This window comes from Chelonia mydas, chromosome 16 (assembly GCF_015237465.2).
Source record: "Chelonia mydas isolate rCheMyd1 chromosome 16, rCheMyd1.pri.v2, whole genome shotgun sequence".
Classification (NCBI taxonomy): domain Eukaryota; kingdom Metazoa; phylum Chordata; order Testudines; family Cheloniidae; genus Chelonia; species Chelonia mydas.
The window spans coordinates 4503608-4564555 of record NC_057857.1 but is presented as its reverse complement, the minus strand read 5'-3'; the positions used below and the strand labels follow the sequence as shown (position 1 = coordinate 4564555).

The window sequence follows — 60948 nt, the reverse complement described above, 5'->3', positions numbered from 1 at the left end:
ACAAGAGCAGTTTCACTTCCTCATACAGGAAAGGTAGAAAAACAGCCCTTTGTTTACTGCAGGAGGCGTGTGATCCTGTTAGTGAGTCTTGAGCACAGGGACTTTTGCACACCTGCACAGACCAATTATGCTCAGCTGCACAGAAATTTCTTCAAAGCAGGAGGATTTAGTGTTTGTTTTGGATAACATCAGTGTGCTGCTGTACAAAAGATCTGCCTCTGTCCCAGAGTTTAGACTCTGAAGGAAACAAAAAGAGAGAGTTTGGAGATGCGGGAAGGGCTAATGATTTGCCACATCCTGACACTACAAAGCTCAAATGATATACAGATATTTTCACTTTCCCAAGTTAACCTGCTACCTGGCTGTTGTTAAGTGGTTAGGTCCTTGTAGGCATCATTGAAATGGGGGCTAACAAGAGTCTGTATTTGCAGAATGAAAATGAATGTGACCACCGTGCATACTCAAACGCACTCACCAGGTAGTGTTTGGTTAGTTCTGATAACAATGCGTGGAAACCTTTCGGACACACTGAAATTCTGCTTTATCAAGATCATCCAGCCATCAAGGTATTAATCCCATGCACATCCTGTGGTATGGGACCCAAAGCACTACCACGAAGGGGTCCCTCTGAATTCCATACAGCCAAGATCTATTAGCAAAGACTGCATGGCAACACTGGGCTGAGGACTCAACTGTGTAATAGCAGGGTGCAGAAGCAGGATATGCTCACCTATGTGACAGCAGAGGAGTACTGACTAATCGCACACAGCCCCTGCTGAGTCAGGGGGCCAGACTGCCTGGCAGTCCAATCCCATACAGCCCCCATCCCTGGGAGGGGACAGGACTGCCTGGGTGTAATGTAATAGGTCATTTTCCATCTCTCCCATGTACCATTCTCAGATACGTTTACCTGGTCCAATGCAGGGCTTTCCATTTAGTTCAGGCCCATGAAACTTTCTCTGTCTAGTTGGAAAATCTCAGCTTGTTTTCCTTGGGTACTAAGGCAACATTAGCACTCTTCCTCAGCAGTTCACAGGCATGAAATAAAGATTATGAGATGCTGATGACCTGCATGTTACTGCCTTGAAAAACACTACAGGAATATACACAGCTGCACAGCCTCCTGTATTAGATGCACCTGGAACCAGTTTAAAAAAAAAAAAGGCTGGAGGGGGAGGAACAGAATAAATACTTTAAAACAAAGAAAATAAGAATTGGAGTTGCAACAAAACTTAAGCTCCTGTATCCTTCACTCACCCCGTTTGAAAGAGCACAGTGGGGGAGAGGCGGGGAAGCAGAACCCCTCCAAAATCAAAGGAAATTAACATAGACCACATTTTTAAAATTTTGGGAACATGCAAACAAAGTTTATATTCCCAAATATGAAGAGTGACATATCCACAGTTGCACATAGGAACAGTTACGAAGCAGTAAGAAAGTGCAGTATCAAACATCAGTTGAGAGGCACCACAACAGCTGAGCAGAACATGATCCATCCTCCAAACAGAAATGGAGTACGCAGAATGAATGACAGTAAAAATAATGGTAGAGGGCTATCTCAAATTCCCAGCAAACAGGAAAACAGACAGTTACTTTATAGTCCACTGACCCTACGCACTGAAGTAGCTATGAAATGGGGGAAATATTCCCGTTGGCTGCAATTATGAGACTCTCAAAACAGAGTAAGGGATGAACCCACACTTCAGAACATCAGGCTATTTGGCTATTCAGAGTCTCTTCTGTACTGGGAGTTTCTTATTCTTGTATATTCAACATACTGATCTGCACAGAAAACACCCCTGTCAAACTGCTTTAGTTCTTGTTCTATAAAGACTGGGTTTTTTTCCTGTCTGAGGTCATGAACCCTGCATACATGTTGGAACACAGGTTTTCACAAACTGATCGTGTGGGACTGGTACACCAACAGCTGCATATGCTTTTCGGCTATCAAGTCTGTGGCAGATTTAACTAACCCAGAGCAGGGGTAGTCAATTATTTTTTGTCAAGGTCCAAATTTCTTGGTCAAGACATAGTCACCCCTAGAGTTACACACATTCTCAGGCAATGGTTACAAGTACTGGCTTTCTAAAGAAGAGAGCTTATAAATGAGACCACTAAATATCAGCTATACATTTTTATTACAAAACAAGTGACATTTTAACATTAACACCAAGGTGTGACATGCACCTTAGATGAATGACACAACATAAATATATATTTTGGGGAAACACAGGGCCAATATTATGTAATAATTTAATGAAGTACAAAAGCATCTTCTCACACCTCAGATTTACATGGCCAAAGAGAATTACTACAAAGTTGCCAAAAACTAAGCCGCTAAGCTCGATTAACTCTTCGGTTGGGGTTAATACTTCAGTGCTGGGGTAGCAGGTACAAATCCTCAGTGCCCCGTTCTTCAGTTTACTCTGCAGGCTCGGATCATGAGGAGCTGGAGCAGGATGAAGATGGGGGACATAATGAGTCCGTACCAGAGCTCCCTGGTCTGCTCTACTAGTTTCTGACATAAGAGCATTTCAAAGACGAACTTGAGGCTCAGGATGGTGAGGATCCAGAAGAGGCGAAGGACCGCCAGGCGCTTCTCCCCGTCCTGGAAGAGCCGCACGGAGACGATGGTGGTGAAGTACGTGCTCAGGCCGTCGGCAGCGAAGAAGGGGATGAAAACTTTCCACCAGGACAGCTGCGCGCCGCCGTTATCCACCTTCAGCACCAGCAGGACGGAGAAGACCAGCAGGGCCAGGACGTGCAGGAAGATTTCGAAGGTGGCAAAGCCCAGCCACTGGACCAGCTCCCGCAGCGAGAACAGCATCGCGCCGCGGCTCGGCCCGGCCACAGCCGGCACCAGCCCCCGCAGCCTGGGCCCGGGTCAGCGCAGAGCCCGGCCCGGGGACAGGCCGGCCGCGGCTCCCACGCAGCGGCCGCCGTCGCTCCCTGACTTCCGGCGCCTCGGCGGCGCACGCTGATGCCGTCACCGGAAGCGGAAGGCGCGCGCTGCCGGACGCACAGGTGGGTCCCGGCGCGTCTGCGGGGCGGTAGCGCGGGGGAGCCCGGCGGACACAGGCGGCCCGCGCGGCCGGGGGAGCGCTCCGGGCGCAGAGGCAGGGCCGCGAGTCCGGCGGAGCGACCGGCGCTGTAGCGGGTGGGCGGTTGAGTGTCCCCCCGGCAGGGCCTCTGGGTGGGGAGCGGCCCAAGGAGGCAGCCCTGGGGCGCCCCTGCCCAGGGCTGGTGGGAGGTGGCGAGGATCCGCCCAGGGACACGCTGAAGGACCGATTACGGAGGCGGGGGGGAGCCAGGGAGGACGGTCACAAGCCAAGGCGGGACGAGGGTTCAGAAGAGGAGTCTGGAGGTTTTTTCCTACTGCTTCGACCTCGGTATCGGTGATTGCAGCCCTGCCGCGTGTAACAAGACCCTCACTTGAGGCTAAATTAGCTCTGTTAAAAGAACAGGAGGACTTGTGGCACCTTAGAGGCTAACAAATTTATTAGAGCATAAGTTTTCGTGGGCTACAGCTCACTTCATCGGATGCAGCTCACGAAAGCTGATGCTCTAATACATTTGTTAGTCTCTAAGGTGCCACAAGTCCTCCTGTTCTTTTTGCGGATACAGACTAACACGGCTGCTACTCTGAAACCTGTCATTAGCTCTGTTGTTACACAGTGGAGAGAGCCAGGGTCAAGGTGGTGTTTAGGGTCCTCAGAAGGGGCCCACGCTACCGGTACAAATACCGGGCCCCAGCCAACTGTGTCAAAAGCGATAGATAGGTCAGGGCAGACTGGGGCAGAGCATTGCATTGCTGTTCTTTACACTAACTGCAACGTTTCTGTAAGGAGTTTTGCCTTCAAGTTGCTGATATGTGCTCTCTGCCTTAATGCCCCGTCACAAAGCTTTGTCCGGCCATCACCTACCTTAACTTCACTTATCATTTCTATACTTTAATACTTACGCTTTCTTAGCTGTGGGCTTCCTGGTAAGGGGGTTTGTAATGGCTTTGTCACCTACCAAACTTAACTCTAGGTTTATTTATTTCATTTTGTAGAGGAACAAAAAGATAAAAGCATCTGTTATAAATAAAAAAGCATCTATTATAAATCTCTCATAAATAAATGCAATCTAGATGGAGCTGCTATAAGGTGGGTGCAAAACCGGTTGGAAAACCGTTCCCAGAGACTAGCTATCAGTGGTTCACAATCATGCTGGAAGGGCATAACAAGTGGGGTCCTGCAGGTATCAGTTTTGGGTCCAGTTCTGTTCAATATCTTCATCAATGATTTAGATAATGGAATAGAAAATACACTTATAAAGTTTGCAAAAAGAACAGGAGTACTTGTGGCACCTTAGAGACTAACAAATTTATTTGAGCATAAGCTTTCGTGGGCTACAGCTCACTTCATCGGATGCTTATGCTCAAATAAATTTGTTAGTTTCCAAGGTGGCACAAGTACTCCTTTTCTTTTTGCGAATACAGACTAACACGGCTGCTACTCTGAAACTTGTAAAGTTTGTGGACGATACCAAGCTTGGGAGAGGAGAGGGTTCCAAGTGCTTTGGAGGATAGGATTAAAATTCCAAATGATCTGGACAAACTGGAGAAATGGTCTGAAGTAAATAGGATGAAATTCAATATGGACAAATGTAAAGTACTCCAGGAAGGACCAATCAGTGGCACACATACAAAGTAGAAAATGACTGCCTAGGAAGAGGTACTGCAGTAAGGGATCAGAGTGGACCACAGGCTAAATATGAGTCAACAGTGTAACGCTCTTGTAAAAAAAGTGAATATCATTCTGGAATGTATTAGCAGGAGTGTTGTAAGCAAGACAAGAAGTAATTCTTCCACTCTACTCCACTCTGATTAGGCCTCAAGTGGAGTATTGTGTCCAGTTCTGGGTGCCACATTTCAGGAAGTATGTGGACAAATTGGAGAAAGTCCAGAGAAGAGCAACAAAAATGATTAAAGGTCTAGAAAACATGTCCTATGAGGGAAGATTGAAAAAATTGGGTTTGTTTAGTCTGGAGAAGAGAAGACTGAGAGGGGACATGATCACAGTTTTCAAGTATGTAAAAGGTTGTTACAAGGGGGAGGAAGAAAAATTGTTTTTCTTAACCTCTGAGGTTAACCTTGGAGACACTGTAAAGCTGGCAGAACCACATTCCTTTGTCTAGGTTGGGATACCCTATGTCCTGCCTGCCCACCATAAGAACATAGTTTCAGCACATTTGTAATTTTGCATGTTTCCTGTAGATACACCACACACTAATATTAATGATCAGTGAGTTGTGAGTTTTCCGGTGGTATATTACATTGTATCATTTGGGGTATATATCATAGCAACAGTATGTTAGGTGTAGTGTGTATGTCAGGCCTGACAGGTGTTGCTGCCATAGAGCAGTGAGCCACCTCTGTGTGTCAGCCCCTCATGGAGAATGCCCTGTCAGCAAATCCCCCTCATTTATCTCTAGGAGACTCTAGCTCAAGCCCCTCTGCTGACAGTCCCTGTGGCAGAATATCTCCGGGAGAGAAGACGGGTGTCTCACAGAGGCAGATCCCATAGTGAGATACTTCACAAACAGGTGGTCGACTTCTATGTCATATTCGGTTTCCAGATGGATTTAAAATATATAGCACACTGCAGCAATTTAGTCTTGGGGTGACAAAGGCATAGATGGCAATTGCAAAATCCTCATCTAGATGAAGTTGTCAGAATCTCCTGGCTACACATAAGTGGGAGGAGGTGGATGGGAGCCTTCCTGGTAACTTACTACCTGGTCAAACAGCCAGACCCCTGGTTTGGGGGATACGAGGAATACGGTGGACATAATTTATGTACATGGACTTCAGCAAGGCTTTTGATACAATCCCACATGACATTCTGATAGGTAAGCTGGAGAAATGCGGGTTTGGCAGAACTACCATTAAGTGGATACATAACTGGTTAAAGAACCACAAACAAAGATTAACTATTAATGGGATGATGTCAAATTGGAGGGAGGTCTCAAGTGGGTCCCACAGGGGTCTGTTCTAGATCCGGTGTTTAACATCTTTATTAATGACCTGGATGTAGGTCTAAAGAGCATCCTGATCAAATTGGCAGATGACACAAAGCAAGGGGATAGAGCTACAATTCAGAGGGATCTTGATAAATTGGAGAACTGGGCTATAGACAACACAATGAAATTCAACAAAGACAAATGTCAGGTGCTAACTTAAGGAAGAAAAACCAAATGCACCTATACAGAAAGTGGGAAAACTGGCTTGGCAGCAGCAATGCTGAGAAGGATCTGGGAGTGGTGGTGGATCACAACCTCAACATAGTCAGCAACGCAATGCTGTTGCAAAAAAAGCAAATGCAAGTTTAGGTTGCTTTAACAGAGCAGGTCACGGGAGATGATAGAGTACTACTCAGTGCTGGTTAAGCCTCAGCTAGAGGACTGTCCAACTTTGGTCACTAATGTGTAGAAAGGATGTAGAGAAACTGGGGAGGATCCAGAGGCGAGCAACAAAGATGATCAAAGGGATGGAATGCCGGGCATGTGAGCTAAGTTCTGAAGGGACAGGGTACGTTTAGTTTGGAAAAATGGAGATTAAGGGGGGACACGATAGCAGTCTTCAAATATTTGAAAGGCAGCCATAAAAAAGATGGAAAAAAGTTGTTCTCTCTTGCCACAGAGGGCAGGATAAGAGGCAATGGGTTCAATCCCCATCGCTACGGGGAGGAGATTGGGTTCATTGCTTCTCGTGAAGCCTCAGGGGCACTCCGAGAACCTGCTGCCCCTTCCCTGCTGCAGCTGCTCAGCAGACCTTGCCCCCCCCTCCCTCCTCGGCTGCCTGCTGTACTGAGGTGGGGGGAAGAGAGTAGCTCCAGCTGCTCAATCAACAGCTTCTCTGCTGGGAGCCCCAGGGAGAACTGGGCAGGGCAGGGCCTTGACTGGCTCTGCCTGAGCCTAGGGCAGCCTTGGGCACCAGATGGCTCCCTGCTCCCACACCAGTGTTCCGTCTAATTTTTACCACACATGTGCGGAATGAATTTTGTTATGGGCACCAATATGGAGGTGATATATGACATGATCCTGTTGACACATCACCTCCGTATTGGTGCCCACAACAAAATTCATGTGGGGGTGGGGCCAAGGGGTTTGGAGTGTGGGAGGGGGCTCAGGGCTGGGACAGAGGGTTGGTGTGCGGAGCGGGTGAGGGCTCCGGCTGGGGGGGCCGGCTCTGGGGTGGGGCCAGGGATGAAGGGTTTGGGGTGCAGGCTGCCCCAGGGCTATGGCAGGGGAGAGGACTCCTGCTAGCTCTCTCTCCCTGCTGCAGTTCTGGGGCTGGGGCTGTGGGGCAGGGCCAGGCTGGGTTTGGTGCCTCTCCTCCCACCGCAGCAGGGCTGGGTTGGGACCAGGGGAGGGGTGCTTCTCCCCTGGCCGCGGCAGGTCTGGGGCTGGGGGAGAGGAATCTCTCCCTGCCGCAGCCTGAGCACCTGCACGACGCTGTATAGGCAGCTGCCCAGCTTAGAGGGAGCTGAGCCCCACACAGCTGCTTGGAGAGGTGAGAGCAACCAGCAGTTCTCTGCCCTGCCCCAGGCAGAGCAGCCTGGGGGTTACCCTAACCCGCACTCGGTGGGGACCCCACTCCTGCTGTGGACAGTTGGAGCACAGCCTGCAACAGCCACTGCCCCTTCCACTTCTGATGTGCCCCTCTAAACCCCAACATGCCACCTGCACCCAGGACTGTGGGAACGGTGATGTGGGAACATACTGGCTCTATGCCCACTGGAGACTCCCCTCCCTCAAAGCAGGGGAATCTCCAGCAGGTCTGGCGGGTGTTTCTGCTCTCAATGCTGGCTGCGTGGTATGGATCAGAGAGTCTGCCCCAAAGTGTTGACTGTGGCCCCCTAACCCTTTTGGAATCACGTGTCTGGCTGTAGGGGAACGACTCTGCTGTTGGCCGATGACCGTGCACCCTGATACTACAGCAATGGGCAGGTACCATAGACGTTTTTAAAAAAGCAAATAAGTGCCCGATACTGTCCCCACTGGAGTTAGTGGGAGTTTAACTTTCCCCTTGGTTGGAAGCAAGATACACCCTGTAGTCCTTCCTGGGACACCATCAGCTTAAACCTCAGGCTTCAGTCTGACCTGGGTTTGTGATGTGCTACCAACATGAGTGCCATGCACACAGGATCCCCAGCACCGAAAGAAATTAGGGAGGAAAAATCCTCTGGTCAGATCTTTGTACAGTTGGTGACACTTTGTGTCTAGCTAGTGTTGCTGTTCCCATTCTAGACAGCGAGTCACTTCTCCTGTTTGTGTGGGTCCTTCACACAGCAATGAGGGGTGGGAAACATTTGAAAGCTTAGGAAAGTGGGATTGCAAATCAACAGCAGTTGGCCGGGGCCTGACACTACTTTGAAATTTTTATCTGCAGTCAGCTCGACTTTGAGTCAACAGAGTCCCTTTATTTTGGAGCTGCTGTCAAGTCCCTTTACCTACGGAGAGGCTCGGCAGTAGTAATCATGCTACTTTACCCCCCTCTGGTGTTTCTCTTTGGAGACTCTCAAAGGTTAAGTAAGTCTCAGCACCCTTCTTTCAGCCAATGAGGTAGGCATGTATTTCCACATGTATTTTGCAGATGGGCAAACTGCAGCCCAGAGGGCATGCCTGGCCCAAGGCTGCCCAGCAAGGCAGCAGCGGGCCTGGGACTAGAGCCCAGAATCCCTGATTACTTGTGCCTTGTTCTAACCATTAAACAGTTCTACACCCTGGTATTTGCTATCTGCCGAAGCATAGTTCCCTGGAACTACACCCGAACAGAATCCTGCTGCAGCTCCCGGTGACTCCCCAGAGTGGCTCCCAGCATGACCGTGCCCCTGAACTATTAGAGAGCGCCCAGCTTCCCTGGGCTCTGTTGAGTAGTTTTGTCTCTTTCAGATGGCGGAACGGAGGCTCCTTGTTCTCTTTGGCAGCCAGACTGGGACAGCTCAAGATACAGCTGAGAGAATTGGCAGGGAAGCCAAGCGACGCCACTTTCACTGCCGGGTAGAGGCCCTGGACAGTTACCTTGTGGTGAGTATGGGGGTAAATTGAGAGCTGAGGCCGAGAAGAGCTCTGTGCAGCTTCTACATTCATCCCTTGCCCCTGAGTTCCTTTCAGGGTGCGCTGGATAGCACCCCGGCCGCACGGCAGCTGCCTGCCCTCTGACAAGGTTGTGCGCTGGCCTCCAGGCCCCCTTGCGGGTGCACAAGCTCTACGCTGCTGCAAAGACTAAGAACTGGTGGAGGCGTTAAACACGCCTTTAGCTGTGGTAGCGCAGATTGGTGCCACCCTGGATTTACTTAGAGCCATTTTCTACAGGATGAAGAGCGTGAGCGTGTCCTGCAGAAACGGGGGGTGTCTGGGGCCGGAATCAGATCAAACAAAGCCACTTGCAAAAACCACAAATGGGTCTTGTTAAAACCTGCTGTTCGTGCTGTGCTGGGTGGGCCGAGAGGCTCTGACAAAGTGCGCCAGGCCCTTCTGAGCACATGGCTGTACTGCATAAACCCAGGCTTGGTTAAAGCTGCTGGGTGAGATCCTGCTGTGGGGAGGATTCATCCTCTGCTCACTTGCCTGCCTATTCCCAGAATGCCCTCCCTGCTGGTGTCCTGTGCGGGAGGGCAGCGGGGGGCGGGCTGGGGTTGTGTGGGAGGGCGGTGTGCGTGGCTGTGCAGGGCTGGAGCCGTGTGGGGCTGTGCAGGGGGTCAGTATGTGGATCTGGCTGGGGGGGTAGTGTGCGGGGCTGGGACTGTGGGGGGGTCTGGCTGTGCAGGGGGTGGTGTGCGGGGCTCAGACTGTGGGGATGGGTCTGGCTGTGTGGAGGGCTGTAGCTGTGCGGGGGGCAGCGTGTAGGACTGGGGCTGTGTGGTGCCGTCTGGCTATGAGAGAGGGGATCCGGTATGCAGGGCTGTGGCTGTGTGGGGGAGGCGGTGTGTGGGTCTGGGGCTGTGCAGGGGTGTGGGGCGGTGTGCGCTGTGCACTGTCTTGTGCAGTTTGCCGGTGGCTGTTGAAGGTTGTTGGCCCTAACCATGTGTGTCCATGTTTGTTGTGCATGCAGGTGCAGCTGATCCAGGAGCTGCTGGTGGTATTTGTGTGTGCAACCACCGGCCAAGGGGACCCGCCTGACAACATGAAGGTAGGACGTGCCATTGGCCACGACTCTTCTTTTTGGTGATTGATTCTACCCCCGGTTTGACTCCTGTGACTGTGTTTCTGCGAGAACCGATTGTTTCCTAAACAGGCAGGCAGCAGCAGGTGGCGCCAGCCTGCAGCGATTTGGGGAGGGCAGGGCGGATGTGAAGGGAGTAGTGGAGGAGTTACGGGGACCAGGAGCGGAGCCAGTGATGGGGATCATGGGGCTACAGATGCCCCACAGTCCCTGTACTTGGAGCTACTTTGTCCTTTGTCCTGTGGATGTGCCCTCCCATTGAGGGCAGACCCTTGGGATCCTCATGTGACAATAGTCCTCTCCCAGCCTTTCTTTTGGGAGGCTTCGGGGCTGAGAAGCGTCCGCTACTTCTGCTGGGACATGAATGTGGAAGGGGGTGCGATCTCAGCAGCTTGCTGAGTGATGATGGGCTGGGTTTATCCTGCTGTCATGGCCAGGCAGGGCTTGCCTTGTGCTTGCCAAGTGCTCCCTGCCAACTGACACCATGGCAAGGCCGGCTGTTGCTTGTTTCCTAGTGTCAGTTTGCTGGATAAACCAGAGAACTCATCATATTCTGCATTTCCAAGGACTCCGCTGAACCGATCGCCCAACTGAGAGAGACCCCAGTTGATCACGGCCCCGCCCCAGCCGGATTGGGCCCTCAGGGCAGTGCGGGTCGGAGGGCAGAGCAGCCTGTGGGATGGGTGCACGTTGGAGCCATGCGATTCTTGACTGTGTTTGCTTGTAGAATTTCTGGCGGTTTATCTTCCGAAAGAACCTGTCCCCGGCCTCCCTTTGCCAGATGGACTATGCCGTGCTGGGCCTCGGAGACTCCTCCTATCCCAAGTGAGTGGCTTGTCCCACGGCCCCTTTGCTGTATTACGCACTGAGTTCCCATCCAGGCCTGCTGAAAGGCGTTGATCGTTCCCTTCCCAGCACTGAGTGCTCTGGGGTGAGGAGAGCTGTTCTGAGACCCTTCGTGTAAATCAACCGGTGATGCTTTAAAAAACGTCTTATTAGAAAAGCTCAAAGTCACTAGCGGGTTGCACACTTTGCTGGGTCTGTAGGACACCGAGGAGAGGGCGGCCTGTGTCGGGCAAGTGATGTGCCCGGAGAGAGGGCAGCCCGTGCTGTGGGGGGGACAAGCGGTGGGCCTGAGGAGAAGGCAGCCTGTGCTGTGTGTCAGCCGCACAGCACACCCAGGGAGAGGGCAGCCCGTGCCATGCTTCCCTTCTAATTCCCAGCAGCAGAGATGTGGCTGGAGCCCAGAGGCTCTCTCCTGCGGGACCTGTGTGCAGGCAGGAGAGCTGTGGGGAAGGAGCTGTGCATGGGACCGAGAGCCTGTTTTCTGTGCATTCAAAGGCTGATCGGAGGGTGGGAGATTCTTTTGTATTGACATTAAAAAAATCCTTGAAAACCAGCCAGCCCCTCCCTGGGAGCAAGTCAGATCCTGGGGAAGTGCTGCACACCGGTCCGTCCCCCTCCGCTGGGGGAGTTCAGTCAGTCGTGTCGGCTCGGCAACAGGACAGAAATGTGGATGTGGGGCCGAGCAACCAGGGCCATGGGCTGTCAGGTTTGTGGGGGGGCTGGGGCAGGGACCAGCCCCACTGCTTCGCTGCCCCAGCAGCAGTGGGATTGCGGGCTCCCAATGGTAAAGCCCCCCCCTACTGTGTCTGTGTCTCTGATTCTTCTTGGCCCAGGTTTAATTTTGTTGCAAAGAAGCTGCACAAGCGGCTGCTGCAGCTCGGGGCCAGCCCCATCCTGCCAGTAGCCTTGGGAGACGACCAGCACGACTTGGGGTAAGCTCACTGCCTGGGGGAGGAGCTGCTGTAAGGATCCCCCCTGTGGCTTTGGTCCTCCAGCTGGTGCTGGCTGTGAGTGCTGCAGCCCCAGCTCGGCCTGTAGGGCAAGGCAGCACGCTCTGATTTCCCAGGGCTGGCTCACACCCTGCAACAGCTCTGCTCCTGCCCCTGAAATCTGACTAGCTGCACTCTCTGCTGGTCCAGGCCTGGGTCCTCCCCACAGCTCTGCTTAGTTACCTGTATTCCGCTGCTGTTCATCCCCTCCTGCTCTCCACACGCACCTCAGTCCTTTCCTGCAGAACCCTGGCTTTCCAGGCCTGGCTACCTGTTCCCCTCAGTCTCTGCTAATGCTCTGCACACCTGGCCTGCAGCCCACCCCCTCAGTTCTAATCCTGGGTCCCCCCGTTCCGCCCCACCTCGCACTGCTGGTTTTCCCATTCCTGACCTGCAGCCCCACCAACTCTTCCAGTCCTGACCAGACTGCCCCCTTATCCCAGCCAGTCTTGTGGTTTTATCACACCGGCAGGCTGAAACCTGCTGCACTGATTTTCACCCATGATAGAAGCCAGTTCACGTTGAAGGAAAATCTCACCCTCATGTTCTAACTGCGTTGACTGCCCTGTCCAGAGGGCACTGATTACTCAAGTGTGCCTACCGAGCATGGGCAGCTGCCGAGACTGGCTACAGAATGTGTACCTAACCCACTGCAGAGCTTTCGCCAGGTAACCCAGAGCTCTTGGCCCACGGGAAAGAGCCCCTGCAGCCTTGGTGTTACACCCAGGCTCATTGCATGGGCATGTGTCATTGCTTCAGGGAGCTCATGGGAGGCCGCTGCACTTGGGTCTGAAGAGTCTCCTCTCTGAACTCAGGGCCTGGTTTGAGAGTCCTCCCTAGAACGCTGTCACTGTTCCAGTCTGCCCGTGTGACCCCCTCCCACAGGGACCGGCTAGGCAGCACCTACCTGTCAGGCATCCGTATTGTCACCTCTGCCTACTGCTGCTCCTCCAAGTGGACTACACGGAGGGCCCAGCCTGGTGACCAGCCCTCCATGCCGGGAGAAGTGAACTGACGTTCAGCGCCAGCGGGGGCATCCAAGTTACGGAGCTTCACTGCCACGTGCCATTCCACGGGCAGTCCCTGTTCAGCTGGGTTGTGGGGGCTGGGAGCTGGCGGCTTGCATCTCTCTGATGCCCCCTCTGGCTGACTGAAGGAACCCCGCTTGCCCACTGGGGCAGCGTTGTAGGAAGGAGGTTTCTGAAGTTTGGGAGTCACAGGGAAGCAGCAGGACAGGGTCCCAGCAGTCCCCCAGCCCAGTGATACAAGCCCCGCTGAAGTTTGTATTTATCTCCTGCAGGTCGGATGCAGTGGTTGATCCCTGGCTACTGGACTTGTGGGGAAGGATCCTACCCTTGTACCCTCTGCCTCCTGGCCTTGGCATTATCGGCCCTGATGTCCTGTGAGTACCAAGGGTGGGCGCAGACCATCTACTGCCTTCCAGCCACTGCTGGCTAGGGGAAAGCTGATTGGTTGCACATGGTGCCTTGAAATGCTGCTTTCCCAGGCTGGTCCTTGTGGGCACAGAGCTCTGCCCTGTGCGCTCGGTAGGAAGCTTCCTGCCTTGGTTGCCAGAGTCCCAGACACACCCTGGACGGAGGAGCCTTGCTTCAACCCGTCCAGCACACAGTAGAAAACAAAGGTGCCAGGCTGTCTGGAGTGGCTCAGGGACATGAGTACCAACCTCAGGGGAGACTGTCAAGGAGCAGGGCCCACCCCCCCCCCACCCCCCCAAACTGGTTGTGAGTTCTATACAGAGATTTCACCAACCAAATGTCAAGTGTGAACTCCTCAGGCACCACAGCAGCCTTAGCATGGAGTCACAGACAGTCGCCTCAGATACTCCAGTCTATCTTGCCACCCGCGCAAGCCTGCCTTTTTGATAAATGGTCCCTTACACCAAAAATCACAACAATATTCAGGTTAGTCCCAGTCCCAAAGGACCAGTCACTTACCCAGGTCAATTGCACCTTTAGATCCTGCACCAAAGACAACACTTGTTGCCAATCTTATAATAAATTACAGTGGAACCCCATTTATCCGATCTCATTGGGACCGGGACAAGACTGGATAATCAAAAATTCGGATAACCAGCCTTGCCGCCTGGGGCTGACAGCCTAAGCCCCACTGCCCAGTTCGGTTAATACGGAGAGCTGGATAATGGAGGCTCAGATAAGTGAGGTTCTACTGTAACCAAAGGCTTATTAACTAAGAAAAAGGAATGAGAGCGTTATTTACAAGGTTAAAGCAGGTAAATGTACACACACAAATGAATTACAGTTTTACGTCTACAGCACAAAATTATTTTGAAATTATTCGAATTTTTCGAAGTGATTATATACATTCGGTCTTCTGTGTCCCCACTAAAGCGCGTTAATTCGGCGGAGTGCGTCCACAGTACCGAGGCTAGCATCAAATGTCAGAGCGGTGCACTGTGGATAGTTATCCCACAGTTCCTGCAGTCCTCGCCGCCCATTGGAATTCTGGGTTAAGCTCCCAGCGCATGATGGGGCAAAAACACTCATGTGGGTGTTTCTTGGTGTGTGTCGTCAGTCGCTCCTCCCTCTGTGAAAGCTACGGCAGATAATCGTTTCGCTTCTTTTTGGCGTGCAGACGCCATACTGCTTTCAGCAGATGGTGCAGTATAGTGCACCGCTTCTCTCCTGGTACCATGAATCCACCTCACATTTCTTCTCGTCTTTCTACGTAATCTCTATAAGTATCTACTCTTTCTCTACCTCATCAACCGCTTCCAACTCTGCTCGGCCATTGTGAACCGAGCAGCACAGCTTTCGCCGCCAACTCTGCTCTCCCGCTCTTACCACGCTACCGAGTTTCTCCATGTTGTCTGTCCTGGGCTCCCGCCTCCGTGAAAGCTATAGAAGACAACCATTTCCTGCCTTTTTTCGGTTATCGTGAACCGAACAGCAACTTTTCCGTTGCCACTCCGCTGTCCTACGTTTCGTGCCCTTTTTCCAGGATTACCCGTGCAGGCACCATAGCACAGCAAGCATGGAGCCCGCTCAGATCTCCACTGCAGTTTTGACCACTGTAAATACCTCGTGCATTATCCAGCAGCATGTGCAGTACCTGCAAAACTGGGTGAGGAAGCGACGACAGCGTGATTACTATACTGGTAAGGACATGGACACAGACGTTCCTAGAAGCACGGCATGTGGTGATTGGGAGATCATGGTGGCGTTGGGCCAGGTTCATGCCGTGGAACGCCGATTCTGGGTCCGGGAAACAAGCATAGTGTTGCAGGTATGGGATCATTCCCAGTGGCTGCAAAGCTTTCGTATGCATAGGGCCACTTCCATGGAACTTTGTGGCTTGCTTTCCCCTGCCCTGAAGTGCAAAGAAACCAAAATGAGAGGAGCCCTCACAGTTGAGAAGCGAGTGGCCATAGCCCTGTGGAAGCTTGCAATGCCCGACAGCTACCGGTCAGTCGGGAATCAGTTTGGAGTGTGCAGATCTACTGTGGGGGCTGCTGTGCTGCAAGTAGCCAACGCAATCATTGACCAGCTGCTATCAAGGGTAATGACTTTGGGAAATGTGCAGACCATTGTGGATGCCTTTACTGCGCTGGGGTTCACTAACCGCGACGGGGTGATAGACGGAACTCATATCCCTATCTTGGCCCCGGAACACCGGGGCGGCCAGTACGTAAACCACAAGGGGTACTTTTCGATGGTGCTTCAAGCACTGGTGGATCTCAAGGGACATTTCACTGACATCAATGTGGGATGGCCTGGAAAGGTGCATGACACTCACATCTTCAGGAACTCTGGTCTGTTTGAACAGCTGCAGGAAGGGACTTACTTCCCAGACCAGAAAATTACTGTTGGGGATGTTGAAATACCTATAGTTATCCTCCGGGACCCAGCCTACCCGTTAATGCCATGGCTCATGAAGCCGTACGCATGCACCCTGGACAGTAGTAAGGAGCAGTTCAGCTCTAGGCTGAGCAAGTGCAGAATGGTGGCAGAATGTGCTTTTGGACATTTGAAAGCGCGCTGGTGCAGTTTACTCAGTTAGATCTCGGCGCAACCAATATTCCAGTTGTAATTGCTGCTTGTTGTGTGCTCCACAATATCTGTGAGAGTAAGGGGGAGATGTTTATGGTGGGTGGGAGGTTGAGGCAACTTGCCTGGAGGCCAGTTTTGCACAGCCAAACAACAGGGCAATTAGAAGAACGCAGCAGGGCGCGCTGCGCATCAGAGAAGCTTTGAAAGCCAGTTTCATGACTGGCCAGGGTATGGTGTTACAGTTGTGTTTGTTTCTCTTGAAGTTACCCGCCCCCTATGTATATGAAAGGAAATAAAGTCACAGTTGTTTAAAAAAAGTTCTTTATTATTTGTTCCACAACATATTGAGAGAAATCAGAAGGTAGACCGGGGGAGTGGGGGGTATTGGGTTAGGGAGGTGGAGGAGGAGGGAAGGACAAGTCCAGAAACCAAATCAAAATTTCGGATATGCCAGCTTTCTGCTGCTTGTGCAATCCTCTGGGGTTAGTGAGTGTATGGGTCCCCGTAGCCTTTCTCCCTCCGCCCCCCCCCGTGTTCTTGGGCGTCTGGGTGAGGAGGCTATGGAACTTGGGGAGGAGGGAGGGCGTTTATACAGGGGCTGCAGCGGCAGTCTGTGGTCTTGCTGCCTTTTCCGCATTAGATCCACCATACAGCGGAGCATGTCAGTTTGCTCCCCCATGAGCTTGACCATACCATCCTGCCTGCTCTCATCGCGCGCGTCCCTCCTCTCTTCGTGTTAATTTAACGCTTTACGCGACTCCGCAATTGTTTGCCTCCATGCATTCAGCTGGGCCCTATCAGTGCGGGAGGACTGCATGAGCTCGACGAACATGTTGTCCCAAGTCCGTTTTTTCCACCTTCTAATCTGGACCAGCCTCTGGGACGGAGTAGATAGAGGCTAAGTTGAAACATTCGCACCTGCGGAAGGAGAAAAAGGGAGGGTAATATTTTAAAAGATACATTTTAGAAACAAAGGGGACACTCTTTCTCAGTGAAACAGGCAATTCATAGTACACAGCACATGTTCTTTCTGTACAAGGTCACATTTTGCCTCTTATACTGAAGTGCCTGCCACTTTGGTGTGAGTAAGCCATCACATGCAGCCGGGCAACAGAATTCAGCTTGCAGGCAGCCATGGTAAGCCCCAGGGGCATGCGTGGTTCTGCTTCTTCCGCATTCATTTCAATGCTTTCAAACTGCTGGGGCCCCCTTTCCCATAGCAAGCAATGCCTGGTGGGTTTGCCATATAAAAGGAGGGCCTGCAGGCTCTCTGTTATGATCGCTTCATACAACATCCCCCACCCCCCGCACCCACCACATAGCTTCGATGAGACTCTGAGCAGGGATGAACCCTTTAAACTAAACGGGAACAGCCCAGCACAGCTGGGTTTTCCCCCCACCGCGTGGCTCCGATCAGGCTCTCACTCACCAGAAGTGCCTTCTCCAGGGTCATGGTCCAGGAGCATGCCTTGGGAGTAGGGGGAGGCTGTTGGCTCCAGCGTTAAGACTAGTTCTTGGCTCGGGGTGAAAACGGATTCCCCACTTGCCGCCTGTGCACTGTCCTCCTCCTCCTCTTCGTCCTCCAATAACTCATCTTCCTCGCTTCGTGCTACTCCCCCCTTGCAGGTGTCCATGGACAGTGGTGGGGTACTGGTGGCGTCACCCCCCATAATTGTATGCAGCTCACGGTAGAAGCGGCATGTATGGGGCTGTCACCCAGAGCGCCAGTTCACCTCCCTGGCTCACCTCCCTGCCTGAGCTCCTTGATTTTTGTACGACACTGCTCTGTGTCCCCGGAGTAGCCTGTATCCGTCATGGCTCTGGAGACTTTAGTGTACGTATTTGCGTTTCTTTTTTTGGAACGTAGTTCTGCCATAACAGATTCGTCTCCCCAAGAAATTCAGAAGTTCCCGGGGCTTTTACTGCCTACCTGGCTAGTGCATCGGAGTTGAGAGTGTTGTCCAGAGAGGTCACAAGGGAGCATTCTGGGATAGCTCCCAGAGGCCAATAATGTTGAATTGCATCCACAGTACCTGTAACCCAGAACTGCGATCTCGATTTTAGCGCTACTCCACTTGCCGAGGTGGAGTACAGAAATCGGATTAAAGAGCCCTTTAAATCGGAAAAAACGGTTTGGTTGTGTGGACGGAATCAGTTTTATTTCGAATTAAGTCGACTAATTCCGAAATAAGCATGTGCTGTAGGCCAGGCCTTAGGTTCCAACAGGTAATAGAAGCTGCTGTAATACCCAAACTCCATATGTCCTCTAGGGCTAACCCACGCCAAGCACTGGGGATCCCTTGCTTATGCTTAGAAATCTTTCCCTCTCCAAGTCCAGTAGCATAGAGACCCAGTTTCTTCTTATCAGGGATTTTTATTCTCTTATGCCAGAGTTCAGGCTAATGGGATGAGTCCTTGTGCGCATCTCCTCTTCATGAGTGTGGGGGGAGCAATCACCAAAGTCTTTGTCCTCTGAGGTTTCACGATGGCTCATGTGGGCCGTCTTGTGAGCAGGAATAACTGTAGGAAGGCTGTAGGAAGCCAGCCTTTACATTAATTAATGCTTTTTTCCTGTTTTGTGAGCTACACAGTCCCACAGGTTTACACTGCAAACACTTAATATAACCTCATACCATGGGGTACAGATGTTAAGTGAGCTCAATACATGCAGCATCCTACAAGCATTTCATAAAGTCTGGTTCTGTGGGTCGCATCCTTGCCCTGGGGACCCTCCCACAGGGAACTGGGGCTCAGCTTGGTAGTCTCCCCTTCCTCGGTACTGCACAGAGGCCTGGCTGGGGATGTATGCAGGGGAAGAGGGCTCAGGCAGCCTGGGGCTGTGTTACTGTTCCATGGGACCCTGACTTCTGCCCCAGAAGAGGGGCTATGGGATACTGTGCAGTCAACCACCTGCCATGCTGCATTTCTACCATGGGTTGTGTTCCCAGCCCAGGAGTCCTGCTCTCTGGTGTGGGAACACTGGGGCACCAGCAGGGGAGTCCCGCTACTTCCACGGTTGGGGCCTTCTGGATGCCAGTCCATTCTCCTGTAGCTCGGGAAGGGAGAGCTTCCTCTGCTGTCTCATGTGGGAAAGGCTCCATGGTGGATTCTGCACCACGCTCTGTGTCCCGGGATGGGCTTTTGCTGCAGGCATTTTTCTGCTGTCCAGTCCATGTGTCAGCAGCCTGGGAGTGGCTCTCCAGCAGTACTGCTCTGCAGGGGTTCTGTGCACCTCATCCGCACACCTCACGTCCGTGGCGTGCTTGGAAACCTTGCAGATTTACTGTGGCCTCTCTGGGACCATCTGATGCTGGAGCCTGGCTCTGGCTGCCCCAGAATGCATTTGGCCTTGGTTCCTCCCTGTGGAAGATCTGGCTGCGGGGGTTCCACTTGGCAGACTGGCTGGGTTTTGCTCTCTTTTTGCATGGTTGCGGGTCTAGGGTCCTGTTTGCCCTCAGTCTGTGCTCATACTGCAGAGCTAGCCTGGCTCCTGTCAGCGATTTGGGGCACATTTGAATCCCTCTGAGTTTGGGAGTAGCCTGCAGATGGTACCCAGGCAATGCTCCAGGCTTTGGGGGTGACTGGTGCTAACCACCCCTGGCCCAGAGAGGTCATGCAATGGAGCTGACTGTGCCACATTGTTCTTCCCTGCAGTTTACCCTCCAAGTTCACTCTGCATTTTCTGGAGGAGCACTCCAGTGGCTGCGACGGGGGCCAGTCCCGGCAGGAGGCAGCCAGGCAGGCCCCCTCAGAGCTTCACCCCTTTGCTGCCCAGGTGGTGTCCAACCAGAGGGTCACGGCGGAATCACACTTCCAGGATGTCCGGCTCATTGAGTTTGATGTCACAGGCTCTGGGATTGAGTGAGTCACCCCTAGGCCCACTGGGTTTCTATTGTACGCGTGGAACGGGAGCTGCCCTGGCCCCTCCTTGTGCTCACAGTGACTCCAGACCAGAGGTGGGCAAACTACGGCCCATGGGACCGTCCTGCCCGGCCCTTGAGCTCCTGGCCGGGGAGGCTGCCCCTGGCCCCTCCCCTGCTGTCCCCCCTCGCCCGCAGCCACACCACATGGGCAGCGCGGCTGGCTCCATCAGGGCAGCGGGGCTGCGAGCTCCTGCCGCTCTGAGTGGCATGGTAAGGGGGTGGTGGTGGCATGTGCGCGCAGCAGCGAAGTTGAGTAGGGGGTCCCGGGGGGCAGTCAGGGGACAGGGAGCAGGGGGCTGTTGGATGGGGCGGAGGTTCTGGGGTGGGGCGGTCAGGGGATGGGGGGTTGGATAGGGCATGGGAGTCCCGGGAGGTCTCTCAGGGGGCGGGGGTGTAGATAGGGGTTGTGGAGGCAGTCCGGGGACAGGGAGCAGGGGGGGTTGGATAGGGGGTGGGGTCCCAGGGGGCCTCTCAGGGGCGGAGGTGTGGATAGGGGTCGGTGGACAGGGAGCAGGGGGGTTGGATAGGTGTGGGAGACCCGGGGGGCCTGTCAGGGGGCCAGGGTGTGGATAGGGGTCGGGGCAGTCAGGGGACAGGGAGCAGGGAGGTTGGATGGGGGTGGAGTCCTGGGGGGGCTGTTAGGGGCAGGGGATGCCAGGAGGGGGCGGTCAGGGGACAAGGAGCAAGGGCGGGGGTTGGATGGGTCGGAGGTTCTGAGGTGGGGGGGAAGTGGGTGGGGGCGGGGGCCAGGCTGTTTGGGGGGCACAGCCGTCCCTACCCGGCCCTCCATACAGTTTCACACCCCAATGTGGCCCCCGTGCTCAAGACAGAGCAGCAGCTGCTGCTCTTTGGAAGGTGTTTTTCTGTGGCAGTGACCCCGTGACCTCAGCCACTCCCTGTCCCTGCTGGATCACTGCCCTGAAGAAGGGGGTTTCCTTTCTCCAGGGGGCTTTGCTGGCCGGAGTAGAGACTCATTCAGTGGGTTTATCAGTCTGTGCAGGGCCATCAGTCTTTGGCTTTCTGCACCTCTCCTCATTGTCCTGTGGTCAGTCCTCCACCTGCGCAACGGTGGGCCCCACCGCTCTGGTTCACTGCCACTGTACGGCTCTTTGAGTGATGCCCCAGGCAGGCGCTGCTCGGGAGGGGAGCTGACCTGATCCCACAGGAAGGGATGACTGTGTTTGCCAGGCCGCGCAGACTCCATTTCCCGCTCCCTGGCCACTCCTCTCCAGGTTTCTGTAAGGGTGCTGGGCCCCGTGGTTTAATCGGCCCCAGTGGTGCCTGGTCTCCAGCCGTGTAACCTCTGCTGGGCTGGCTCCCTACTCAGCAGAGCTGGTGGAAAGCTGGGCTGTATTTTGGCCCTAACTGGCGATTGGGACGGCACTGCCCCCCAGTCTGGGTCAGGGTAATGTACTGATCGGGATTCGTTTGTTGCTGTTGGAAACCAAGGCGGCAGGGAGCTGGGCAGAGTGATTCCACACGTGGGAGGGCCCTGCAGTGAGGAACAGGCTTCCACCTTCCTTCCACTGCTTGGCAATCTCCCTTTCAGACCCTGCCCTCTCAGTGGCCTTTGAGCTCCCTTCCCTGCCCTCCCTCTGCTGCGGTTGTCTGTGCAGGGGGGAGCTGGCATGTGTGCTGCATGCCCTGCAGGTACCGAGCGGGAGATGTGCTGATGGTCCAGCCCCGGAACGCCCCCGAGGACGTGCAGCAGTTCTGCCAGCTTCTGCGCCTGGATCCAGAGAGATGGTTTGTGCTGAAGCCCTCTGAGCCCGGTACGCTCCCCACCCCCTGCTCCTTCCTCTCCGTGCCAGGTTGGGGCCGCCCGTTCGGCAGCTCTGCTCCAGCTCCCGTCTCTGCTCTCTTGGGCTTTGGAGCCTGGGAGATTGCAGGAGAGCTAGTCAGCCACTGATGGATGGACTGTTCAGCTCTGTCTCGTGAGAGCGCTGGCCGTGTGGTCCCACTGCAGAAGTGTGAGATCGGGATTTGACCAGCAGTGTCTAGCCTGCGTCCTCACCCTCCCCTCTCCTCAGGGCATGACAGGCAGAGCGGGCCCCTCAGTTCCCCCTTGCACCGGGGCGGTGAGACGGAGCTCTGGGCTCCACCTCGGCATCACAGCTGCCTCTCCTCAGAGCTGACCCGTCGGGGGGCTCCTCGCTTTACCACCTGTGTCAGCTCCAGGGGTTCAGTGTGGAGGCCGCAAGAACACCCAGACACGTCCCTCCCAAGGGCCCAGGACTGCCCCAGCAGGCATCACTTGGGGACCAGCCCAGACTACCCCTCTGGTCTAGCACTTCAGCCCCAGCGGGCACCAGTGGCTCCTCCAGTGAGACCCCAGGAACTAGTCTTCCTCCTTTGTCTTTCATAAGCGCCCCAGAAATCAGCACTGAGCTGGTCCATCTCCTCCCCGAGGCCAGCCCAGCCCAGCCCATCTCCTCCCCAAGACCCAGCCCCGCCCATTGCCACCCGCCCCGAGACCTGCCCTGGGCAGCCCGGCCCATTGCCACCCGCCCCGAGACCCACCCCGGCCAGCCCGGCCCATTGCCACCCGCCCCGAGACCCACCCCGGCCAGCCCGGCCCATTGCCACCCGCCCCGAGACCCACCCCGGCCAGCCCGGCCCATTGCCACCCGCCCCGAGAGCCAGCCCGGCCCATTGCCACCCGCCCCGAGACCCACCCTGGCCAGCCCGGCCCATTGCCATGTGCTTAGTGCAGCTCTTCTCCTAGTGGTCAGAAGTCAGAGCCCAAGCAGCTGGAGCCCGGCCTGTCTCTTCAGCTTGCCTCAGGAGCGTTCCTGTCCTGGGAGTCTGTAAGGCCAGCAGGGGTCCCAGGCTCGTCTGTTCTGACCTCCTGTGCGTGACAGGCCACCAGCACGTGCACACTACCCCCAGCAGCCGCAATGAGAAAGCGTCACAGCCCACAGGCAGAGAACAGGAGGGACTCAGGTGCACCAGTGTCAGGGAAATGATTAAGCGAGATACACCCAGATAATCCTGGCAGTGCCCTGCACACATGCACTGCAGAGAAAGGTGAGCACCCCTGAGATCACTGCCAATCTGAGCTGGGGGAAGATTCCTTCCTGAGCCTACATAGGGCAATCAGCTAGGCCCTGGGCAGGTGAGCAAGATCCAGCCAGCCAATCACCTGAGAGAGAGAACGTGCCACCTCTGAGCCCTGGCCCTCCCCGCCCAGTGTTCCATCTCCAGCCAGGCCAGCCCTGGTGTTTCAGAGGAAAGAAACCAAACCCCAGAGTACAGGGTGGGGAGGGGAGCATCCCCCAGCTGAAGACCTGATGCATGAGTTTTAGGTACATAAGACATAGCAGCCAAGTCCCTTCTGGTTTGAGCCCTCCCCCCCCCCTTCCCCCCCCCCCCCCCCCCCCCCCGCCATCACAAGCAACCCCATCATACAATCCACTCAGACACTTGTCCAGCTTTCTCCTGAAGCTAATTAATTCCCCCCCCCGTTGGGAAGCTGTTCCAGAGGGCTAGACTCTACGCAGAACCCAGCGCAGACTTTTACAATACATTATCGCCCGGATCTGGCCTCAGGAGAGCAGTTCCGCAGTCCTTGCTACCGCCGGTTGGTTGGGTAGGTCCCCCACCACAAGCGGGGACCCACCCGGACAGAAACTTTGAAGGAGACAGATCTTCCAGGAGCTGTACTGCTTTGAGGTGGTTTGTCCGTGTGGCCCCCCAGCCACCCCTCCAGCCCTGCTCCTTTCATCGTCCATCTCTGCTAAGGTTCTGAACTAGCAAGGGGACTAAGAGACAGGCAGGGCTGCTCTGCCCTACAAGCCCCCAGGCGGGCGGGGCACAAGGATGTGCAGGTCACAGGCCAACAGACCCTGCTGGTCAAAGATTCACCTCTCACATCCCAGAGGTGCCCGCGCATCTGGGGTGAGATCCACAAACACAAGACAGCTAAGAAAATCACTGTTACTGTGAGTCAGCACCCACTCTTCTCTGCAGCACTCCCAGCCTCCTCCATCTCAGGCTGTGGGCCAAACGTGTATGGGGTGGGAAGTGGTGGCTGCGCGGGGTGACCAGGGGAGGAGAGCAGTGGGGACTCCTCAGGCTGGCAGGGACAATGCTGTGGCCGGTTGCTCAAGCGATTGCAGATGTGCATTGCACTCAGGTGTGTCTGCACCTAGGGAATGGAGAGCCGGAGATGGTTTTCCTGCTGCTGTTGTTCTTTGAGCTGTGGATGCAGACGTGTGTTCCACGACCCACGCTCCATCCCTCTTCATAGGTCTAGTCTGCCTCTCTCGAGGGAAAGAACTGAGGGGGGTTGGGTTAGTGCCACCCTTAAACAGCCTTGGGAGACACAAAGCGCCTGCTGCCCTGACAGATGCTGCTGTGGGAAAAACGTCTTAGACTCTTCCTGCACTATCTGCAAACGCACCTGAGTACAGCACACGTCTGCACCCACAGCTCAAAGCACCAGTTACAGCTCAGGTAAATCACCTGTCCTGGGGAGCTTCCACTGGGTTCGACTCGACTGAGCTCCCCCATGTGCTGGCAAATCCATTTGCTGGGGTGACTCAGTTACTTTTGCTTTGGCCTCCCCTAGGAACAACAGAACCCACTTCAGCTGGCTGCAGCATCACTCCCACGCTGCGTCGTACCTGCCTTCTGCTATTGCAGAGCCTCTCCTGCTCCAGTCGGGCTCTGAGCGGAAGCGAAGCCTGAGGCAGCCCTAGGCGGGGTGGGGGGGAGCTCCTTGGGCAGCTGTGCAGCCAGGCTTCTTGCCCCTTACTTGGGTCAGCGCCAGCCTCAAGAGTTCTCTTGGCCTCATGCCTTCCCTTGCAGGAACCCCCCTTCCTGCCCACTTGCCGCAGCCATGCACCATCCAGCACCTGGTTGCCTGCTACCTGGACATTTCCTGTGTTCCCCGTCGCTCTTTCTTCGAGCTCTTGTCCTGGTTCTCGCCAAACGAACTGGAGCGTGAGAAGCTGCAGGAATTCAGCTCTGCGCAGGGCCAGGAGGAGCTCTGCAGCTACTGCAGCCGGCCCCGCAGGACCACCCTGGAGGTAGGGCAGCTGGAGGAACCTGCCGGGGAGAGTAGGGACTTTCTGTAGGGAGCTGCATTGAGTTCTTGGCTCTGCTTGGCCTTGCCCCTCTCCCTGAAGCTGGACAAATGGAGATGAAGTAAGGCACAGATATTTTACAGCGAGGGTCAGTAAGGGCCGTGTGCCTGCTCCAGCGTTGCCCTGGATGGGCAGCAGGTCGGCCCTTGCGGAGAAGTGTGCCTCTAGCAGAGTCCCAGGCAGCGCTTGGAGGCCACGGAGGGTTGCAGAGGGGTGCGGTAGGGTGAGTTGAGGGCTAAGTGGGGGGCTGGGAAGTTGAGGAAACAAAGAGAAAGTGGTGGGGGTTGTCCTAGTGTGTTGGAGGATTAGACTGTGCCCTCCTTGCACGTGATTACTTCCCCCCCTGCTCTTCTCATCCCTCGCACAGACCCCAGCCCCACTTCCCTATGTTACTGGAGGGCTAAGGGCTCTTTCACGATGAGTCCCATCTCCTTCACCTCACGCTGTCCTAGCTGGGCACTGAACGAGGACAGGGTACTGTGCAATGCACGTGGTCCTGTGCTGAAAGACCCGGGGTGTAATGCACACGCTGTAAATGCTCACGTACAAAGGCACCGTGACCCTGGACATTCCCTGACTTGGACTTAATTTGCAACTTTGCTGTTCCCTTCACTCATATTTTTTTCCTATGGAATTTCCCGGTTTTTTAATGCGGGGGAGGAAGGGCAAGAAAAGAACCTTCTTTATGGGCTTAGACTGTTTGGCCAGGAAGCCCTAGACACCAGCAGCAAGGTTGGGCTTGCATGCCCCAGTGCTGAAACTGTGCCCTGTACATAGCGCTCTCCACAGTCCCAGGTGCCCTTTCGTCGGTGCGGAGCACTCTGTGAACGAGGCAAGGCTGGGAGCCCACGGAGGGCTCTGGTGTGGAGGGGGGCAGAACACAAGCACATCTGGAGGACCTACCAGTGCTGAGGGTGTGGCTGCAGGCTGCCCCGCTCCCAGGTTGCCTTCCAGGAGAACTGAGTGGTAGCAGTGCGTAGAGTCAGAGACTCCCAGGCCAGAAGGGACCGTTGTGATCATCTTGTCTGACCCCTGCATCGCACAGGCCAGAGAACTGCCCCACAATCATCCCTAGAGCAGACCTGTTGGACAAACATCCAACCTTGATATAAAAATAGCCAGTGATGGGGACTCCACCACGACCATTGGTGAGCTGTTCCAAAGGTTAATTATTCCCACTGTTAAAAACGTCTGTCTTTGTTCTAGTCTGAATTTGTCCAGCTTCAACTTCCAGCCACTGGGCCGTGTTACACCTTTCTCTGCTAGATCGAAGAGCCCATTATTAAATATTTGTTCCCCAGTTAGGTATTTATTGACTGGTTAAGCTAAATAGACTGAGCTCCTTGAGTGTCACTCTAAGGCAGGTTTTCTAATCCTCGTATCATTCTCGTGGCTCTTCTCTGAACCCTCTCCAGTTTGTCAACATCCTTCCTGTGTAGGAGGGGTGTTGGGCATATGCCATCTGTGTCATTACCAGCACTGGACAGCTGAGTAAAGGGCTGCTTCTGCCAGGTTTAGGGGTTTCTCTCCATGGGCCCATCCCGAAGGAAGGGCAGACCATCTCCCTGGTCCTGTCCTCCTTTCTCACATCTCTTTGGTGTTTCCAGGTCCTCTGCGATTTCCCTCACACCGCTTGTGCTGTTCCAGTTGACTACCTGCTGGACATCATCCCCCGGATCCAGCCCCGTGCCTTTTCCATCGCCTCCTCCATGCTGGTAAGGAGCTCCAGCATGCCTGTTCTCCCACTTAGGTTGCTGGGGCTAGGACTAACAACTCACTGCCCTGAGAAGGCTCTTCACTCGGGACCCCAACAGTGCCCAGAGAGGAAGGAGCTGTCTGCTCCTGTATCCTGCAGACATCCACAACTCTCGCAGGCTCCACCCCTTGCTGTGGGGACTGTTGAATGGCTAATTCTGTGGGGCACCAACCTCCAGCTCTGGCCACTCATGTTTCCTCACTCCTGCGCCCCTGGGAGTCACAGGAGCTTTGGCGTTGAATGTAGCCAAAGGGATGGGCCCTGCTATTTCCCCTGCCCTATGGACAGAAGGCTGCGTTGAGGTGAGGGGTGTCTGGACTGGGCATGCCGCACGTGGAGACTGTTGGGCCACCCTGCACTCTGGCTATGGGTGTGACAGTGGTATTGTATTGCTAGCATGGTTCAGGTAAGGCAGTGGGTGTAGTGGCTGCCTGTTGCCACCAGTAGATGGGACTAAGGAGCCTGTCCCGTGGGGTGAGCGAGGGCGTGAAGATGAGCTGAAGAGTTGCCCAGTAGCCAGTTGGCTTTTCCCTTCCGTCCTGGGGTTCTTAAGCCTTTGGGGCTGGCAAGTCTCCTCGGTCTAGCTGTGTCGAGAGGGCTTCTCCTGGGACTCTCTCCTGCATCGGAGGCGCCCTGTGCGTGCAGGGAGCTGGCCGGTCAGGGGTGTCACAGCGAAACTTTGAAAGGAGGGATTCCCTGTTCTGCTGTCAAAATGGCAGCCTCAGGCTAGGAAGTACATACCGCGTGGGGAGAGCACAGGGCCCAGGAACTGCCTCCCCAGTCTGACCACTGGCCCCCTCCTGCAAACCAGTGCTCCAGCCGCTCCCGTGTCCCATCTCCTACCGCATCAGCAGAGCCCGTCAGTCCCTCTGGTTCTGCACCATTCCCCCCGTACTCATCTCTGGCTGGGCTAGGTGCCCTTTGCGGGGCTTTGCCCTGGTCTTCCATGGTGTTAGTCGGGAGGGCCTGGCTGACTCTGCTCAGCCCAGCACCCAGGCTGCTCTGGCTTGGGCCACTGTTTCACATTGCACCTTTCTGCCCCCAGGCTCTCCCCAACAGACTCCAGATCCTCCTGGCTGTGGTGCAGTACAAGACTCGTCTCAGCAAACCCCGACGTGGCCTCTGCTCTACCTGGCTGGCATCCCTCAACCCTCAGCAAGGTAACTGGTCATTCGATATCACGGGCAGAGCTCTGGGTGCTCCACTGCTCCTAGGCTATGGGCATGCCCCCTTCTGTGTCAGAGAGAGCCTGCATGGAGTTGGGCATGGGTTAGCTTGGCGAGAGGCCAAACGCGCTGCCTCCCTCTTCTTCATGGTACTTTGTGAACAGTGACCCACTGCCCTGCTTTCCTCTTGGCATGCAGCCCCTCTTTGACTGTCCCCACCCTAAGGACCCGAGCTCCTCTCGCTCTTCCGAACCCTCCTGCAGAACGAGTGCTGAGTCCAGCCTCCAGGGTCCTGCACTGACACTGGGCAGGCAAGTGTTTCCTTTAAATGCATCACCCGTGTCCATCTCTCCCTCCCTAGGGGCGTGGCCCTCTGCTCCCTCACGGGGATCCCCGAGGAGGAGATGGGGGGCAGGAAGTCATCCCTCTGTCAGGGTAGCTGGACCTTCCCACGCTGCTCTCACCGAGGTCAATCCTGCCACCCCGAATGCCATCCTTGGGGTGACCAATTCTCCAGCACGGCCCCTCCCGCCCACCGGGGCCAGGTCTGTGCGAGGAGCTGGCCCTGGTGCTGCTACCCGCTGGCATGGTCTCTGGGGTTCACTCCAGCGCCTGGTAGAACAATGAAGATTTGGCTCCATGGATGGAAGAACGATGGGGTCATATTTAGTCCATCTCCCCAAACGCCCTGAGCGTGCCCACAGGGCTGCAGCATTTAGCGGGTTCCTCGGGCCCATAACATGCCGTTTGCTGCTTCCTTCTCTGCTCCATCTGTACTTCTCCCTACAGCGCAGGATAACGGTTGGCTGGCACAGGGCCGAGCTGCCCCCAGGGCAGTGCTCTGCTAGGCGGACGCCTGTCACTTACATTGCAATTGCAGTTCTAGGGCCTGCTGTGGTTGAGGCATGACTATACCTAGCCTGTTCCTTTGCAGGGGATGTCCGGGTGCCTCTGTGGGTGAAGAGGGGAGGATTGAAGTTCCCTGCAGAGCCAGACACCCCCATCATCATGATTGGCCCAGGCACGGGAGTGGCACCCTTCAGAGCAGCCATACAAGAGCGTGTTGCACATGGCAGGAAGGGTGAGGAGCTCACCTGGGAATGATTCCTGCAGGCCCCCTCCTTGCTGCCGAGGGGTGCGCCCAGGGCAAGGGGGAGGGGTGTGGCTCAGGAGATCGGGTACAAGAAGTGGACCAGAATAAATTGTCCGTGGGGACATAGCGACTGCACAAGGCCCCGGCTGCACTATTGGACTGTGTCCCTGGGACAGCAGCCAGGCCTCTGGAGCAGGGTGGGACAAGTGGGGTCTCTGGAGCTCAGGCCCTATGAGGCGGGTCTCTGGTACATGGGCCCCATGGGAAGAGGGGTGCCCCCCTCAGATTGGAGGGTCTATGCTCTGCCCAGGGAGGGGCAGTTCTGATGTCCCTTCAGGCTGTGGGTGGGGGGCAGAACCTTGGAGACTGGGGGGAATCCCTGGTGGGTGGCCCTCAAGCTGGGGGCAGGGGGCTCCTGGCATTGATCCCTTCGGAGAAGGGGGCTGGTCAATTATCCTATGTCCCATGGCAAAGAGCAGGGCAGGCCAGAGCAAGGGCCAATATCGGAACAGGGCTGCTGTACGTGCTCAGAGCTGCCTGTGTCTGAACGGCAGTCCATGGAGTCCACGGGTCCCAGCAGGCTTCCTTTTGAGCCCCAAGGGTTTGACTGGAGTGCGAGCATTGCATGCTGGGCCCTGTTGTCTCCACAGACGGCCCCTGGGATTAAGGATGAAAGCGAACAGTTCATGTAGGCCAGAGCCAGTCCTGGGCAATTTCCTGCATGGTTCTGCTTTGGACGGGGCCTTTTCTGGAGCATCTCGTAGGCTGCCCTGTAGGGCTGGGCCCCGTGCCCTCCATGGCTGGCTCCTGACGTTTGCTCCCCTCCCCGCACCCTGGGGGAGGCTGGCTGTGTCTCCGCTCAGAGTCGAGTCCTCGGGGAGCTCTGCTCACTCCAATGTGCCCCTTTGATTTCTCTGCAGGGAACTATTTATTTTTTGGCTGCCGCCAGAAATCCAAGGACTTTTACTGCAGGGCTGAATGGCAGGAGCTGGTGAAAAGCGGGCACTTGACTCTCTTTACAGCCTTCTCCAGGGACCAGGTTAGTAACTGTGCAAGGAGAAGCCGCCAGCGGGTGCAGACAAGGGCCAGGGGACAGTGCCCTGTGATGGGCTCTCAGTGTGGGATGGCTTTGCTGAGCTCCTGCTGAGTGACGGGCAGAGCACACCCCCACCTGCTGCAGGATGGCAGGGGCTCGTTGCTAAATGGCAGACACCTTGGAGCAGGACACAGATCGGGGGGAGAGGGGAGCCTTGCGTCCAAACTAGAACTGCAGCCTGATGTGTCCTGGACCTTGGCCAGTACCATGGCCCCCCTCCCTGTGGGACGTGGCAGTCGCACAAGGGGCTTGGTGCTTGTAAGTGGTTTGGACAGGCCAGTTAGGCTGCTGTGCTGTAGGCTGAGTCCGTGACCTCCCATCTCCTTGAGCAGTGCTGGGATTCTGCAATCCGGCTCCCTGAGCCTGCAGGGCTGGTTCGATGCGCCCAGTCCTTGGGGAAGGGATCTCCTTTCCTGGGCAGAGCTGGGGCAAGCTCTGGAGGAGGGGGGCACTGGGGCTGTGTTAGCCTTGTGCTGCGTGAAGTGCAGGCTGTCAGTGAAGTGCTGGGCATGCTCCATCACAAATGAACCAGTGCCCAGCAGAGAGTTGAGGGCACCGGGCTGTGAGTGCTGCCTGCCTCCAGACGACTTGGCCTGGCTGAGTCACTGACTGTCCTGTGGATTTGTCTGCCAGACTCTAGCTGGGATGGAGCTGTTCTGCCTGCCTGCGTTTCCCCTCTAGTTAGGATATTCCTCTTTGCTTCCTGTCCTAAAGCACTGCGTAGCCTTGTTGTGTGCTGCCAGAGAGCTGCACATCCCAGCCAGCGGGGCTGCGCCTCTGGGAAGCAGCAAATCCTTTAGAAATCCCTTGTAAAGTGCTTTGTTGTCTTCCCCTCCCTTTTGGTTCAGCAGAACCAGCCCCATTCAGGGTGAAACACAAACCTCATTTTGGTGCCCTTCGCTTTTCCCCAATAACTTCTTTTCTTTACAAAGAGAGCCCCTTGCATCGGGTCTCATCGCCTCCCCCATACCAAAGCAAGCTCTCTCTGCTGCAGGCTGGGAAGGCAGACAGTGGGAGAGAGGGCAAGTGTCATGTTATTTCTGCTGTTAAACATGCGGTGTGGGAAGGGGAGGAGGTGAGTCCTGAGAGAGACGAGGTTGGGGATCAGCCTGGACATTCAGTGGAAATGCGTCCAGTGCACAACAGTCATTTCCAAAGCCCCCCTCCAGGGACAAGGCAAAAAGGAGCGTGGTCACGCATTACCAGCCAGGGCATGTCCTCGCCAGGGAGCTGTGTGCCCTGGAAGGGTAGAGTGGAAGGTGCAGCAAGAGGCATGGCACGCTGTGGGGGACTGGGCAGGAGAAGGCTGGGAGGGGCCTGCCTGGGGGGACCCCTTCTAGCCAGAGGCTGTTTGAAAGATGGGCACTGGAGCTGGCCTGGGAGAGGCCCCTGGGTGCAGCTAGCTAATGGCACTGTGCTTCTCCCCAGGGCACCTTGCTGCTGCCTGCTCACCTGTGGTATCTGCCCTTGGCTAGCAGGTGGCTGAGACCCTGCTGGACCTTTTCTTTCTCTGCTGGGCCATCTGAGAGACGGGCCCAGCACTCAGGGAGGGCGTTCCCTCTGCTTGTGAGGGGCTGGCGCTGTCAGCTGCGGGTCCCCACCGTCCTGCTGCCCCTAGCACAAGCTACACCCCACTCAGGCCGTGTGACAGCCTTTCCAGGGTTCACATGGCCTGCAGGGGCCCTTGCTTCCCAGTGACCCTTCCCAGTCATTTGAGGCCAGGTCTACACTACAGGCTGAGAGTGGTGTGACTGTGTCACTCAGAGGTGTGAAAATCTCCCCCCTCCGCCCCCGAGCGATGTCGTTCTACCGAGGTATGCCCCGGTGCAGACAGCGCTGGGTCGGCTTCTCCCCGTGACCTAGCTCCTGCCTCTCGGGAAGGTGGAGAACCTGTGATGGGAGACACTCTCCTGTTGGTGTAGGAGCGTCCCCACTAAAGTGCTACAGTGGCACAGCCGCATCGGTGCAGCATTTTAAGTGTGATCTGCCCCTGGGCTGAAGGGAGAGCAGGATTCCAGAGAAACACAGGACGCGCTTCAGCCCTGAGAGTGGCTGGGGGGATGCTGAGCAAGAGCCCAGAGGCTGTGCCGGTGTCACCGAAGGATGTGGGAGCGTGCTGGGCCGATGTCGGTGTCACCCAGGCTGAGGGAGGGGAGTTCCTTTTCTTAGCTAATAGCGTAGTTTCTCACCCCCAAAATTCAGACTTTCACAGCGTTTGCTGGCCCCAAGGAGCCATGACCCAGTCTTTCATGAAGCACCCCTGTTTGTCCAGGTGTCTCCTCAGTGAATGGATATAGAGTGTCTTTCTCCACCCTGTGATATACTGAATCAGTCTTTTATCTTTATTCATAGACAAGGCCAACCCCTTGTTGTCATATTGTTCCTTCTCACTGCCAGGTGGTTTTGATCTTTATCGTTATCTTTGATGGTTTTCCATCGACTTTTCTGGGTTGTTGCAGTGGTAGACAACTGAGCAATACATTACACAACTACCTAGCCAGAGAGGGGTGACAGTTCCTTCTTGCTTGAATGGCCATCACCAAGACATAGGATTCCCTGCTGCTTCGCTTTCCCTCCAAGACCATAAGGGCATAATTTTCAATATAGTTACATTATTCCTTAAATACAACCTTACACACATCTCACAATGAGTATTGATAAGTGACCAGCTTTCATTGGAGACCTGCTGTCCTTTATGGATAAATACCATGAAAGTGGTGTATTAGGTATAGTGAGTTTGCCAGGTCTGAGACAGGAGTTGCTTGGAAGAACAGCGAGCCTTTTGCCAGCTAGCACCAATGGGGCTCCGTGTCATAACCACCCTCTCATTCCCCTAGTTCTCCAGCCCCATCCATGCCTCTTCCGAAGCAGGAAAGAGACTGATCCCAATCCAAAGCCATCTGACTGGCTTATTTTCAGTGTGCCACATTCAGGTTTAGACGCATTGTAATGTAGGTGCTTACAATCCACCCGGAATACTGGTGTTCCCAGCTAGCTCTGGGTGTTTTAAGAACCTGTTCGGAGCCCCAGCCTGGCAGGACTGCTGTCAGCACTTCACCAATTCGTATCAATGATGCTGACATTGAGCTTTGGGTGGCCATGGCTGCCACACGCTCACTCGCCTTTAATGAAGTTTTTGGCCAAAATCTTATCAATAGAGCTGTGCACCTCAGAGTACCTTACAGCAGCCTGCCCAATATGGGTCCCACCTGGAAAGAATGGACATAACTGATGTACTCATGACACTGATGGCGTGCCACAGTGCCAGACAGTATCCCAGGTTACTTTGGGGACATCTCCCATAGGGACAGTGTGTTCCAGATCTCCAGACTGTAGCTCAAAGGGGTCCTGAAATTGCCCTTCCATCAGAGGTCATCAGAGGTCAAGTTGGTGTGTGGGATATCTTCCTGTACTTAGGTACCAAATTGCAAGAGCCTGGCTCAGTGTGGGTGTGGAAACGAAGTGTCAGTCACCTGTCATAGTGTCTGGATTGGGTCTCACTGCATTAAGGCTGCATATATCAATCATTTCTAATGGGTTAGTAAATGATTTATGGCACTTATAAGCATAAGCCCACGTGAGTAGCCTGTGTTAGTAGACTGGCTGTAAGTAGATGGTGTTACCCCTTTACTATGTTTACAAAGAATCATAGAAATGTAGGGCTCGAGAAGTTATCAAGTCCAGCCCCCTGCACTGTGGCAGGACGAAGTAAACCTGGACCAGCCCTGACAGGGGTTTGTCCAACTTTTTTTTAAAAGCTTTCAGTGATGGGGATTCCATAACCTCCCTTGGAAGCCTGTTCTGATATCTGATATCCGAGTGCCCGGCTGTGCTTGGGCTGATGGGTGCCAGGCTGTCTCCTGTGGGCATAGCTGCATCAGAGGCATTGGTGCTTCTGTCATTCTCCCCTGGGAATTCTGCCTTGGGAGGGCAGCTTTAAATTCCTGCCCGTGCTCCATAGGAGCTCAGCTGGAGGGAGGCTGCTTAGGAGATGCTCTGAATCAGGTAATCTCCTAGTCAGCCTGGCCCCCTCCTCTCAGGCCAGCCCTGCCCACTTTCTCCGCTGCACCAGCTAGCGCTAGGCCCAGAGGGAGTGGGGTTTGGGGCAGATTCTGGCAGTGGGGTTCACAGCCCGGGTTGGCCATGGAGCAGATGCTGGCAGGAGCGGTCTCAAACACGGGCACTTGGGGAGAGGTAGGGGAGCTGCAGTCAGGACAGGTGCAGGACTCTCGCTGGCAGGAGTGCCTTGCTGGGCTTGTCTAAAGAAGTGCAACGCTGCCTGCTTATTTCAGCACTGGCTTATGGGAGAAGGGACTGCTTCTAGGGACCCTGCTCCTTGGAGCTTCTCTGACTTATGGCCCGGCAGCACGTCAGCCCGTGCCAACAGCTGCTTGTGGGGGAGAGGCAGGGACGGGATCGGTGTCCTGAAAGGAAACCATTTATGGTAGCCACTCAGCTCCATGTGTGATCCATGTGTGGCCATCTCCCAGTGCCACAGGCCCTCTGGACCTCATCTGTCTGTGAGCTTGAGGATCTCCTGTGTGAGCAGAGATCATAAGGCCTTATTCTGTAGAGCCTACAAAGTGCCTGGATTGATGCCTTCTGATGTCATAGTGTAAACTGGCTTGTTGAAACACTAAATAACTGACCAGTGCGATCCTGCTCTCACCCTAGGGATGGGCAAGGTGCATTAGTTCTGGTGTCTACGCCAATAACTGGACATGGCTGGCTAGCATGGGGTGTGTGTTTCCCTGCAGGAGGAGAAGATTTATGTTCAGCACCGAATTAGAGAGAACAAAGGACTGGTCTGGGATCTACTGAGCCGTGGGAACGCTCACATCTACCTGGCGGGGTGAGTATCTCGCTGCACCAGGAGCGCTGCTCTCCCACGGCAGCTCTGGATGCTGGAGCCTGGTTCACATTATAGTTGGGCACCATCTTTCCTCTCATTAAGAGGGTAGTGGTGCCTCATGTAAGAGCAAAAGACAAGGAATTACTTCCCCTATTCTGCAGGGTAAGCCCTTGCGGAGCTAAGAAGCTCCCATCAGCACGGGCTGCCGGGCGAGGCCCTAGCAGAGCGAAGTGGGCTCAGCCTGCCATTGGCACAGCCGGCAGGTTCAGGAGCTGGCAGGAAGTGTTGTCAGGTAAAGTTGTAGGTCGGTTTGGTAGCTGGAAGCAGCTGGTTGGCGTTAGCCACCCTGCACACCTCTCCCTGTGGGATCGCAGTATTTAATGAACTGAGAACACACATTTCTGAGGGCCATGCTCATGGTAACTGAGCCCCTTGTACAGAACTCAGAAGTCCAGGGATTTCCCCGAACAGAACATACTGTGCTGATGGCCAGAGGACCTGCCTAAGGGACTGGGAGCTAAGGATCAATTGCAAACTGAATTCCAATAGTCCCCACAGGGGAGAGAGCCTGAATACAGTACCCCAACCGTGGTGACCTGAGGCTCTGTAGTGCAAGTGCGAGCCAGCATTATTACTAAGGAGATGACGCAAAAATACCTTCCCCCTCTCTAGCTCCTTGTGAGTTCCACCCGAGCACCCTGGCCCATGTAACTCTGAGATTGCTGGGGCCTAGACCACTTAGGGCCTTATAAACAGCCAGAACCTTGACAGGCACACAGCAGTCAATTGTCAACCAATGCAGAGCCCACACAATATACCTGTCCGTGTGCCCCGGGCACATCATGCACCAGCTGAAGCTTTCAGCCCCAAACAGAGCTACATTAATCTGGCGGAGGGTGACAAAGACCCAAGTGAGCACAATGTGGCCCACATCTGAGACGAGAGAGGACATCTGCCAGCTGCTGGCAGGGGCCACCGTTGCTGTGTGGGACTACAGGAGTGGAGAGACAGCCAGCGAGACCCTAAGACTTCCAGTCTCCTTGGCAACGTGTTCCTGGTGGTCACTGCCAGTTCCTTCAGACGGGTGTGCTTCTCTTTGCCAATCAGTATCCCGTCCAGCATAGCAGTGGTACTGCAGCTCACAGTATTTCATCCAAGCCTGCCCACCTGGCCCTCCCTACACACACAGCCCTCTGGGATCCCCAGGGTAAAGCCCAGGGAAAGGAAGAGCCCAACATAATCTTCAGAAAAGAACAAAGCTATTAAGGCCACGTCTCATAGGAGAGCCAATCCGATTCCAAATCACCAGTAGCCCATGTCAGTGCGCCATGTCAGACAGAAGGAGCCAATCCTCTGTGCTGTGGCTTAGGAATAGGAGCTTTCCTAGCTCCTTAGAGTCTCCTGCCTCTCTGCGTTAGTTCCTGGGAGAATGACTTTCTGGAGCAGCCTCCCTCACCTCTGGCCAGGCCTGCACGTGCTGCCTGACTCCATCACTGCCTTGCATCACAGCCAGGTTACACTCGTGAGCTTTGTCACTGGCTAAACGTTGCGCAGCTGCCTCGAAACAGCCCCTGAGATCTCTGCCCAGAACCCAGTGCTCACGAATTCTGATCTGAGCCCAGTCAAATCCCAACGGTTGTTAATCAGAGAGTGGGGTCTAGTGGTGAGATCAAGGACCTGGGCTTATTCCTGGCTCTGCTGCTGACTCACTGGGTGGCCTGGGCCAAGTCACGTCGCCTGTCCACCTTCATTCTCCCGTCTGTTGAATGAGGGTAATACTTGCTGTCTCGCACGCAGGGAAGTTACGTGGCATTGCTGGTGTCTGTGAAGTGCTGTGAGGTCAGCGGGTGAATGGGGCTAGGGAAGGCAGATGTAATGTCTGTCCAGCACCCGGAGCATGTAAAGTGCTACGTTAACACGGAGCATCGTTAGTTCTGTCCTCATTAATAGCAATAGCAGGAGGGACTGTTCCTCCTCAGCTTCCTGCCAATCCGCAACAAGAACAGGAACCTCTCCGCTGATCCCGGGGGTGAGACTCCGCTGCATTCCTGGAAGTACGCACTACGTCTTCCTTGGTCACCCAGGAAATGCCTGGACTAAGCATCCTCCCCAGGAAACTTCTCCTGCTGGCTGCCTGGATGAGCAGGGTCATCTGGCCGAAAACTGGATGGTTCAGGGAGCATTTCAGAACTCCATCATCCCAAAGAACAACTGGTCACCGTTTTCAAACGGAGGAGCCGAAACACAGCACCTGGCCCCAGCGCTAGGCACCCAAAGGGGAGGGAGACCTGTTTGCTGGAGGATTGGGCATGTGCCTTGTGTGTATGGGCCCAGTGTCTGCAAGTCACCAGCATCTGTCAGGGCTGCATGTATCCTGGCTGTCTTACTGCCCCTAACCCCAGGGCAGCCCCAGCCACTTCCTGCCACCCATGTCCGTTAGTCTGGGCACTGCAGTGACCACCCCCTACTCCATGTTTTGTCTTTCGATGGTGGTTGGTGTTGCCAGACAGTCCCCAGAGTAGGTGTTCCAGTGGCCCACGCTCATCGATTCCCAGGCCAGTGGGGAACCCTGTTGTGACATACCCCGGGCACAATCTAGACGAGCGAGTAGCTGAGTCACCCCTGCCCTCTAACGTGGGCTGCCCTTTACACTGCTCTGCTGCTGCGGCAGCTCACAAACAGCCTCCAGAAGGTAAGTCACTCCCAGCTTCAGCCGTGTTACCTGCAGCCAGCCAGTCACGCCCAGGCTCTGCATTATACTTCAGGATGACCCCAGCACACTCCCGGCCCCAGGCTTTCCCCAGAAATGTGTGTCTTGTACTGCCCAGCCCTCCCCTGGGCAAGACAAGCTCATATAAAGTCTGTCATTGTATTAACAGAAATTTTGATATGTACCAACCTTGCTACCCCAAATGGAGTTTCCCAAACACTCCAATTTAAACACACTGGCTTAGATAAAACAATAGAACAAGTTTATTAACTACAAAGAAATAGATTTTAAGTAAATACAAGTAATGAGGCATAAAAGCCAGAAATGGTTACAAGAAAAATAATGATAAAACGCAACTAATGGCTAACTTAACAAACTCTGTTAAACTCAACTTGAATTTTTTCTCACCACATGCTCTCAACAGTCTTACTGGCCAAATGTCTTAAGCCAAGACCCCTTCCTCTCTGTAATGGCTGCGTCTGTTGATCCTTCTGGTGCAGTGAATCGATGCACAGAAAGAGAGAGGAGGAGGGGATCCATTGAGGTGTCTGCCCCTTCTCTTATCGTCCTGTCCTCTCTTTGAGAAGCATGTCCTGCTGGGAGCACGGGGACGGGCAGACTCAGTGGACGGGAACTCCATGCTGTTTCTCTGCTAAGATATAGATTTTTCACACCAGCCCTCTTTCCTGCTAAAGAATGGCCACTTAGCAGGTTGACTTAGCCCATTGACCTTGTTTATAGGTGGCAGAGGTGTCAGCTCGCCCTTTGTCTCCAAGGAACTGGTTTGGCTACTCCTCAGACTTGGAACATGTGTGAGTAACACCATACAGTGGAATCTTCCAAATTCACATACAGTGTTGCCTCACCTATTTTACTAGGACAATAATGACCAGCAAATTATGAGCTTTCAAATGATACCTTGCAAAGCATGCTGTGTACAAAGATTATTACAATAGTGGACAGGGGCATATTCTAGGGGTGACCAAACTGTGACTTGCGAGCTGCATGCGGCTCTTTTACAGTTAAAGTACAGCTCGCAGAGCCCCTCACACCCCCCACCCATTCTCCACCTACGAGACTTGCGGGAGCTTGGGACCTCTACCTTGCAGCAGGGTGGTGGGGTAGGGACTTCTGCCCAGCAAGGAGGGTGGTGGCGGGGCTTCAGCCCTGCGGGGTGCACCTGCAAGGCTTTAGGGCTTCAGCTGGAACAGAGCTGAAGCCCCAAGCCCTGGCTGGTGCCTCCTGCGGGGCAGAAGCCCCAAGCCCCAGCAGACATGTCCCAGCTCTTGAAGTTCTGAAGATTGTCATATGTGGCTTGGAGGGTCAGTAAGTTTGGCCACTCCAGGTATATTCTGTCACACCTATCACCATCCATTCTGACCCGTAGAACGCAGGCCATAGGACTGCCCTGAATTAATTCCTGTTTGAACCTAGTGAAGATCTTTTAGAAAACTTCCCAACCTGGATTTCAAATTTTGAGGGTCAGGTTCATTGACCAGCTGCTTGGCAGAGTTGCACAGGCCTAGACTCAGAATGGTCTGAGATACAAGAGAAATCCCACAGTGTCTTTGACATTCTGCAGCCCAAAGAAGTGGATACAGCGGCCGTACCCATAAATGAGGGTACCGTAGACCCAGCAAAGGACCCTGGCTAACTCCTGCGGAAGGGCTGATGGAAGGTATTCAGTTCCGCAGAAAGGACTGCCCCCCATCATGGGATACAGACATCTGGCCAAGTCCAGGAAACATCTGAAGTTCCAGACGGTGACACGAACCTCCCTCATGCCCTCCTGAGATCCTCCTCAGTAGCTCGTCATTCTGGCCTTACAGGACATCACGGTTCACCCAGCTCGCAGGGGGACCGTTGCTTCAGAGAAAGGGGCGGACAATATCATCACCCAGTGCTACCATACAGCCTGTCCGTGGTCCAAAGGGTCTTCACTGAATGCCTGCCTGTATGGGCATTCTGCTCAGGACCCTGGGAGTCTGCATATCCACCCTGGATGACTGACTGATTCAATGTAGATTGTCTCAGGAGGCCTTTCAGCTCTTACAGTGGTCAGCAAATTGATTCCCTGCCAGAATCCATGCTGGTGCCTAACCAAAGCCATGTGAGTTTATAAGGGCGGCCATGGACTCCAAACAAGCCAACACTCTCCTGCTATCCTGACCCTCTTCTGCGAGCTACAGAAGATCCGTGGCAGCCCTAGATACCGCTATCATATTCCACCGCCAATTACTAAGTAGTGAGGGATATCTCCCACCTAACAAATCCCTTTAGAGTGATTTTGATCATCAATTTCAGAGTAGCAGCCGTGTTAGTCTGTATTCGCAAAAAGAAAAGGAGTGCTTGTGGCACCTTAGAGACTAACCAATTTATTTGAGCATGAGCTTTTGTGAGCTACAGCTCACTTCATCGGATGCATACTGTGGAAATTGCAGAAGACATTATTATATACACAGACACCATGAAACAATACCTCCTCCCACCCCACTCTCCTGCTGGTAATAGCTTATCTAAAGTGATCATCAAGATGGGCCATTTCCAGCACAAATCCAGGTTTTCTCACCCTCCGCCCCCATACACACACAAACTCACTCTCCTGCTGGTAATAATATGTGTATGGGGGTGGGGGGGTGAGAAAACCTGTATGGGGGTGGGGGGGTGAGAAAACCTGTATTTGTGCTGGAAATGGCCCACCTTGATTTTCATGCACGTTGTAAGGAGAGTGGTCACTTTGGATAGGCTATTACCAGCAGGAGAGTGAGTTTGTGTGTGTGGTTTTTGGAGGGGGGTGAGGGGGTGCGAGAACCTGGATTTCTGCAGGAAATGGCCCACCTTGATTATCATACACACTGTGAAGAGAGTGGTCACTTTGGATGGGCTATTACCAGCAAGAGAGTGAGTTTGTCTGTGGGGGGGCGGAGGATGAGAAAACCTGGATTTGTGCTGGAAATGGCCCATCTTGATGATCACTTTAGATAAGCTATTACCAGCAGGAGAGTGGGGTGGGAGGAGGTATTGTTTCATGGTGTCTGTGTATATAATAATGTCTTCTGCAATTTCCACAGTATGCATCCGATGAAGTGAGCTGTAGCTCACGAAAGCTCATGCTCAAATAAATTGGTTAGTCTCTAAGGTGCCACAAGCCCTCCTTTTCTTTTTTTGATCACCAAGGATCTTCTCTGAAGACAATGGATGTTTACATACATACATGAATTAATACTTGGAAAGCCCCAACAATCCACAGAGCTGCCTTAAGACTGCTGCGCTGTGATGAAACAGCATGGCTTTATACTGTGGTTTGTGATGTGATGCGGGGGGGGGGGGGGGGGGGGTTTGAGCTTCATGACTCTGTAGCTGGCTGTGTCCTTGGTTTTGAGTGCTTGAGCTTGGAGCTGAACTGCGAGATAGTGGCCTCGTTTGCCAGGGAACGGACACAAGGGCTTTTGGAACCCAATGTTTTGTTTGGGGCTGTGTATCCAGGGTAGCCCCCTGGGCCTCCCTCAGTGCAAAGCCAGGCAGGCTGCCGCATTGTGCCGAGGAGTCTAATGCCCGGGAACCCCTGCTCGCAGCCATGTGCCTCAGCTGAGTACCCACGGGCATATACTCCCTGCTGGGTGTCGGACCCTCCCTTGTCTGGAGAGCACATTGGTTAAAGTGTAAGCTGCTCTGCAGGGGGCTTGTGTCCAGCAATGTGCCCAGGGGCCCTATGCTGCTGTGCGTGGTTGTAAAGCCACCGTGCAGGAACTGGCCCACAAGGCAGCCAATGGGCTGCATCCAGGTGAGCCAGGTTAGCTCTGCTGGGAATAGCTGTGTGCTCATAGCAGGGCTGGAGAAAGGGCTTGAGTGTAGCTCTGATGAAGCTCGCCTTGTACTGGTCAGGGCAGCAGAGCTGGTTTTGGTCCCAAGACCGGGCCAACAAAGCGGAAACCAACCCCTACTGTGCAGCTCTGCAGTAGGAGGGGTAGCTATAGTGGGAGAGCTGTATCCAGCCCAGCATGGGGCCTTTGAGAAGGAACTGAAGGGACTGCACAGAAAGCCCTGCCCCAGCCCCACCGGCAATAGGAATGAACAGAACTGGCCTTACGGGGGAGCAGGGAGGGCAGATGTGTTGAGATTGTCCTGTGTTCTGCTTTGCAGTTACAATAGAGACTTTCTCCCTTCCAGAAATGCCAAGCAAATGCCGGCAGCAGTAGCAGAAGCTCTAAAATCCATGTTCCAGTTGGAAGGGGACCTGTCCCCTTCAGAAGCTGAGGAGTATCTAACAGCCTTGGAGAGATCCCATCGCTTCCAGATGGAAACCTGGTCGTAAGCCTGAAGCCGGGCCTGGGACTGCCTGCTCCTGGCCATTCCCCCACCCAGCCGAATGCTTGTAGCTATGTGGGAGTGTCCAGGCACAGACAACAGCCAATAAACCCGTCAGCACCTTGTATCAGCCTCACACTTCAGTCCGAGGGCATCTCAGCCGGCACAGTTGCCCTGCCGGTGCCAGGGTGTCGGTCCTGGACGTGGCTGGGTTTGTCCCCACACCAGCCCCTGCACCCATAGCAGCAACATCAGTGTCCCGCACGCTGCCCGTCCACCTGCGCACCTCACCCCTGGCCTGGAGGGGGCGCTCAGTCTCCTTGCCAAGCCATGCTGGTGCTTTGCCTGTCTACGCCAAGGCCCCAGACTTCTCACGCTGGCCACAGAACAGCTGTTTGATGGACTCGAGCTGGTATCTGTGGAGTTGGAGGCCAAGGGGTGTTGGCGAGAGGCTGTGTAAATATGTGCTCTCTTCAAGAACAGGAAGTTTCTCTTTACCTGTCATCTTTCCTAGGCAGAGCTCAAAGCACTTTACAAAGTGCTGAGTCACGTTATTCCCATCTCTAGAGAGGAAACTGAGGCACAAAGAAGGGAAATGGCTTGCCCAAGGCTAAGTGAGTCCATGGCAGGATCATGAGTATACCCAGTCACCCGCCCATGTAAACAAAGCCATTTCCTCTCAGAGAGTCTGCCTCCTACTGCAGAATGGTGGGGTCATGTAGGGAAGATAGTGAGTCCTTGAATACTTGAACCAGGTGTCACTGATGCAGTTCATGTTCCGGAATCTGCCAGTAGTGTGAACGCATGACTCAGAGAAATGTGAGCTTCCCCACTCCTCCAGAGCTGAGCCGACACCTGCTAAGGACAGTTTAAATGGGGCATTAGTAACTGGTTCCCTGCCCAGTCCCCAGTGGCCTCCTGTATCACCTCTGAGCTAGCAGCCCAAGCAGCCAAACCTCCTCCCACGCAGTTCTGTGCCATGCACGCAGCTGAAAGCGGGGCAGAGGGAGGGGGCTGCTGTCCAGTGGAGCCACAAACCCAGTGAATTTATGCAGGACCTGCACTTGGAATCTGGAGGGGTGTGGGGGCTGCGGTTTAGCTGGTCCAAGGGCCCAGCCCCAATCAAATGCAGCCGCACCTGGAAGGGAGGACTTCTCCAGGAGCCACATTCACTCTCAGCAACAGCTGTGTGGAGGGCTCCTGGTGAAGGTAGCCAGTGCTTTCACTGGACGCTCATGACCAACCCCTTCCTATGCTCCAGGGGTGCTGGCACACGGGTCCCTGCTGGCAGTGCAGGCAAAAAGCATTGAAAAGCAGAAAAGGGGCTGGAAGCAGCGTCTGCACATCCGTGCCTGTGCCCCACACACCTTCATGCTCTAAGACAAAGGGCCAGAGGGAGGGGTGCACGTACAACCACATGTCAGTTCCTTCCCATATGTCTCTGGCTCGAGGTGGAGCGTTACGGCACTGCTGGTTAGCTGCACAGCTCACTTGGATTCTTTTATTTCTGGACGTGTTTCTTCTTGTTTTGTTTGTTATTTAGCACAGACTTGTGTGTTCAGGGGCTCCCCGCTCCTTTCTGTGTAGTCAGGGCCTGCTTTGACCTCGGGCCGTATTTATTGGTGGCCTTTCCCAGGTGGGTTAGGCCAAAACCCCTGGGTTCAAACCCTGCCAGACCTATCACAGACCATTCTGGCTGCCTCCGCTACCTTGGAGAGCCCCACATCCCATCTAAGTATAGGGGCTGCTCCAGCTTAGAGAGCAGATCCAGGGAGCTGAGGGAAGACTTATGGAAGCTGCTCCTTATGGAGCGTTCCCTGAGACCTGTGGGGTCTGATTTCCTCTCCCCTCCACCCCCCTACATCGGTGTCGCTGCTGGGGGAGCCCGCCAGTGCCTGAAGAGCTCATGGTGCAGCTTAGTATACTTCGAAGCTTCAGAGGAGGAAAAGGCCCCATTCACCGGAAAGAGAGACTCAAAGGAAGGGAAAAGTCTCCTCTACGGCCAGGGAGCAAGGAGACCTCACATCCTGCTGTGGAGACTGCTGAGGCTTCTCCCAGCCATAGGACCAATAGGAATCCTCTGGCAAGCAGCCCCGGGATCACAGCCCTCCAAACATAGGGTCAGCTTAAAGGAAGCCTCTTAGACACATGCTCTGGTATCATCTTCCCCGGGTCACAGTCACAGAGAGCACGCGAACCGTTCGTCTGTACCATCTCCAGCACTGCTCAGCGTGCTTCACCCTCAGGAACAGGGTCCAAGTTCACCATTACCAACCAGGTTGCTCTCCCGTGAGGATCTCTGAGTCATGGAAGAATCCGAATCCCCTCTGCTGAGGGGTACCGACAAATATTGCTTGCTGGTGTAGTAGGAAGAGACACAAGTCCATGTATCAGAAACCTGATATGAGGCCTGAGGCCTGGGCTAAAGTAGACAAAACTTTGCTGCTATAAAGCAAAGTTAAATTGTGAGCAAGAGGCAGCCCTGCTCACAGCATCTGGCAAGAACAGGGCTAATATTGCAGAAACACATTCCTAAGTGGTGCTAGGCATAAGAATATAAACGCAAGCACATTCCAGAAAGGTGGTACCAGAACACCTCGATGCCAAACACATTCCCCAAAGAGAACAGGAACACACTGACCCATCCTAAAGATAAGGTCAGGGTGACAGTGTGATGGATAGAGATGCACAAGGTGATGGGAGGTAACTGGCTACGTCAGAGGGTGTCAACTAACTACATCAGAGGAGCAGTGTGTAACTCGTTTGTACTGATGTATAAAAGATATCTCGGAGGGAGAAGCAGGTCTTTGGCTGGCCTGGGGATAATGGAAAGTCCTGCCATTAACTGAGCCACTCCACTGCAACGGGCATACATGTGTTAGTGTACCTGTAACCATTGAGCCAGGGCATTAGGACTGTGCTTCGTTGACAATAAACCTGACCAAGTGCCTTCACTAAGAACCGAGTTTGTGGATTTATTGGACCATTCAATCGGAGCCTGCTGTACGGGCTGTGTGGCCAGAGTCAGGACAGCACGCAGAAAGAACACACGCAGCTGAACATCTGATGACAGCTGGTACCAACACCCGCCCTCAAACCAGAGTCCCCAGTGATGCTACAAAGACTCAACCACCAGTACCAACGCGGCCCCCAGTACCAACACCAGTGGCTTTCCTCTGGATATGGGAGATGACACCGCTTGGACTTGGGAATTTCTGTCCAAGACTCCACCACTTTCCCATTCCAGCCTCCCTCCCTAGAGGTGTAGTCTGAGGAGGAGACCTCAGGACCCAGCCAATGTCTTACCCATCAACCTTGGTAGGAACACCCTTGGGATTCCACTCCTTTCCTCTGTGCTCCACCACTGTGGGCTTTTTGGAACCCTTGGGCCCCTTATGGTGACCAATTTTATAGGTGTCCTCACACGAGAGGACCCACCAAAATCAGCAGCTACTGGTACCTCAGGACCCTCCTCCCGAGAACACCCCCGAGAGGAGAAGGAGGTAAGAGTGAGATGCAGCTATCTAACAAATTCTCTTCCTCACCTGACGAGGCCCCCACTCTATGCAGAGGATTTAAGGCCTTTCAAGAGCTGATAAAAGAATATCAGAAGCCTGGCCAATCCCTTCAGAGGAAATACAAGAAATACAATGCTCCCTGGTTGAGTATTTTACATACCTCTTCCCAAGGCAAAATTGCCTTGCTCATTAATGACGCGTTACTCTCACCAGCCCATATGGTATAGCATACACCAGCTACCATACTACCCACATGCAAAAAGGCAGACAAAAAGTAATATGTACCCATCCCACCCCTAACTCCCTGGTAGCCAACGCTCTCAATGAAACAAATGGACAGTGTCAATCAAGATCAACTCCCTCCAATAAAGAACTCAAGTTTTTGGGCCTTCTTGGCTGCAAGAGCCATTCCTCAGCTGCTCTCCAGTTCAGAGCTGCCAACTATCCTGCCTTGATGGGAAAACGTGACTTTCCAAATGACAGCGAGTTGTCACTTTGGAGTGATCATTTGCCTCAGGCCCAAAGGGATCCATTTCAGGCGATCGTCACAGAAGGCCCGATAATCACTAAAGCTTCCTTACAGGCTTCTCTCGATGTAACAGGCACAGTCTCACACCTTTGTCACGCCTCAAGCCTTCCGGCTGCAAGCTTCCCAGGGAGATGCAAAATACCACGGAGGACCTTACTTTCGAAGGGCCAAGCTCTTCAGTGATGACCCCGATGAATCCTCCCACTCACCCGGGGATTCTAGAGTGTCTCTGCGAGCCCTCCGTGCATACACCCCTGAAAAAAAAAATCATGCATCACCCCCTACTCTGGGCCTTATGCTGCTCCAAGCCACCTTCCATCGACCCTATGGAAACCATCTCTCCCATTTCCTACCTTCTTGGGATCTCATCATTTCAGACAGATGGATTCAAGAAGTGGTTTCAACAGGATAGTCCATCCAATTCAGCTCCACCCACCCATCCACTCCTCATCCCTGTCCCTCTTCAGGGACCCTTTGTGACCAACTGGGAATTTCGTGTAATACTTTTATGACTCCCACGTATGCCTCAATTTCCCCCGTATGCTATGTTGTTACCCAGTGGGTGGAAATGGATTGTTTGCTCCCAGGGCAGGCTCAGAGACAATGGTATGAATGTCATCTGGCTGTCTGAGCTGGGATGGGTCATTGAAAAGGAGTAGTTGAGGCCAGCCCCATATCAGTGCAGAATCTGAAAACACAAAGGCAAATCCAGTCACCAGGACATCGACACCTAGCAACCAAGGCCCCAGAGGACGATGGATTTCCGCATCTCTCAGCTGGGAAGCTGAGCAGTGCCCCAGCTCAAGAACAAAGGATTAGGGAGATGTGAGGTGGGGGATAAGAGTTGGCTGCTGGAAGGAGTCTCTCTCACCTGGGAACTGGCAAAGGAGGTCAGACAGAGAGACAGAGTGGGGTTCACTACAGCTTGGCTGGGCTCTGGACTAGTTAGAATGTTCTGTGCTTTAACCTTCAGTTCTCTCTGCCAACCTAAGAACGTCCCATGCTGTGTTCCAGTTGACTAATACAAACCCGACTGTTTTGACAGTGCTGTTTGGGTGTCACTGCAAATGCTTGCTGAGGTGCATTAGTCCCTGCAGAGTGGACAAGTCTCTACTAGAATCGATTTCAGTTGAACTTGCTGAACAGAGCTCATGGCATGAAGCAAGGGAGCTGAAGGCCCAGAGGTCCAGTCTAAGGAGGTGGTCAGGCCATGTGGAGGAAGAGTGAGACCTCCTGAGGGTCTGGCACACTGAAGGGGTATCTCCTAGAGACTGTCCCAATGCTGGGGGCATAGCACTGATACTGTGGATCTGCGACAGCTGGTGGGAGAAGTGGGATGTTGACTGCACCAGTAGTATTTTGCAATAAGTGACTTTTCAGCAGTAAAACAAGGTAAGTCAAAGGAAACAGCAAGAAAATGTCTTATAACCACCTCCATAAGAAGGACATCGCAAACCTGTGCAGGGAGAGGGTTAAGTGTTGGGAAACGCAACAAGACACAGCTGACTGCATGTCTGGAGAAAGACGATCAGTCCAGGAAGCAGGTTCCAGATAGAGTTTCAAGAGGGTCTGAGAATGACAGAGGCAGCAGCAGGGCATCCTCAAGACTCAGTTCCCTGTCCAGCAGGGCATCGTCACGACCTGGTTCCCCAGCAGTAGATTTGAAATGGTGGGAGTTGGAGCTGAGAACGAAGGACTGTGAAAAGCAGAGGAAGCATGAACTGGAGATGGAGATGTGGAAGGGCAAGAGGACCATAGAGGGTAAATGGGGATGCCATTTCCGCAGGGAGTCTAGATACCAAATTGTTGCCCAGTTTAAGGAGCGGGGGGAATATAATGTCAACATCACTGCCTTTGAAAAGGCTTCGGTTTGAACCTGGCTGACCCTGTGAACCGGCTCCACTGGCTCATCCCCTTGCTCGGTCCCAAAGCCCTAGAGGCGCACAGCCAGATGGACAGAGTTGATACTGGGGACTATGAACAGTTCAAAAAGATTCTACTGCTTAAGTCTGAATTGACCCCTGAGGCTCATAGGAAAAGGTTTCGGGGTGTGCAAAAGACCCAGGGTGTGACCTGCATGGAAGCCACCATCCCAACGGGAGAATATCTCCACAAATGGGGTAAGGGTGCAGTTGTCACTACATTGGAGGATTTGTACAACCTGGTTGGGGTGGAACAACTCTATGAGATCTGTCCCTACAAGCTTAAATGTTGTTAGCGGACAGGAAGACTAAGGGTCTGTGTATAGAATCATAGAATATCAGGGTTGGAAGGGACCTCAGGAGGTCATCTAGTCCAACCCCCTGCCCGGAGCAGGACCAATCCCCAAGTTTTGCCCCAGATCCCTAAATGGCCCCCTCAGGAATTGAGCTCACAACCCTGGGTTTAGCAGGCCCATGCTCAAACCACTGAGCTATCCCTCCCCCCATGCAGGCCAATTGGCAGATGACTTTGTGGACAGTAGATCTGGGTATGAAAACAAACCCAAAGGGAACTTGCCTAAGCATGGGTCTTGGGAAAGGGAACCAGTGGAGATGCCCCAGAAGTGGCATTTAGTTAAACCCAAAGTTAGGGGAGCAGCCAATGTGGGTAGACTTCCTCCAAGGATCTCAGAGACCTGAGATGTAATATCTGTAAGGCGGACAGGGCTGATGAAATACTGGTGAAACGGTACCTTCTGAGGGTTAACTTGGTGAAAGCCCAGGACAGAAGGGCTAACTCATCCTCTGTCAGCCAAGGCAGCCTGTAGCTCAGGCTCTGAGAGTGACCTGCGACTGACTTTGAGGAGGAAAGCCGTCACCCAGGCAGCTCCTCAGGGGGCACAGATGGGCTCCCACTCTAGGCATCAGTAACGCGTCTTGTTGTACTCTCCTGGGCTCGGACTCTTCTGATCCCCAGTGGGAGCAGAAAGTGGTCGTTAATGGGAAGACATCTGTGGGGTGGAGAGACTCTGGGACAGAGAGAACCCTTGTCAAACCGTGGGTGGTAAAACCTCATCACATGCTGACGGGCTGCGTAACCTGGTTTAAGGTTCCAAACGTGAAGTCATTTCCCCTGCCTCTGGCTCAGATCCCTGTGCAGACACAGGAAGAATCAGGGTGGCTGGTAGTTAGGATCCTCCAGGATATCAGCTTTAACGTCCTTTTGGGGAATGACTGTATCTCTTTAAGACAAAATTCAGTCCCAGTTTCTGTACCAGCCCAGGATTTGAACCAAGCGAGCCAAAAGGCTCAGAGTGGAGGTGTCAGTGAAAATGCAAATAGGTGAGCTGGCGGGGAGACACGGGTTTTCCCTCATGCTTGCAACATACCAGATAAAAGACGGTTAAGCTCAGGACAACTTTCTGTCTGTAACCAGACACCTGTTTCTGAGTGGGATGGAGGAATGGCTCCCACCCTTCTCCACACTGGCTTAGATGCTGTGACCAAGGGAGCAAGCTCAGGGCCTGCCCTCACTGAGAAAGCAGAGGCAGAGCTGAGCCCAGTGGAAGCTGAGACCCCCAGCTGAGTGTGGGGGAAACAGGCAGCGTAGGACGACTGCCAAACTGGTTTGCCCTATCGAGGGGTGAGAGAAGCCCCAGAGAAAGGTAAAGCAGCTGGAAGGCTGCTGCTGGTAACAGACAGCATGGACAAGTTGGGTTCTATTAAGCTTGAATCACAGCCCAGAGGGTGGGGAGAGAACTCTGCTGGGGTGAGGGCAACAGGGTGACACCAAAGGAGAAACAGGCTTCTTGCACACACACAGCCCTGAGGTTGGGACGCAGCTCCAGAGGGAACCTGCTAATGTGCGGGAGCACGTTGCACGCCTGCCTCACCAGACTGGGAAAACAAAGCCCCAGAGATCTGGCTGGGTTAAGACCAAATGCTCAAGGGGTTACTCCCTAGGGGAAAGGACACTCCAGGCTGCAGCCAAGACAGCTGACACATGGAAAAGTGTGAGTGCATTACACTACCACTACCCTCCTCACTCCCTGGCAGACAAGGGGGAGGAGTCAGTGGCAGGACCCCACCCCAGTTGCAAACTTAAAGGTTCTGGGGGTAAAAAAAGTCACAGGGACGGCATGAAAACGTCTTGTGCACCCTGCTAGTGTCAGTGACCAGACCAGACCTAAGGGGGGATATGAAACTGCTCCAAACGGTGGATTGAAAACTGTATGTTTGATTGATTAGCAACTGTACTGTAAGGATCTTGGAAGTGCCTGGCAGGCCAGCTACCAAGGGGATGGGAAAGATGCTGGGGCATGTATGGGTAATATTTGTGGGTTTGAGTGTCCCCAGGTCACTAGTTAAAATGACCCTGCTCAGTTCAGTCTCGAAGAGGGAAAGAGGTGTGACAAAATTGGAATTTTCTGTAGTATTTTTATGAATCCTATGTGGGCCTCAGTTTCCCCTATATGCTGCATTATTACCCAGTGGGTGGGAAAGGACTGTTTGTTCTCAGGACAGGCTAAGAGAGTTAGGCCTGGTCTAACTATGACGCTCAGGGGTGTGAAAACTCCACATGCCTGAGCAATGCGGTTGAACAGATCTCCCCCAAGTGCGGACAGCACTCGGTCGATGGGAGAATTCTCAGGGAAGTGGAGTACCTGCGCCAATGGGAGAATCTCTCCCGCCGGTGTAGGCGGCGTCTTCACTGAAGCGCTACAGTGCTCGGCTGCAGTGGTCCAGCAGTGCCACTGCAATGTTTGAGCGTAGACAAGCCCATAGGTGTGATCTGAGCTCGTGTGGGTCACTGAAAAGGACTGGCCAAGGCAAATGGCAAATCCAGTCACCAGGACATTGACACCTAGGCTATGTCTACGCTACTGCTTCTGTCAGCATAACTTGCGTCGCTCAGGGGTGTGAATAAATCGCCCCCTGAGCGACATAAGCGCCGGTGCGGACAGCGCTACATCGGCAGAGAGCTTCTCCCACCGACATAGCTACTGCCACTTGCAGGGGCTGGGGAGCTCTCCTGCCAGCTTAGAGTGGCTACATTTGAGACCTTACAGCTGCATCGGTGCATCTGTAAACTCTCTAGTGTAGCTGTGCCCCTAGCAAGCAAGGCCCCAGAGGGAGATGGATTTCCCCACCTCTCAGCAGGGAAGCTGAGCACAATCCCCCAGCTCCAGAACAAAGAACTGGGGAGGTGTGAGGTGGGGATAAGAGTTGGGGGCTGGTAGGAGTCAGGGCTCTCACCTGGGAACTGACAAAAGAGGTTAGACAGAGACAGACAAAACTTGAACAATGGGGTTCACCCCAGCTTAGCTGGGCTCTGTACTAACCTGAATGGCATATGCTTTAATCTGGAGTTCTCTGTGCTAACCTAAGGACTTTCTATGCTGTATTTCAGATGACTAATAAACCCAACTGTTTTGACAACACTGTTTGGGTGTCACTGCAAATCCTTGGTGGGTGCATTAGTCCATGAAGAGTGGACAACTCTCTACCAGGAGTCGATCTTAGTTGGACTCACTGAAGAGATCATGGTGTGAAGCAGGGGTGCTGAAGGCCCAGAAGCATTCAGGCCGTGTGGCTTACGCTGGAGGAAGAGTGAGACCCCGGGGGGACCTGGCACACTGAAGAAGTTCCTCCTAGAAACTGTTCCAAAGCTGAGGGCATAGCACGGATCCTGTGGATCTGTAACAATCCTTCCCACAATGTTCTCCTGCTTCTGGGAGCGATCACACCCATTCTCCCTAACTGAATTGGAAAAGGTTTCTACTCAAGGTACTTCCTGGTTCCCAAGAAAAAGAGTGGAGATGGATCCTGGGCCTCAGGACTCTGAACACTCTTCTTCATACACAGTGATCCAGGATGGGAACTCTAGCAGCAATAATTCCATCTTTAAATCCCAGGGACTGGTTCATCACCCTGGACTTCTAGAATGCATACTTTCATATAGCTATGCACCTATCTCACGGGCACTTCCTCCAGTTCATCATTGGCACAGATCGTTACCAGTTCTGCATTCTTCCCTTTGGCCTTTCGACCACCCCCAGGATCTTCACAAAACATAGTCTTCTTCTTGATTGTTGCGGCCAATCTTCGCCAGTTGGGAATAATCATCTTCCCAGTCTGGATTACTGGCTCCTCAAGAGTCACTCCTTCCTCAAGGCATAGTCAGTGACCAACAAGGCCCTGACCCTCTTCCACTTTCTGGATGTTCACCTCAATGCAGAAAAGTCTCCTTTTACACCTGTACAACATGTATACTTCATGGAAACCACTCTAGACTCCTCAGACTCCACCAGAACATACCAGCCAGTAGACAGGTTTGCCATGGTGTCCAGCCTCATTTCCATGCTACATCATAGCCCCAAACCACAGCAAGGACTTGCCTTCAACTACAGGGCCTCATGGGGCCCTGAATGTTCAGAACACCCCACTGAAGACTGCACTCTCTGTGTCTTCAAGCCTGGTTCAGATCTGCTTACACTCCCAACAAGCTCCAGACAGGTGGCTATACCTCAAAGAGTTCTTGAGAGAAACACCCTCACAAGGTTTGTATGGGAGTTCCATCCTCATATCTATCGCCCACAAAGATCACCACCACAGACGCCTCCAGGCTAGCTTGGAGAGCCTATCTGCAGGACTTCACAGCCCCAGTGAAATGGACACCCCAGGAATTGTCCCTCCACATCAACATTCCCCAACTCAGGACAGTCCACTGTGCTTGTCATCTCTTCCTACCCATCATCAGGGGCCACTCAGTCATAGTAATGTTGGGTAACAGCGTGTCCACGTACCACATATGTTGCCAAGAAGGAGCAAGATCCCAGTTCTTATGTCAATAAAGATGGAATTGGTGCCTATCTCACCACCTAGACATCTCAGCTGTTGATCTGTTGAGACTGCAAAACACCACAGCAGGCTCCTTGAGCAGGCATTTCCATCAAGACCATGAGTGGGAGCTCAGGGATTTGGATCTTCAGGAGATTTGTATGCGGTGTTGTTAGAGCCATGTCTGTCCCAGGATATTAGACAAGATGGGTGAGGTAATATTTTTTATTGGACCAACTTCTGTGGGTGAGAGAGACAAGCTTTCAAGCTACACAGAGCTCTTTCTCAGCTCTGGGAAAGGTACTTAGTGTCACAGCTAAATACAAGGGGGAATAGATAATTTAGCATAAGTAAAAAGAAAAGGAGTACTTGTGGCACCTTAGAGACTAACCAATTTATTTGAGCATGAGCATGATGCATCCGATGAAGTGAGCTGTAGCTCACGAAAGCTCATGCTCAAATAAATTGGTTAGTCTCTAAGGTGCCACAAGTCCTCCTTTTCTTTTTGCGAATACAGACTAACACGGCTGTTACTCTGAAACCTTAGCATAAGTAGTTAACACATAGTCTAAGAGACCATTCAAGGTGAAGTGGCCTCTTAATACCTTGGTAGTCACAGGACAAAAAGGGAGTTAGAATCATAGACTTTAAGGTCAGAAGGGACCATTATGATCATCTAGTCTGACCTCCTGCACAACACAGGCCACAGAATCTCACCCACCAACTCCTGTAACAAACCTCTCACCTATGTCTGAGCTATTGAAGTCCTCAACTCGTGGTTTAAAGACTTCAAGGTGCAGAGAATCCTCTAGCAAGTGACCCGTGCCTCATGCTGCAGAGGAAGGTGAAAACCCTCCAGGGCCTCTGCCAATCTGCCCTGGAGGAAAATTCTTTCCCAACCCCAAATATGGCGATCAGCTAAACCCTGAGCATGTGGGCAAGACTCACCAGCCAGACACCCAGGAAAGAATTCTCTGTCGTAACTCAGATCCCACCCCATCTAACATCCCATCACAGGCCATTGAGCATATCTACCGCTAATAGTCGAAGATCAATTAATTGCCAAAATTAGGCTATCCCATCATATCATCCCTTCCATAAACTTATCAAATTTAGTCTTGAAGCCAGATATGTCTTTTGCCCCCACTGCTTTCCTTGGAAGGCTGTTCCAGAACTTCACTCCTCTGATGGTTAGAAACCTTCATCTAATTTCAAGTCTAAACTTCCTGATGGCCAGTTTATATCCATTTGTTCTTGTGTCCACATTGGGACTGAGCTTAAATAATTCTTCTCCCTCCATGGTATTTATCCCTCTGATATATTTATATAAAGCAATCATATCTCCCCTCAGCCTTCTTTTGGTTAGGCTAACCAAGCCAAGCTCTTTGAGTCTCCTTTCATAAGACAGGTTTTCCATTCCTCGGATCATCCTAGTAGCCCTTCTCTGTACCTGTTCCAGTTTGAATTCATCCTTCTTAAACATGGGAGACCAGAACTGCACACAGTATTCCAGGTGAGGTCTCATCAGTGCCTTGTATTACTTGTATTACTGAGGTACTAACACCTCCTTATCTGTACTGGAAATACCTCGCCTGATGCATCCCAAGACTGCATTAGTTTTTGTCACGGCCATATCACTTTGGCGGCTCATAGTCATCCTGTGATCAACCAATATTCCGAGGTCCTTCTCCTCCTCCGTTACTTCCAAGTGATGCGTCCCCATTTTATAACAAAAATTCTTGTTATTAATCCCTAATTGCATGGCCTTGCATTTTTCACTATTAAATTTCATCCTATTACTATTACTCCAGTTTACAAGGTCATCCAGATCTTCCTGTATGATATCCCAGTCCTTCTCTGTATTGGCAATACCTCCCAGCTTTGCGTCATCCGCAAACTTTATTAGTACATTCCCGCTTTTTGTGCCAAGGTCAGTAATAAAAAGATTAAATAAGATTGGTCCCAAAACTGATCCCTGAGGAACTCCACTAGTAACCTCCTTCCAGCCTTACAGTTCACCTTTCAGTGTGACCCGCTGTCGTCTCCCCTTTAACCAGTTCCTTATCCACCTTTCAATTTTCATATTGATCCCCATCTTTTCCAATTTAGCTAATAATTCCCCATGTGGAACTGTATCAAATACCTTACTGAAATTGAGGTAAATTAGATCCACTGCATTTCCTTTGTCTAAAAAATCTGTTATCTTCTCAAAGAAGGAGATCAGGTTGGTTTGACACGATCTACCTTTTGTAAAACCATGTTGTATTTTGTCCCAATTACCATTTACCACAATGTCCTTAACTACTTTCTCCTTCAAAATTTTTTCCAAGATACTTTGCATACTACAGATGTCAAATGAACAGGCCTGTAGTTACCCGGATCACTTTTTTAAAAATAGGAACTATGTTAGCAATTGTGCAGTCATATGGTACAACCCCTGAGTTTACAGATTCATTAAAAATTTTTGCTAATGGACTTGCAATTTCATATGCCAGTTCCTTTAATATTCTTCGATGAAGATTATCTGGGTCCCTCGATTTAGTCCCATTAAGCTGTTCAAGTTTGGCTTCTACCTCGGATGTGGTAATATCTACCTCCAGATCCTCCTTCCCATTTGTCGTCCTACCATTATCCCTAAGCTCCTTATTAGCCTCATTAAAGACTGAGGCAAAGTATTTCTTTAGATATTGGGCCATGCCTAGATTATCCTTAACCTCCACTCCATCCTCAGTGTTTAGCGGTCCCACTTCTTCTTTCTTTGTTTTCTTCTTCTTTATATGGCTATAGAACCTTTTACTTATTGGTTTTAATTCCCTTTGCAAGGTCCAACTCTACATGGCTTTTGGCCTTTCTCACTTTATCCCTACATGTTCTCACTTCAGTAAGGTAGCTTTCCTTGCTAATCCCTCCCATCTTCCATTCCTTGTAGGCTTTCTGCTTTTTCTTAATCACCTCTCTAAGATGACTGCTCATCCAGCTTGGTCTACAACTCCTGCTTATGAATTTTTTCCCCTTTCTTGGGATGCAGGCTTCTGATAGTTTCTGCACCTTGACTTGAAGTAATTCCAGGCCTCCTCCGCCTTTAGATCCACAAGTTCTTCAGTCCAATCCACTTCCCTAAATAATTTCCTTAATTTTTTAAAGTTATCTCTTTGAAAACCCTAGTCACAGATCTGTTTTTGTTTATCCTTCCATTTAGTTTGAACTGAATTAGCTCATGATCACTCGAACCAAGGTTGTCCCCTGCAACCATTTCTTCTATGAGGTCCTCACTACTCACCAAAACCAAATCTAAAATGGCATCCCCTCTTGTTGGTTCAGCAACTACTTGGTGAAGGAATCCATCAGCTATCGCATCCAGGAAAATCTGAGCCCTATTATTATTACTAGCACTTGTCCTCCAGTCTATATCTGGGAAGTTAAAGTCTCCCATGATCACGCAGTTCCCATTAGTATTTACTTCATTAAAAACATTAAAGGGGTCCCTATCCATATCGGATCCTGGCAGTCTATAGCACACCCCAAGCACTATCCCAGGGGAGGCTCTAGTAGCTTTCTTCCCCAATGTGATTTTTGCCCAGACAGACTCTGTCTTATCCATTCCATCACTTCTTATTTCTTTACAGTATACCTCATCATTGATATACAATGCTACTCCACCACCTTTGCCTTTATTTCTGTCTTTCCTAAACAGCACATACCCTTCAATACCCGTACTCCAGTCATGACTATTAATCCACCATGTTTCTGTTATCCCTATATTATCTGGTTTCACTTCCTGCACCAGTAGCTCTAGTTCCTCCATTTTGTTACCTAGGCTCCTCACATTAGTGTAAAAACATCTTCATTTTTGCCGTTTGGCCTCACTCACATTCTTTACCCGATTCAGGCACAGACATTCTACCGCCAGTATCACCTATTAGACCCATAAGTCCAGGGTCTCTGTTCAGTCCAGGATTTTTAGTGTCAACAACACTTTCAAAAGATGAGCCTGAGAGTTTAAATTCATAACTTTGCTAGAAGCCAGTCTTCATACTCTGCATGTATAGAGCGCTTGCCTTCTCTCTCAGTAGGACTCTTCAGTGCTTCTCCCAGATTCTCTCTTTCACAGAAAAAATGAAGGGAGAACTGATTTCCACTCAAAGACTGTGAGAATGGGTTTTGGGGTGCGTTTTGGCATATTACAAAGCTTCTGGGGTGCATCCCCCCACGGCAGCGGTTCTCAAACTCTGGGTCGTGACCCCATTGTAATGGGGTCGCCAGGGCTGGCATTAGACTTGATGGGACCCAGGGCCAAAGCCCAAGCCACACCACCCAGGGCCAGAGCCAAAGCCCGAGGGCTTGAGCCCTGGGTGGCGAGGCTCAGGCTTTGGCCCTCCCGCCTGGGCGGTGGGGCTTTGGCCTTGGGCGAAGGGGCTCAGGCTTTAGCTTTGGCCCTGGGCAGTGGGACTTGGGCTTTAGCTCCCATGCCCGTGGTGGTGGGGCTCGGGTGGGCTCAGGCTTTGGTCCCCCGGCCCCGGGGTCATGTAGTAATTTTTGTTGTCAGATGGGGGTCATGGTGCAATGAAGTTTGAGAACCCCTGCCCTAGGGTGACTGTCTATTCCACTAGGGCTCAAGCCACCTCCATAGGCCTACTTGAGAACATACCCATCACAGACATTTGCAGGGCCATCACGTGGTTGTATGCGCACACGTTTTCCAAGCACTGTGCAGTCTTGACTGCTTTCAGGGCAGCTGCGGCCCTTGGCGATGCTGATCTCCAATCTCTACTGAAACCACCTCCTCAGCACCCTCCTCCATATTGAGGCACTGCTTGGGAATCTCTTGATGTGGAACACCCATAGGGACTCGAAGAAGAAGGAGAGGTTACTTATCTTAGCTGAAGTTCTTCAGCGTGTTTTGTCCCTATGGGTGCTCCACTACCCATCCTCCTCCCTCTCTGCTTTGGAGTTCTGCCTCTGGGTTTTGTGATTGAGAAGGAGCAGGAGTGGTGGTGGGTTCATCCCTCTCTCTATACTCTTGTGCTGGAGCATGAGGATGTCTAGGAAGGATGCAGGCATGGACCCACAGGTGCTGCTGACAAGAACTGGAGAGGGCACGGATGCACACATATCTTGTCATGAGCACCCACTGAAACAAAATACCTCCAAGAACTCCAGTTACTGTACAGATAAGTAATCTCTCCTTCTCGGGTCCAAACAGCACCAAGTACCACCAGTAACTAGAGGCTGCACTAGCAGAGAGCTGGAGAAGTAGGGGCCAGTGTTAGTGGGGAGGGGGTTACCAAGCATCCTGCAAACACACTTGCCTTGTACTCAGCAAGGTGGGTGCTGGCTTTCTCTGGCTGTGGCCCCTTTGCCATTGTCCCTCTGCCCCACGTTGCCTGGTTCCATGTGTCTCCGGTGCCATGCCCTTTCCCATCCCCCTGGCTCTCTGAAATTCTTAGGCACCCTGTAAATAGTAATTAGTTCCCTGGATGTGAGTCAAACCCCAGGCTGGGAGCCTGACGAGCTCTGACCTGGTCTCTCTGCTGCCCTGGGCCAGGGTGTGCATGTTCTCCAGCAGGAAGGGGAAGTGAGTGAACATGTCATCCCCATGCAGGCTCCCACCCTGGATAAGCAGGGCCTTCCGTGGCCACAGGGGCAGCAGATACAAGGGATAGTTACCTCTCCAAGGTCTGCATCAGTCTGTACTTGTATTGTTTTGCTTAGAGCAGAGGTTCTCAAACTTCATTGCATTGTGACCCCCTTCTGACAACAAAAATTACTACGTGACCCCAGGAGCGGGGACTAAAGCCTGAGCCCACTTGAGCCCCACTGCCCCGGGCAGGGGAGACCGAGACCAAGACCAAGCCCCACTGCCCAGGGGTGGAAGTGGAGGGGAAATCAAAGCCTGAGCCTCGCTATCCAGGGCTGAAGCCCTAGGGCTTTGGCTTCAGCCCCGGGCGGTGGGGTTTGGGCTTTGGCCCCAGGCGATGCGGCTCAGGCTTTGGCTTTGGCCCTGGGTCCCATCAAATCTAACACCAGCCCTGGTGACCCCATTACAATGGGGTCTTGACCTACTTTGGGGTCCCAACCCACAGTTTGAGAACCGCTGGTTTAGAGGTAGGGCCTGTAGGAAGTGAAGTGTTGGTTGGGTCTCTTCCCCACCCCTTCAGTTAGCCAGTGTGAGTGCTGAAAAGGGCTGGCTTGACAGACCTGGAGCCCCTGTATCCTGCAGGGGTGACCTGGGGCTGAAGAGGGGAGCCCCTCTCCACATCTACTCAGGCCTTGGCGCGTCTGTTGTTGACAAAGGGGTGATTGCAGCAACTGCCCCTTCACATGGACACCTGGCCCCTGAGACAATCAGTCCTTGCTTTGATTCATTGTTATCACTGCCCCAGCAGCCCTGGCTGTGCTGGGTGGACACTGGGCCGCATCTGTGGGCTGTGAGCTGTCCTCAGAGCATTCATGGTGCCAGCACCGGCGTCCCATCCCAGAGGGCACCCAGAGCACAGCCTGGCACGTGGCTAACTCCCTAGTGACTGAGAAGAACTCACCCCACTCCAGCGACAGGAGCCAAGTGCCGCACTGGAGACCTAAAGGAGGGTTAGTGATGGCAGAGACGGTGCCTCTGGACCAGCAGCCTCCTGTGGGCAGAGCACTGCGAGGGGGCCTGAGGCCTGGCACCCAGAGGAGAGGGCTGCAGTGTGGGGAAGGGGGCAGGTCAAAGCCAGACCTAGTTCCATGGGGGATGTGGAAGAGGAAGGCAGGGGCAGGCTGGCGAGGGGGCCGCCCAGCCGGGATTGTAAGATCACCAAGGACAGACACAAAGCCAGAGAGCTCCAGAGGCTGGAGCCGTAGGCGGGGGGGAAGTCACCGTCCCCTGGACAAGCGCAGGTGGTCCGTGGGCGAGGGCTGGAGAGCAGCCGGCTGCAGGGCGAGCCCGGGGGAGCGGGGGGCCCCTTGATCCCAGCCGCTGCGGCCCCACGGGGGCTGGGGCTAGCTCCGGGAAGGGCGGCGGGAGCAAAGCTGAGCAGAGGCGTGGCCGTGGAGCCGCCAAACCAGCCGGGCGGCGAGGCTGGCCCCGGGCCGGGGGGGCGGCGGCCGAGCCGGGGGCGGGGCGGCTCCCGGGTCCCGCCTGCCCCTCTCGGCGCGTGGGACGCAGTCCCGGGCCAGCGAGCGGCCACAGCTGCCCTGCGTCGGCCACCGGCATGACAGCCGCTGTCCTGCGGGCGGAGCCGCCCCTCGCCCCGGCGCCCCTCGGCGAGCCCGGCCTCGCGCCCGGGGAGCAGGGCGAGCTGCCGCCTGCGGGCGCCGCGGACCAGCAACCGGCCGGGCAGGCGGAGAGCCCCGGGGAGAGCGAGCCGGCGGCCTGGGCAGGCGAAGGAGGCGCCCGGCCGGGGGCCGCGCCCTGGCCCTCGGGAAAGGTGCCCAACGGGCCCCCGGATCTGGAGGGCGAGGAGGGAGCGAGGGAGCCTCTCCTGGACCCGCGCAAAGCGCCCGCTGCCTGCGGCCCCCGCAGCGCGCCTCTGGTAGGGGGGCCCCTCTGCCCGGCTCCAGCCCCGCTCAGCCCGGTGCCAGCGGCCGGCGGCAGCCCCAGCCCGGCAGCTCCCCTGGAAAGGACCCCGAGCCGGAGCCGGAGCCCCGCCAGCGCCGGGCCAGGCGAGCAGGCCGCGGTGGAAGCGGGCAGCGCCGAGGAGGAGTGCCCCATCTGCACGGAGCCCTACGACGGCGGGCGGCACTCGCAGGCCCTGCTCAACTGCAGCCACGTGCTGTGCAGCGACTGCCTGCGCGCCATCATGGAGCGGGCCGGCGCCGCCGAGATCGGCCGCGTGCGCTGCCCCATCTGCCGCCAGAAGACGCCCATGCTGGAGTGGGAGATCTGCAAGCTGCAGGAGGAGCTGCTGCTACTGCACGCCCAGCCCGCGCCGGCCTCCGCGCTGGCGCTGCCCCTGCCGCCCCCGCTGCCGCCCCGGCGGCCCGGGCTCTGCGGGGCCCTGGAGCACCGCTTCCAGGTGCGCTTCCGCACCAGCCGCACGTTCGGCTGCCTGCCCTGCCTGCGCTACCCGCCCTGCCTGGTCAGCGGCCTGG

The 60948-nt window shown here is 53.7% G+C and overlaps 2 protein-coding genes across 16 annotated transcripts; one reads left to right on the top strand and one right to left on the bottom strand.

Moving 5' to 3' along the window:
* Positions 1–2119: 2119 nt before the first annotated feature.
* On the bottom strand, positions 2120–2827 carry TMEM203 (transmembrane protein 203). The gene has a single exon (XM_007069701.4). The coding sequence runs from the start codon at positions 2825–2827 to the stop codon at positions 2417–2419; it is 411 nt and encodes a 136-aa protein (XP_007069763.2). The 3' UTR covers positions 2120–2416.
* A 64-nt stretch (positions 2828–2891) lies between these two features.
* On the top strand, positions 2892–53022 carry NDOR1 (NADPH dependent diflavin oxidoreductase 1). Of its 15 annotated transcripts, none has more exons than XM_043530104.1 (16): positions 2914–3024; positions 5479–5895; positions 8941–9075; positions 10103–10180; positions 10941–11038; positions 11893–11991; positions 13349–13450; positions 19731–19937; positions 21650–21771; positions 24809–25029; positions 26694–26801; positions 27888–28002; positions 28943–29089; positions 30022–30140; positions 34955–35049; positions 41930–42192. In XM_043530104.1, the coding sequence occupies exons 3-16, from the start codon at positions 8941–8943 to the stop codon at positions 42072–42074; spliced, it is 1791 nt and encodes a 596-aa protein (XP_043386039.1). In that variant the 5' UTR covers positions 2914–3024; positions 5479–5895; the 3' UTR covers positions 42075–42192. The 15 variants fall into 15 exon arrangements, with proteins under 15 accessions (XP_043386040.1, XP_037736005.1, XP_043386039.1 ...); XM_043530101.1 differs by lacking the exon at positions 41930–42192 and adding an exon at positions 35154–40129 and having other exon boundaries at positions 5479–5589; positions 7938–9075; XM_037880075.2 differs by lacking the exon at positions 41930–42192 and adding an exon at positions 35154–40129.
* Positions 53023–60948: the final 7926 nt, after the last annotated feature.

Excerpts from the sequence above, each read along its gene's own strand:
- TMEM203 (XM_007069701.4), bottom strand. The coding sequence starts at position 2,827 with ATGCTGTTCTCGCTGCGGGAGCTGGTCCAGTGGCTGGGCTTTGCCACC.
- NDOR1 (XM_043530099.1), top strand. The coding sequence starts at position 6,404 with ATGATAGAGTACTACTCAGTGCTGGTTAAGCCTCAGCTAGAGGACTGT. Across the intron at positions 6,470-8,940 it reads GTCCAACTTTGGTCACTAAT|ATGGCGGAACGGAGGCTCCT; the intron begins GTGTAGAAAGGA and ends TGTCTCTTTCAG. Across the intron at positions 19,938-21,649 it reads GTCACAGGCTCTGGGATTGA|GTACCGAGCGGGAGATGTGC; the intron begins GTGAGTCACCCC and ends CATGCCCTGCAG.